A 71,865-nucleotide genomic window follows, 5' to 3' on the forward strand; every position below is an offset into this window, starting at 1 on the left:
TGTTGCCTCACTTTCTAAATGCTGTCCTCTCAGAGAAAATCACTTTCCTTTGAAAGTGCCTTAAGCTACTTACAAGCATTCAACAGAAACTCACATGCGTTTCTCTGAAAGAGAAGCAGTCTGTTCCAACACTTCAATTCACTGTGCGAAGTGAATGGAGTGTTGCTTCACTTTCTAAATGCTGTCCTTTCAGAGAAAATCACTTTCCTTTGAAAGTGCCTTAAGCTACTTACAAGCATTCAACAGAAACTCACATGCATTTCTCTGAAAGAGAAGCAGTCTGTTCCAACACTTCAATTCACTGTGCGAAGTGAATGGAGTGTTGCTTCACTTTCTAAATGCTGTCCTTTCAGAGAAAATCACTTTCCTTTGAAAGTGCCTTAAGCAACTTGCAAGCATTCACAAGAAACACTAATGTGTTTCTATGAAAGAGAAGCACTCTGTTCCAACACTTCAATTCACTGCACGAAGGGAATGGAGTGTTGCTTCACTTTCTAAATGCTGTCCTTTCAGAGAAAATCACTTTCCTTTGAAAGTGCCTTAAGCTACTTGCAAGCATTAGGAAGAAACTCACATGCGTTTCTCTGAAAGAGAAGCAGTCTGTTCCAACACTTCAATTCACTGTGCGAAGTGAATGGAGTGTTGCTTCACTTTCTAAATGCTGTCCTTTCTGAGAAAATCACTTTCCTTTGAAAGTGCCTTAAGCTACTTGCAAGCATTAGGAAGAAACTCACATGCGTTTCTCTGAAAGAGAAGCAGTCTGTTCCATCACTTCAATTCACTGTGTGAAGTGAATGGAGTGTTGCCTCACTTTCTAAATGCTGTCCTCTCACAGAAAATCACTTTCCTTTGAAAGTGCCTTAAGCCACTTACAAGCATTCAACAGAAACTCACATGCGTTCCTCTGAAAGTGAAGCAGTCTGTTTCAACACTTCAATTCACTGTGCGAAGTGAATGGAGTGTTGCTTCACTTTCTAAATGCTGTCCTCTCAGAGAAAATCACTTTCCTTTGAAAGTGCCTTAAGCTACTTACAAGCATTCAACAGAAACTCACATGCATTTCTCTGAAAGAGAAGCAGTCTGTTCCAACACTTCAATTCACTGTGCGAAGTGAATGGAGTGTTGCCTCACTTTCTAAATTATGTCCTTTCAGAGAAAATCACTTTCCTTTGAAAGTGCCTTAAGCAACTTGCAAGCATTCACAAGAAACACTAATGCGTTTCTATGAAAGAGAAGCACTCTGTTCCAACACTTCAATTCACTGCACGAAGTGAATGGAGTGTTGCTTCACTTTCTAAATGCTGTCCTTTCAGAGAAAATCACTTTCCTTTGAAAGTGCTTTAAGCTTCTTACAAGCATTCACCAGAAACTCACATGCGTTTCTCTGAAAGAGAAGCAGTCGGTTCCAACACTTCAATTCACTGTGCGAAGTGAATGGAGTGTTGCTTCACGTTCTAAATGCTGTCCTTTCAGAGAAAATCACTTTCCTTTGAAAGTGCCTTAAGCTACTTGCAAGCATTAGGAAGAAACTCACATGCGTTTCTCTGAAAGAGAAGCAGTCTGTTCCAACACTTCAATTCACTGGGCAAAGTGAATGGAGTGTTGCCTCACTTTCTAAATGCTGTCCTTTCAGAGAAAATCACTTTCCTTTGAAAGTGCCTTAAGCTACTTGCAAGCATTAGGAAGAAACTCACATGCGTTTCTCTGAAAGAGAAGCAGTCTGTTCCAACACTTCAATTCAATGTGCGAAGTGAATGGAGTGTTGCTTCAATTTCTAAATGCTGTCCTTTCAGAGAAAATCACTTTCTTTGAATGTGCCTTAAGCTACTTGCAAGCATTAGGAAGAAACTCACATGCGTTTCTCTGAAAGAGAAGCAGTCTGTTCCAACACTTCAATTCACTGTGCGAAGTGAATGGAGTGTTGCTTCACTTTCTAAATGCTGTCCTTTCAGAGAAAATCACTTTCCTTTGAAAGTGCCTTAAGCGACTTACAAGCATTCACCAGAAACTCACATGCGTTTCTCTGAAAGAGAAGCAGTCTGTTCCAACACTTCAATTCACTGTGTGAAGTGAATGGAGTGTTGCTTCACTTTGTAAATGCTGTCCTTTCAGAGAAAATCACTTTCCTTTGAAAGTGCCTTAAGCTACTTGCAAGCATTCAACAGAAACTCACATGCGTTTCTCTGAAAGAGAAGCTGTCTGTTCCAACACTTCAATTCACTGTACGAAGTGAATGGAGTGTTGCTTCACTTTCTAAATTATGTCCTTTCAGAGAAAATCACTTTCCTTTGAAAGTGCCTTAAGCTACTTGCAAGCATTCACAAGAAACACTAATGCGTTTCTATGAAAGAGAAGCACTCTGTTGCAACACTTCAATTCACTGCACGAAGGGAATGGAGTGTTGCTTCACTTTCTAAATGCTGTCCTTTCAGAGAAAATCACTTTCCTTTGAAAGTGCCTTAAGCTACTTACCAGCATTCACCAGAAACTCACATGTGTTTCTCTGAAAGAGAAGCAGTCGGTCCAACACTTCAATTCATTGTGCGAAGTGAATGGAGTGTTGCTTCACGTTCTAAATTCTGTCCTTTCAGACAAAAACACTTTCCTTTGAAAGTGCCTTAAGCTACTTGCAAGCATTAGGAAGAAACTCACATGCGTTTCTCTGAAAGAGAAGCAGTCTGTTCCAACACTTCAATTCACTGTGCGAAGTGAATGGAGTGTTGCCTCACTTTCTAAATGCTGTCCTTTCAGAGAAAATCACTTTCCTTTGAAAGTGCCTTAAGCTACTTGCAAGCATTAGGAAGAAACTCACATGCGTTTCTCTGAAAGAGAAGCAGTCTGTTCCAACACTTCAATTCACTGTGTGAAGTGAATGGAGTGCTGCCTCACTTTCTAAATGCTGTCCTTTCAGAGAAAATCACTTTCCTTTGAAAGTGCCTTAAGCTACTTACAAGCATTCACCAGAAACTCACATGCATATCTCTGAAATAGAAGCAGTCTGTTCCAACACTTCAATTCACTGTTCGAAGTGAATGGAGTGTTGCTTCACTTTCTAAATGCTGTCCTTTCAGAGAAAATCACTTTCCTTTGAAAGTGCCTTAAGCTACTTACAAGCATTCACCAGAAACTCACATGCGTTTCTCTGAAAGAGAAGCAGTCTGTTCCAACACTTCAATTCAATGTGCGAAGTGAACGGAGTGTTGCTTCACTTTGTAAATGCTGTCCTTTCAGAGAAAATCACTTTCCTTTGAAAGTGCCGTAAGCTACTTACAAGCATTCAACAGAAACTCACATGCGTTTCTCTGAAAGAGAAGCAGTCTGTTCCAACACTTCAATTCACTGTGCGAAGTGAATGGAGTGTTGCTTCACTTTCTAAATACTGTCCTTTCAGAGAAAATCACTTTCCTTTGAAAGTGCCTTAAGCTACTTGCAAGCATTAGGAAGAAACTCACATGCGTTTCTCTGAAAGAGAAGCAGTCTGTTCCAACACTTCAATTCACTGTGCGAAGTGAATGGAGTGTTGCTTCACTTTCTAAATGCTGTCCTTTCAGAGAAAATCACTTTCCTTTGAAAGTGCCTTAAGCTACTTGCAAGCATTAGGAAGAAACTCACATGCGTTTCTCTGAAAGAGAAGCAGTCTGTTCCAAACTTCAGTTCACTGTGTGAAGTGAATGGAGTGTTGCCTCACTTTCTAAATGCTGTCCTTTCAGAGAAAATCACTTTCCTTTGAAAGTGCCTTAAGCTACTTGCAAGCATTCAACAGAAACTCACATGCATTTCTCTGAAAGAGAAGCAGTCTGTTCCAACACTTCAATTCACTGCTCGAAGTGAAGGGAGTGTTGCTTCACTTTCTAAATGCTGTCCTTTCAGAGAAAATCACTTTCCTTTGAAAGTGCCTTAAGCTACTTACAAGCATTCACCAGAAACTCACATGCGTTTCTCTGAAAGAGAAGCAGTCTGTTCCAACACTTCAATTCACTGTGCGAAGTGAATGGAGTGTTGCTTCACTTTCTAAATGCTGTCCTTTCAGAGAAAATCACTTTCCTTTGAAAGTGCCTTAAGCTACTTGCAAGCATTAGGAAGAAACACACATGCGTTTCTCTGAAAGAGAAGCAGTCTGTTCCAACACTTCAATTCACTGTGCGAAGTGAATGGAGTGTTGCTTCACTTTCTAAATGCTGTCCTTTCTGAGAAAATCACTTTCCTTTGAAAGTGCCTTAAGCTAATTGCAAGCATTAGGAAGAAACTCACATGCGTTTCTCTGAAAGAGAAGCAGTCTGTTCCAACACTTCAATTCACTGTGTGAAGTGAATGTGGTGTTGCCTCACTTTCTAATTGCTGTCCTCTCAGAGAAAATCACTTTCCATTGAAAGTGCCTTTAGCTACTTACAAGCATTCAACAGAAACTCACATGCGTTTCTCTGAAAGTGAAGCAGTCTGTTCCAACACTTCAGTTCACTGTGCGAAGTGAATGGAGTGTTGCTTCACTTTCTAAATTCTGTCCTTTCAGAGAAAATCACTTTCCTTTGAAAGTGCCTTAAGCTACTTACAAGCATTCAACAGAAACTCACATGCATTTCTCTGAAAGAGAAGCAGTCTGTTCCAACACTTCAATTCACTGTGCGAAGTGAATGGAGTGTTGCTTCACTTTCTAAATTATGTCCTTTCAGAGAAAATCACTTTCCTTTGAAAGTGCCTTAAGCAACTTGCAAGCATTCACAAGAAACACTAATGCGTTTCTATGAAAGAGAAGCACTCTGTTCCAACACTTCAATTCACTGCACGAAGGGAATGGAGTGTTGCTTCTCTTTCTAAATGCTGTCCTTTCAGAGAAAATCACTTTCCTTTGAAAGTGCCTTAAGCAACTTGCAAGCATTAGGAAGAAACTCACATGCGTTTCTCTGAAAGAGAAGCAGTCTGTTCCAACACTTCAATTCACTGTGCGAAGTGAATGGAGGGTTGCCTCACTTTCTAAATGCTGTCCTTTCAGAGAAAATCACTTTCCTTTGAAAGTGCCTTAAGCTACTTGCAAGCATTAGGAAGAAACTCACATGCGTTTCTCTGAAAGAGAAGCAGTCTGTTCCAACATTTCAATTCACTGTGTGAAGTGAATGGAGTGCTGCCTCACTTTCTAAATGCTGTCCTTTCAGAGAAAATCACTTTCCTTTGAAAGTGCCTTAAGCTACTTACAAGCATTCACCAGAAACTCACATGCGTTTCTGTGAAAGAGAAGCAGTCTGTTCCAACACTTCAATTCACTGTGCGAAGTGAATGGAGTGTTGCTTCACTTTCTAAATGCTGTCCTTTCAGAGAAAATCACTTTCCTTTGAAAGTGCCTTAAGCAACTTGCAAGCATTCACAAGAAACACTAATGCGTTTCTATGAAAGAGAAGCACTCTGTTCCAACACTTCAATTCACTGCACGAAGTGAATGGAGTGTTGCTTCACTTTCTAAATGATGTCCTTTCAGAGAAAATCACTTTCCTTTGAAAGTGCCTTAAGCTTCTTACAAGCATTCACCAGAAACTCACATGCGTTTCTCTGAAAGAGAAGCAGTCGGTTCCAACACTTCAATTCACTGTGCAAAGTGAATGGAGTGTTGCTTCATTTTCTAAATGCTGTCCTTTCAGAGAAAATCACTTTCCTTTGAAAGTGCCTTAAGCTACTTGCAAGTATTAGGAAGAAACTCACATGCGTTTCTCTGAAAGAGAAGCAGTCTGTTCCAACACTTCAATTCACTGTGCGAAGTGAGTGGAGTGTTGCCTCACTTTCTAAATGCTGTCCTTTCAGAGAAAATCACTTTCCTTTGAAAGTGCCTTAAGCTACTTGCAAGCATTCACAAGAAACACTAATGCGTTTCTCTGAAAGAGAAGCAGTCTGTTCCAACACTTCAATTCATTGCGCGAAGGGAATGGAGTGTTGCTTTACTTTCTAAATGCTGTCCTTTCAGAGAAAATCACTTTCGTTTGAAAGTGCCTTAAGCTACTTACAAGCATTCAACAGAAACTCACATGCGTTTCTCTGAAAGAGAAGCAGTCTGTTCCAACACTTCAATTCATTGCGCGAAGGGAATGGAGTGTTGCTTTACTTTCTAAATGCTGTCCTTTCAGAGAAAATCACTTTCCTTTGAAAGTGCCTTAAGCTTCTTACAAGCATTCACCAGAAACTCACATGCGTTTCTCTGAAAGAGAAGCAGTCTGTTCCAACACTTCAATTTACTGTGCGAAGTGAATGGAGTGTTGCTTCACTTTCTTAATGCTGTCCATTCAGAGAAAATCACTTTCCTTTGAAAGTGCCTTAAGCTACTTGCAAGCATTAGGAAGAAACTCACATGCGTTTCTCTGAAAGAGAAGCAGTCTGTTCCAACACTTCAATTCACTGTGCGAAGTGAATGGAGTGTTGCTTCACTTTCTAAATGCTGTCCTTTCAGAGAAAATCACTTTCCTTTGAAAGTGCCTTAAGCTACTTGCAAGCATTAGGAAGAAACTCACATGCGTTTCTCTGAAAGAGAAGCAGTCTGTTCCAACACTTCAATTCACTGTGCGAAGTGAATGGAGTGTTGCCTCACTTTCTAAATGCTGTTATTTCAGAGAAAATCACTTTCCTTTGAAAGTGCCTTAAGCTACTTGCAAGCATTAGGAAGAAACTCACATGCGTTTCTCTGAAAGAGAAGCAGTCTGTTCCAACACTTCAATTCACTGTGTGAAGTGAATGGAGTGCTGCCTCACTTTCTAAATGGTGTCCTTTCAGAGAAAATCACTTTCCTTTGAAAGTGCCTTAAGCTACTTACAAGCATTCAACAGAAACTCACATGCGTTTCTCTGAAAGTGAAGCAGTCTGTTCCAACACTTCAATTCACTGTGCGAAGTGAATGGAGTGTTGCTTCACTTTCTAAATGCTGTCCTTTCAGAGAAAATCACTTTCCTTTGAAAGTGCCTTAAGCTACTTACAAGCATTCAACAGAAACTCACATTCATTTCTCTGAAAGAGAAGCAGTCTGTTCCAACACTTCAATTCACTGTGTGAAGTGAATGGAGTGTTGCTTCACTTTCTAAATTATGTCCTTTCAGAGGAAATCACTTTCCTTTGAAAGTGCCTTAAGCAACTTGCAAACATTCACAAGAAACACTAATGTGTTTCTATGAAAGAGAAGCACTCTGTTCCAACACTTCAATGCACTGCACGAAGTGAATGGAGTGTTGCTTCACTTTCTAAATGCTGTCCTTTCAGAGAAAATCACTTTCCTTTGAAAGTGCCTTAAGCTACTTGCAAGCATTAGGAAGAAACTCACATGCGTTTCTCTGAAAGAGAATCAGTCTGTTCCAACACTACAATTCACTGTGCGAAATGAATGGAGTGCTGCCTCACTTTCTAAATGCTGTCCTTTCAGAGAAAATCACTTTCCTTTGAAAGTGCCTTAAACTACTTTCAAGCATTCACAAAAAACTCACATGCGCTTCTCTGAAAGAGAAGCAGTCTGTTCCAACACTTCAATTCACTGTGTGAAGTGAATGGAGTGTAGCCTCACTTTCTAAATTCTGTCCTCTCAGAGAAAATCACTTTCCTTTGAAAGTGCCTTAAGCTACTTACAAGCATTCAACAGAAACTCACATGCGTTTCTCTGAAAGTGAAGCAGTGTGTTCCAACTCTTCAATTCACTGTGCGAAGTGAATGGAGTGTTGCTTCACTTTCTAAATGCTGTCCTTTCAGAGAAAATCACTTTCCTTTGAAAGAGCCTTAAGCTACTTGCAAGCATTAGGAAGAAACTCACATGCGTTTCTCTGAAAGAGAAGCAGTCTGTTCCAACACTTCAATTCACTGTGCGAAGTGAATGGAGTGTTGCTTCACTTTCTAAATGCTGTCCTTTCTGAGAAAATCCCTTTCCTTTGAAAGTGCCTTAAGCTACTTGCAAGCATTAGGAAGAAACTCACATGCGTTTCTCTGAAAGAGATGCAGTCTGTTCCAACACTTCAATTCACTGTGTGAAGTTAATGGAGTGGTGCCTCACTTTCTAAATGCTGTCCTCTCAGAGAAAATCACTTTCCTTTGAAAGTGCCTTAAGCTACTTACAAGCATTCAACAGAAACTCACATGCGTTTCTCTGAAAGTGAAGCAGTCTGTTCCAACATTTCAATTCACTGTGCGAAGTGAATGTAGTGTTGCTTCACTTTCTAAATGCTGTCCTTTCAGAGAAAATCACTTTCCTTTGAAAGTGCCTTAAGCTACTTACAAGCATTCAACAGAAACTCACATGCATTTCTCTGAAAGAGAAGCAGTGTGTTCCAACACTTCAATTCACTGTGCGAAGTGAATGGAGTGTTGCTTCACTTTCTAAATTATGTCCTTTCAGAGAAAATCACTTTCCTTTGAAAGTGCCTTAAGCAACTTGCAAGCATTCACAAGAAACACTAATGTGTTTCTATGAAAGATAAGCACTCTGTTCCAACACTTCAATTCACTGCACGAAGTGAATGGAGTGTTGCTTCACTTTCTAAATGCTGTCCTTTCAGAGAAAATCACTTTCCTTTGAAAGTGCCTTAAGCAACTTGCAAGCATTAGGAAGAAACTCACATGCGTTTCTCTGAAAGAGAAGCAGTCTGTTCCAACACTTCAATTCACTGTGCGAAGTGAATGGAGTGTTGCCTCACTTTCTAAATGCTGTCCTTTCAGAGAAAATCACTTTCCTTTGAAAGTGCCTTAAGCTACTTGCAAGCATTAGGAAGAAACTCACATGCGTTTCTCTGAAAGAGAAGCAGTCTGTTCCAACATTTCAATTCACTGTGTGAAGTGAATGGAGTGCTGCCTCACTTTCTAAATGCTGTCCTTTCAGAGAAAATCACTTTCCTTTGAAAGTGCCTTAAGCTACTTACAAGCATTCACCAGAAACTCACATGCGTTTCTGTGAAAGAGAAGCAGTCTGTTCCAACACTTCAACTCACTGTGCGAAGTGAATGGAGTGTTGCTTCACTTTCTAAATGCTGTCCTTTCAGAGAAAATCACTTTCCTTTGAAAGTGCCTTAAGCAACTTGCAAGCATTCACAAGAAACACTAATGCGTTTCTATGAAAGAGAAGCACTCTGTTCCAACACTTCAATTCACTGCACGAAGTGAATGGAGTGTTGCTTCACTTTCTAAATGATGTTCTTTCAAAGAAAATCACTTTCCTTTGAAAGTGCCTTAAGCAACTTGCAAGCATTAGGAAGAAACTCACATGCGTTTCTCTGAAAGAGAAGCAGTCTGTTCCAACACTTCAATTCACTGTGCGAAGTGAATGGAGTGTTGCTTCATTTTCTAAATGCTGTCCTTTCAGAGAAAATCACTTTCCTTTGAAAGTGCCTTAAGCTACTTGCAAGCATTAGGAAGAAACTCACATGCGTTTCTCTGAAAGAGAAGCAGTCTGTTCCAACACTTCAATTCACTGTGCGAAGTGAGTGGAGTGTTGCCTCACTTTCTAAATGCTGTCCTTTCAGAGAAAATCACTTTCCTTTGAAAGTGCCTTAAGCTACTTGCAAGCATTCACAAGAAACACTAATGCGTTTCTCTGAAAGAGAAGCAGTCTGTTCCAACACTTCAATTCATTGCGCGAAGGGAATGGAGTGTTGCTTTACTTTCTAAATGCTGTCCTTTCAGAGAAAATCACTTTCGTTTGAAAGTGCCTTAAGCTACTTACAAGCATTCAACAGAAACTCACATGCGTTTCTCTGAAAGAGAAGCAGTCTGTTCCAACACTTCAATTCATTGCGCGAAGGGAATGGAGTGTTGCTTTACTTTCTAAATGCTGTCCTTTCAGAGAAAATCACTTTCCTTTGAAAGTGCCTTAAGCTTCTTACAAGCATTCACCAGAAACTCACATGCGTTTCTCTGAAAGAGAAGCAGTCTGTTCCAACACTTCAATTTACTGTGCGAAGTGAATGGAGTGTTGCTTCACTTTCTAAATGCTGTCCTTTCAGAGAAAATCACTTTCCTTTGAAAGTGCCTTAAGCTACTTGCAAGCATTAGGAAGAAACTCACATGCGTTTCTCTGAAAGAGAAGCAGTCTGTTCCAACACTTCAATTCACTGTGCGAAGTGAATGGAGTGTTGCTTCACTTTCTAAATGCTGTCCTTTCAGAGAAAATCACTTTCCTTTGAAAGTGCCTTAAGCTACTTGCAAGCATTAGGAAGAAACTCACATGCGTTTCTCTGAAAGAGAAGCAGTCTGTTCCAACACTTCAATTCACTGTGCGAAGTGAATGGAGTGTTGCCTCACTTTCTAAATGCTGTCCTTTCAGAGAAAATCACTTTCCTTTGAAAGTGCCTTAAGCTACTTGCAAGCATTAGGAAGAAACTCACATGCGTTTCTCTGAAAGAGAAGCAGTCTGTTCCAACACTTCAATTCACTGTGTGAAGTGAATGGAGTGCTGCCTCACTTTCTAAATGCTGTCCTTTCAGAGAAAATCACTTTCCTTTGAAAGTGCCTTAAGCTACTTACAAGCATTCAACAGAAACTCACATGCGTTTCTCTGAAAGTGAAGCAGTCTGTTCCAACACTTCAATTCACTGTGCGAAGTGAATGGAGTGTTGCTTCACTTTCTAAATGCTGTCCTTTCAGAGAAAATCACTTTCCTTTGAAAGTGCCTTAAGCTACTTACAAGCATTCAACAGAAACTCACATTCATTTCTCTGAAAGAGAAGCAGTCTGTTCCAACACTTCAATTCACTGTGTGAAGTGAATGGAGTGTTGCTTCACTTTCTAAATTATGTCCTTTCAGAGGAAATCACTTTCCTTTGAAAGTGCCTTAAGCAACTTGCAAGCATTCACAAGAAACACTATTGTGTTTCTATGAAAGAGAAGCACTCTATTCCAACACTTCAATGCACTGCACGAAGTGAATGGAGTGTTGCTTCACTTTCTAAATGCTGTCCTTTCAGAGAAAATCACTTTCCTTTGAAAGTGCCTTAAGCTACTTGCAAGCATTAGGAAGAAACTCACATGCGTTTCTCTGAAAGAGAATCAGTCTGTTCCAACACTACAATTCACTGTGCGAAATGAATGGAGTGTTGCCTCACTTTCTAAATGCTGTCCTTTCAGAGAAAATCACTTTCCTTTGAAAGTGCCTTAAACTACTTTCAAGCATTCACAAAAAACTCACATGCGCTTCTCTGAAAGAGAAGCAGTCTGTTCCAACACTTCAATTCACTGTGTGAAGTGAATGGAGTGTAGCCTCACTTTCTAAATGCTGTCCTCTCAGAGAAAATCACTTTCCTTTGAAAGTGCCTTAAGCTACTTGCAAGCATTAGGAAGAAACTCACATGCGTTTCTCTGAAAGAGAAGCAGTCTGTTCCAACACTTCAATTCACTGTGTGAAGTGAATGGAGTGTTGCCTCACTTTCTAAATGCAGTCCTTTCAGAGAAAATCACTTTCCTTAGAAAGTGCCTTAAGCTACTTACAAGCATTCAACAGAAACTCACATGCGTTTCTCTGAAAGAGAAGCAGTCTGTTCCAACACTTCAATTCACTGTGCGAAGTGAATGGAGTGTTGCTTCACTTTCTAAATGCTGTCCTTTCAGAGAAAATCACTTTCCTTTGAAAGTGCCTTAAGCTGCTTACAAGCATTCACCAGAAACTCACATGTGTTTCTCTGAAAGAGAAGCAGTCTGTTCCAACACTTCAGTTCACTGTGCGAAGTGAATGGAGTGTTGCTTCACTTTCTAAATGCTGTCCTTTCAGAGAAAATCACTTTCCTTTCAAAGTGCCTTAAGCTACTTGCAAGCATTAGGAAGAAACTCACATGCGTTTCTCTGAAAGAGAAGCAGTCTGTTCCAACACTTCAATTCACTGTGCGAAGTGAATGGAGTGTTGCTTCACTTTCTAAATGCTGTCCTTTCTGAGAAAATCACTTTCCTTTGAAAGTGCCTTAAGCTACTTGCAAGCATTAGGAAGAAACTCACATGCGTTTCTCTGAAAGAGAAGCAGTCTGTTCCAACCCTTCAATTCACTGTGTGAAGTGAATGGAGTGTTGCCTCACTTTCTAAATGCTGTCCTCTCAGAGAAAATCACTTTCCTTTGAAAGTGCCTTAAGCTACTTACAAGCATTCAACAGAAACTCACATGCGTTTCTCTGAAAGTGAAGCAGTCTGTTCCAACACTTCAATTCACTGTGCGAAGTGAATGGAGTGTTTCTTCACTTTCTAAATGCTGTCCTTTCAGAGAAAATCACTTTCCTTTGAAAGTGCCTTAAGCTACTTACAAGCATTCAACAGAAACTCACATGCATTTCTCTGAAAGAGAAGCAGTCTGTTCCAACACTTCAATTCACTGTGCGAAGTGAATGGAGTGTTGCTTCACTTTCTAAATCATGTCCTTTCAGAGAAAATCACTTTCCTTTGAAAGTGCCTTAAGCAACATGCAAGCATTCACAAGAAACACTAATGCGTTTCTAGGAAAGAGAAGCACTCTGTTCCAACACTTCAATTCACTGCACGAAGTGAATGGAGTGTTGCTTCACTTTCTAAATGCTGTACTTTCAGAGAAAATCACTTTCCTTTGAAAGTGCCTTAAGCTTCTTACAAGCATTAGGAAGAAACTCACATGCGTTTCTCTGAAAGAGAAGCAGTCGGTTCCAACACTTCAATTCACTGTGCGAAGTGAATGGAGTGTTGCTTCACTTTCTAAATGCTGTCCTTTCAGAGAAAATCACTTTCCTTTGAAAGTGCCTTAAGCTACTTGCAAGCATTCACCAGAAACATGCGTTTCTCTGAAAGAGAAGCAGTCTGTTCCAACACTTCAATTCACTGTGCGAAGTGAATGGAGTGTTGCCTCACTTTCTAAATGCTGTCCTTTCAGAGAAAATCACTTTCCTTTGAAAGTGCCTTAAGCTACTTGCAAGCATTAGGAAGAAACTCACATGCGTTTCTCTGAAAGAGAAGCAGTCTGTTCCAACACTTCAATTCACTGTGTGAAGTGAATGGAGTGCTGCCTCACTTTCTAAATGCTGTCCTTTCAGAGAAAATCACTTTCCTTTGAAAGTGCCTTAAGCTACTTACAAGCATTCAACAGAAACTCACATGCATTTCTCTGAAAGAGAAGCAGTCTGTTCCAACACTTCAATTCACTGTTCGAAGTGAATGGAGTGTTGCTTCACTTTCTAAATGCTGTCCTTTCAGAGAAAATCACTTTCCTTTGAAAGTGCCTTAAGCTACTTACAAGCATTCACCAGAAACTCACATGCGTTTCTCTGAAAGAGAAGCAGTCTGTTCCAACACTTCAATTCACTGTGCGAATTGAATGGAGTGTTGCTTCACTTTCTAAATGCTGTCCTTTCAGAGAAAATCACTTTCCTTTGAAAGTGCCTTAAGCTACTTGCAAGCATTAGGAAGAAACTCACATGCGTTTCTATCAAAGAGAAGCAGTCTGTTCCAACACTTCAATTCACTGTGCGAAGTGAATGGAGTGTTGCTTCACTTTCTAAATGCTGTCCTTTCTGAGAAAATCACTTTCCTTTGAAAGTGCCTTAAACTATTTGCAAGCATTAGGAAGAAACTCACATGCGTTTCTCTGAAAGAGAGGCAGTCTGTTCCAACACTTCAATTCACTGTGTGAAGTGAATGGAGTGTTGCCTCACTTTCTAAATGCTGTCATCTCAGAGAAAATCACTTTCCTTTGAAAGTGCCTTAAGCTACTTACAAGCATTCAACAGAAACTCACATGCGTTTCTCTGAAAGTGAAGCAGTCTGTTCCAACACTTCAATTCACTGTGCGAAGTCAATGGAGTGTTGCTTCACTTTCTAAATGCTGTCCTTTCAGAGAAAATCACTTTCCTTTGAAAGTGCCTTAAGCTACTTACAAGCATTTAACAGAAACTCACATGCGTTTCTCTGAAAGAGAAGCAGTCTGTTCCAACACTTCAATTCACTGTGCGAAGTGAATGGAGTGTTGCTTCACTTTCTAAATGCTGTTCTTTCAGAGAAAATCACTTTCCTTTGAAAGTGCCTTAAGCTACTTGCAAGCATTAGGAAGAAACTTACATGCGTTTCTCTGAAAGAGAAGCAGTCCGTTCCAACACTTCAATTCACTGTGCGAAGTGAATGGAGTGTTGCTTCATTTTCTAAATGCTGTCCTTTCAGAGAAAATCACTTTCCTTTGAAAGTGCCTTAAGCTACTTGCAAGCATTATTAAGAAACTCACATGCGTTTCTCTGAAAGAGAAGCAGTCTGTTCCAACACTTCAATTCACTGTGCGAAGTGAATGGAGTGTTGCCTCACTTTCTAAATGCTGTCCTTTCAGAGAAAATCACTTTCCATTGAAAGTGCCTTAAGCTACTTGCAAGCATTAGGAAGAAACTCACATGCGTTTCTCTGAAAGAGAAGCAGTCTGTTCCAACACTTCAATTCACTGTGTGAAGAGAATGAAGTGTTGCCTCACTTTCTAAATGCTGTCCTCTCAGAGAAAATCACTTTCCTTTGAAAGTGCCTTAAACTACTTACAAGCATTCAACAGAAACTCAAATGCGTTTCTCTGAAAGTGAAGCAGTCTGTTCCAACACTTCAATTCACTGTGCGAAATGAATGGAGTGTTGCTTCACTTTCTAAATGCTGTCCTTTCAGAGAAAATCACTTTCCTTTGAAAGTGCCTTAAGCTACTTACAAGCATGCAACAGAAACTCACATGCATTTCTCTGAAAGAGAAGCAGTCTGTTCCAACACTTCAATTCAATGTGCGAAGTGAATGGAGTGTTGCTTCACTTTCTAAATTATGTCCTTTCAGAGAAAATCACTTTCCTTTGAAAGTGCCTTGAGCAACTTGCAAGCATTCACAAGAAACACTAATGCGTTTCTATGAAAGAGAAGCACTTTGTTCCAACACTTCAATTCACTGCACGAAGTGAATGGAGTGTTGCTTCACTTTCTAAATGCTGTCCTTTCAGAGAAAATCACTTTCCTTTGAAAGTGCCTTAAGCTTCTTACAAGCATTCACCAGAAACTCACATGCGTTTCTCTGAAAGAGAAGCAGTCGGTTCCAACACTTCAATTCACTGTGCGAAGTCAATGGAGTGTTGCTTCACTTTCTAAATGCTGTCCTTTCAGAGAAAATCACTTTCCTTTGAAAATGCCTTAAGCTACTTGCAAGCATTCACCAGAAACTCACATGCGTTTCTCTGAAAGAGAAGCAGTCTGTTCCAACACTTCAATTCACTGTGCGAAGTGAATGGAGTGTTGCCTCACTTTCTAAATGCTGTCCTTTCAGAGAAAATCACTTTCCTTTGAAAGTGCCTTAAGCTACTTGCAAGCATTAGGAAGAAACTCACATGCGTTTCTCTGAAAGAGAAGCAGTCTGTTCCAACACTTCAATTCACTGTGTGAAGTGAATGGAGTGCTGCCTCACTTTCTAAATGCTGTCCTTTCAGAGAAAATCACTTTCCTTTGAAAGTGCCTTAAGCTACTTACAAGCATTCACCAGAAACTCACATGAATTTCTCTGAAAGAGAAGCAGTCTGTTCCAACACTTCAATTCACTGTTCGAAGTGAATGGAGTGTTGCTTCACTTTCTCAATGCTGTCCTTTCAGAGAAAATCACTTTCCTTTGAAAGTGCCTTAAGCTACTTACAAGCATTCAACAGAAACTCACATGCGTTTCTCTGAAAGAGAAGCAGTCTGTTCCAATACTTCAATTCACTGTGCGAAGTGAATGGAGTGTTGCTTCACTTTCTAAATGCTGTCCTTTCAGAGAAAATCACTTTCCTTTGAAAGTGCCTTAAGCTACTTACAAGCATTCAACAGAAACTCACATGCATTTCTCTGAAAGAGAAGCAGTCTGTTCCAACACTTCAATTCACTGTGCGAAGTGAATGGAGTGTTGCTTCACTTTCTAAATTATGTCCTTTCAGAGAAAATCACTTTCCTTTGAAAGTGCCTTAAGCAATTTGCAAGCATTCACAAGAAACACTAATGCGTTTCTATGCAAGAGAAGCACTCTGTTCAAACACTTCAATTCACTGCGCGAAGTGAATGGAGTGTTGCTTCACTTTCTAAATTCTGTCCTTTCAGAGAAAATCACTTTCCTTTGAAAGTGCCTTAAGCTTCTTACAAGCATTCACCAGAAACTCACATGCGTTTCTCTGAAAGAGAAGCAGTCTGTTCCAACACTTCAATTCACTGTGCGAAGTGAATGGAGTGTTGACTCACTTTCTAAATGCTGTCCTTTCAGAGAAAATCACTTTCCTTTGAAAGTGCCTTAAGCTACTTGCAAGCATTAGGAAGAAACTCACATGCGTTTCTCTGAAAAGAAGCAGTCTGTTCCAACACTTCAATTCACTGTTTGAAGTGAATGGAGTGCTGCCTCACATTCTAAATGCTGTCCTTTCAGAGAAAATCACTTTACTTTGAAAGTGCCTTAAGCTACTTACAAGCATTCACCAGCAACTCACATGCATTTCTCTGAAAGTGAAGCAGTCTGTTCCAACACTTCAATTCACTGTGCGAAGTGAATGGAGTGTTGCTTCACTTTCTAAATGCTGTCCTTTCAGAGAAAATCACTTTCCTTTGTAAGTGCCTTAAGCTACTTACAAGCATTGAACAGAAACTCACATGCATTTCTCTGAAAGAGAAGCAGTCTGTTCCAACACTTCAATTCACTGTGCGAAGTGAATGGAGTGTTGCTTCACTTTCTAAATTATGTCCTTTCAGAGAAAATCACTTTCCTTTGAAAGTGCCTTAAGCAACTTGCAAGCATTCACAAGAAACACTAATGCGTTTCTATGAAAGAGAAGCACTCTGTTCCAACACTTCAATTCACTGCACGAAGTGAATGGAGTGTTGCTTCACTTTCTAAATGCTGTCCTTTCAGAGAAAATCACTTTCCTTTGAAAGTGCCTTAAGCTACTTGAAAGCATTAGGAAGAAACACACATGTGTTTCTCTGAAAGAGAAGCTGTCTGTTCCAACACTTCAATTCACGGTGCGAAGAGAATGAAGTGTTGCCTCACTTTCTAAATGCTGTCCTCTCAGAGAAAATCACTTTCCTTTGAAAGTGCCTTAAGCTACTTACAAGCATTCAACAGAAACTCACATGCGTTTCTCTGAAAGTGAAGCAGTCTGTTCCAACACTTCAATTCACTGTGCGAAGTGAATGGAGTGTTTCTTCACTTTCTAAATGCTGTCCTTTCAGAGAAAATCACTTTCCTTTGAAAGTGCCTTAAGCTACTTACAAGCATTCAACAGAAACTCACATGCGTTTCTCTGAAAGAGAAGCAGTCTGTTCCAACACTTCAATTCACTGTACGAAGTGAAGGGAGTGTTGCTTCACTTTCTAAATTATGTCCTTTCAGAGAAAATCACTTTCCTTTGATAGTGCCTTAAGCAACTTGCAAGCATTCACAAGAAACACTAATGCGTTTCTATGAAAGAGAAGCACTCTGTTCCAACACTTCAATTCACTGCACGAAGTGAATGGAGTGTTGCTTCACTTTCTAAATGCTGTCCTTTCAGAGAAAATCCCTTTCCTTTGAAAGTGCCTTAAGCTTCTTACAAGCATTCACCAGAAACTTACATGCGTTTCTCTGAAAGAGAAGCAGTCGGTTCCAACACTTCAATTCACTGTGCGAAGTGAATGGAGTGTTGCTTCACTTTCTAAATGCTGTCCTTTCAGAGAAAATCACTTTCCTTTGAAAGTGCCTTAAGCTACTTGCAAGCATTCACCAGAAACTCACATGCATTTCTCTGAAAGAGAAGCAGTCTGTTCCAACACTTCAATTCACTGAGCGAAGTGAATGGAGTGTTGCCTCACTTTCTAAATGCTGTCCTTTCAGAGAAAATCACTTTCCTTTGAAAGTGCCTTAAGCTACTTGCAAGCATTAGGAAGAAACTCACATGCGTTTCTCTGAAAGAGAAGCAGTCTGTTCCAACACTTCAATTCACTGTGTGAAGTGAATGGAGTGCTGCCTCACTTTCTAAATGCTGTCCTTTCAGAGAAAATCACTTTCCTTTGAAAGTGCCTTAAGCTACTTACAAGCATTCAACAGAAACTCACATGCGTTTCTCTGAAAGTGAAGCAGTCTGTTCCAACACTTCAATTCACTTTGCGAAGTCAATGGAGTGTTTCTTCACTTTCTAAATGCTGTCCTTTCAGAGAAAATCACTTTCCTTTGAAAGTGCCTTAAGCTACTTACAAGCATTTAACAGAAACTCACATGCGTTTCTCTGAAAGAGAAGCAGTCTGTTCCAACACTTCAATTCACTGTGCGAAGTGAATGGAGTGTTGCTTCACTTACTAAATGCTGTTCTTTCAGAGAAAATCACTTTCCTTTGAAAGTGCCTTAAGCTACTTGCAAGCATTAGGAAGAAACTTACATGCGTTTCTCTGAAAGAGAAGCAGTCCGTTCCAACACTTCAATTCACTGTGCGAAGTGAATGGAGTGTTGCTTCATTTTCTAAATGCTGTCCTTTCAGAGAAAATCACTTTCCTTTGAAAGTGCCTTAAGCTACTTGCAAGCATTATTAAGAAACTCACATGCGTTTCTCTGAAAGAGAAGCAGTCTGATTAAAACACTTCAATTCACTGTGCGAAGTGAATGGAGTGTTGCCTCACTTTCTAAATGCTGTCCTTTCAGAGAAAATCACTTTCCATTGAAAGTGCCTTAAGCTACTTGCAAGCATTAGGAAGAAACTCACATGCGTTTCTCTGAAAGAGAAGCTGTCTGTTCCAACACTTCAATTCACTGTGTGAAGAGAATGAAGTGTTGCCTCACTTTCTAAATGCTGTCCTCTCAGAGAAAATCACTTTCCTTTGAAAGTGCCTTAAGCTACTTACAAGCATTCAACAGAAACTCAAATGCGTTTCTCTGAAAGTGAAGCAGTCTGTTCCAACACTTCAATTCACTGTGCGAAGTGAATGGAGTGTTGCTTCACTTTCTAAATGCTGTCCTTTCAGAGAAAATCACTTTCCTTTGATAGTGCCTTAAGCTACTTGCAAGCATTCAACAGAAACTCACATGCATTACTCTGAAAGAGAAGCAGTCTGTTCCAACACTTCAATTCACTGTGCGAAGTGAATGGAGTGTTGCTTCACTTTCTAAATTATGTCCTGTCAGAGAAAATCACTTTCCTTTGAAAGTGCCTTAAGCAACTTGCAAGCATTCACAAGAAACACTAATGCGTTTCTATGAAACAGAAGCACTCTGTTCCAACACTTCAATTCACTGCAAGAAGTGAATGGAGTGTTGCTTCACTTTCTAAATGCTGTCCTTTCAGAGAAAATCACTTTCCTTTGAAAGTGCCTTAAGCTACTTGCAAGCATTAGGAAGAAACTCACATGCGTTTCTCTGAAAGAGAAGCAGTCTGTTCCAACACTTCAATTCACTGTGTGAAGTGAATGGAGTGCTGCCTCACTTTCTAAATGTTGTCCTTTCAGAGAAAATCACTTTCCTTTGAAAGATCCTTAAGCTACTTACAAGCATTTAAGAGAAACTCACATGGGTTTCTCTGAAAGTGAAGCAGTCTGTTCCAACACTTCAATTCACTGTGCGAAGTGAATGGAGTGTTGCTTCACTTTCTAAATGCTGTCCTTTCAGAGAAAATCACTTTCCTTTGAAAGAGCCTTTAGCTACTTACAAGCATTCAACAGAAACTCACATGCATTTCTCTGAAAGAGAAGCAGTCTGTTCCAACACTTCAATTCACTGTGCGAAGTGAATGGAGTGTTGCTTCACTTTCTAAATTATGTCCTTTCAGAGAAAATCACTTTCCTTTGAAAGTGCCTTAAGCAACTTGCAAGCATTCACAAGAAACACTAATGCGTTTCTATGAAAGAGAAGCACTCTGTTCCAACACTTCAATTCACTGCAAGAAGTGAATGGAGTGTTGCTTCACTTTCTAAATGCTGTCCTTTCAGAGAAAATCACTTTCCTTTGAAAGTGCCTTAAGCTACTTGCAAGCATTAGGAAGAAACTCACATGCGTTTCTCTGAAAGAGAAGCAGTCTGTTCCAACATTTCAATTCACTGTGTGAAGTGAATGGAGTGCTGCCTCACTTTCTAAATGTTGTCCTTTCAGAGAAAATCACTTTCCTTTGAAAGATCCTTAAGCTACTTACAAGCATTTAACAGAAACTCACATGAGATTCTCTGAAAGTGAAGCAGTCTGTTCCAACACTTCAATTCACTGTGCGAAGTGAATGGAGTGTTGCTTCACTTTCTAAATGCTGTCCTTTCAGAGAAAATCACTTTCCTTTGAAAGTGCCTTTAGCTACTTACAAGCATTCAACAGAAACTCACATGCATTTCTCTGAAAGAGAAGCAGTCTGTTCCAACACTTCAATTCACTGTGCGAAGTGAATGGAGTGTTGCTTCACTTTCTAAATTATGTCCTTTCAGAGAAAATCACTTTCCTTTGAAAGTGCCTTAAGCAACTTGCAAGCATTCACAAGAAACACTAATGCGTTTCTATGAAAGAGAAGCACTCTGTTCCAACACTTCAATTCACTGCACGAAGTGAATGGAGTGTTGCTTCACTTTCTAAATGCTGTCCTTTCAGAGAAAATCACTTTCCTTTGAAAGTGCCTTAAGCTTCTTACAAGCATTCACCAGAAACTCACATGCGTTTCTCTGAAAGAGAAGCAGTCTGTTCCAACACTTCAATTCACTGTGCGAAGTGAATGGAGTGTTGCCTCACTTTCTAAATGCTGTCCTTTCAGAGAAAATCACTTTCCTTTGAAAGTGCCTTAAGCTACTTGCAAGCATTAGGAAGAAACTCACATGCGTTTCTCTGAAAGAGAAGCAGTCTGTTCCAACACTTCAATTCACTGTGTGAAGTGAATGGAGTGCTGCCTCACTTTCTAAATGCTGTCCTTTCAGAGAAAATCACTTTACTTTGAAAGTGCCTTAAGCTACTTACAAGCATTCAACAGAAACTCACATGCATTTCTCTGAAAGTGAAGCTGTCTGTTCCAACACTTCAATTCATTGTGCGAAGTGAATGGAGTGTTGCTTCACTTTCTAAATGCTGTCCTTTCAGAGAAAATCACTTTCCTTTGAAAGTGCCTTAAGCTACTTACAAGCATTCAACAGAAACTCACATGCATTTCTCTGAAAGAGAAGCAGTCTGTTCCAACACTTCAATTCACTGTGCGAAGTGAATGGAGTGTTGCTTCACTTTCTAAATTATGTCCTTTCAGAGAAAATCACTTTCCTTTGAAAGTGCCTTAAGCAACTTGCAAGCATTCACAAGAAACACTAATGCGTTTCTATGAAAGAGAAGCACTCTGTTCCAACACTTCAATTCACTGCACGAAGTGAATGGAGTGTTGCTTCACTTTCTAAATGCTGTCCTTTCTGAGAAAATCACTTTCCTTTGAAAGTGCCTTAAGCTTCTTACAAGCATTCACCAGAAACTCACATGCGTTTCTCTGAAAGAGAAGCAGTCGGTTCCAACACTTCAATTCACTGTGCGAAGTGAATGGAGTGTTGCCTCACTTTCTCAATGCTGTCCTTTCAGAGAAAATCACTTTCCTTTGAAAGTGCCTTAAGCTACTTGCAAGCATTAGGAAGAAACTCACATGCATTTCTCTGAAAGAGAAGCAGTCTGTTCCAACACTTCAATTCACTGTGTGAAGTGAATGGAGTGCTGCCTCACTTTCTAAATGCTGTCCTTTCAGAGAAAATCACTTGATTTTGAAAGTGCCTTAAGCTACTTACAAGCATTCACCAGCAACTCACATGCATTTCTCTGAAAGAGAAGCAGTCTGTTCCAACACTTCAATTCACTGTGTGAAGTGAATGGAGTGTTGCCTCACTTTCTAAATGCTGTCCTTTCAGAGAAAATCACTTTCCTTTGAAAGTGCCTTAAGCTACTTACAAGCATTGAACAGAAACTCACATGCATTTCTCTGAAAGAGAACCAGTCTGTTCCAACACTTCAATTCACTGTTCGAAGTGACGGGAGTGTTGCTTCACTTTCTAAATGCTGTCCTTTCAGAGAAAATCACTTTCTTTTGAAAGTGCCTTAAGCAACTTGCAAGCATTCACAAGAAACACTAATGCGTTTCTATGAAAGAGAAGCACTCTGTTCCAACACTTCAATTCTCTGCACGAAGTGAATGGAGTGTTGCTTCACTTTCTGAATGCTGTCCTTTCAGAGAAAATCACTTTCCTTTGAAAGTGCCTTAAGCTTCTTACAAGCATTCACCAGAAACTCACATGCGTTTCTCTGAAAGAGATGCAGTCTGTTCCAACACTTCAATTCACTGTGCGAAGTGAATGGAGTGTTGCTTCACTTTCTAAATGCTGTCCTTTCAGAGAAAATCACTTTCCTTTGAAAGTGCCTTAAGCTACTTACAAGCATTATTAAGAAACTCACATGCGTTTCTCTGAAAGAGAAGCAGTCTGTTCCAACACTTCAATTCACTGTGCGAAGTGAATGGAGTGTTGCCTCACTTTCTAAATGCTGTCCTTTCAGAGAAAATCACTTTCCTTTGAAAGTGCATTAAGCTACTTGCAAGCATTAGGAAGAAACTCACATGCGTTTGTCTGAAAGAGAAGCAGTCTGTTCCAACACTTCAATTCACTGTACAAAGTGAATGGAGTGTTGCGTCACTTTCTAAATGCTGTCCTTTCAGAGAAAATCACTTTCCTTTGAAAGTGCCTTAAGCAACTTGCAAGCATTCACAAGAAACACTAATGCGTTTCTATGAAAGAGAAGCACTCTGTTCCAACACTTCAATTCACTGCACGAAGGGAATTGTGTGTTGCTTCACTTTCTAAATGCTGTCCTTTCAGAGAAAATCACTTTCCTTTGAAAGTGCCTTAAGCTACTTACAAGCATTCAACAGAAACTCACATGCATTTCTCTGAAAGAGAAGCAGTCTGTTCCAACACTTCAATTCACTGTGCGAAGTGAATGGAGTGTTGCTTCACTTTCTAAATGCTGTCCTTTCAGAGAAAATCACTTTCCTTTGAAAGTGCCTTAAGCTACTTACAAGCATTAGGAAGAAACTCACATGCGTTTCTCTGAAAGAGAAGCAGTCTGATTAAAACACTTCAATTCACTGTGCGAAGTGAATGGAGTGTTGCCTCACTTTCTAAATGCTGTCCTTTCAGAGAAAATCACTTTCCATTGAAAGTGCCTTAAGCTACTTGCAAGCATTAGGAAGAAACTCACATGCGTTTCTCTGAAAGAGAAGCTGTCTGTTCCAACACTTCAATTCACTGTGTGAAGAGAATGAAGTGTTGCCTCACTTTCTAAATGCTGTCCTCTCAGAGAAAATCACTTTCCTTTGAAAGTGCCTTAAGCTACTTACAAGCATTCAACAGAAACTCAAATGCGTTTCTCTGAAAGTGAAGCAGTCTGTTCCAACACTTCAATTCACTGTGCGAAGTGAATGGAGTGTTGCTTCACTTTCTAAATGCTGTCCTTTCAGAGAAAATCACTTTCCTTTGATAGTGCCTTAAGCTACTTGCAAGCATTCAACAGAAACTCACATGCATTACTCTGAAAGAGAAGCAGTCTGTTCCAACACTTCAATTCACTGTGCGAAGTGAATGGAGTGTTGCTTCACTTTCTAAATTATGTCCTTTCAGAGAAAATCACTTTCCTTTGAAAGTGCCTTAAGCAACTTGCAAGCATTCACAAGAAACACTAATGCGTTTCTATGAAAGAGAAGCACTCTGTTCCAACACTTCAATTCACTGCACGAAGTGAATGGAGTGTTGCTTCACTTTCTAAATGCTGTCCTTTCAGAGAAAATCACTTTCCTTTGAAAGTGCCTTAAGCTTCTTACAAGCATTCACCAGAAACTCACATGCGTTTCTCTGAAAGAGAAGCAGTCTGTTCCAACACTTCAATTCACTGTGCGAAGTGAATGGAGTGTTGCCTCACTTTCTAAATGCTGTCCTTTCAGAGAAAATCACTTTCCTTTGAAAGTGCCTTAAGCTACTTGCAAGCATTAGGAAGAAACTCACATGCGTTTCTCTGAAAGAGAAGCAGTCTGTTCCAACACTTCAATTCACTGTGTGAAGTGAATGGAGTGCTGCCTCACTTTCTAAATGCTGTCCTTTCAGAGAAAATCACTTTACTTTGAAAGTGCCTTAAGCTACTTACAAGCATTCAACAGAAACTCACATGCATTTCTCTGAAAGTGAAGCTGTCTGTTCCAACACTTCAATTCATTGTGCGAAGTGAATGGAGTGTTGCTTCACTTTCTAAATGCTGTCCTTTCAGAGAAAATCACTTTCCTTTGAAAGTGCCTTAAGCTACTTACAAGCATTCAACAGAAACTCACATGCATTTCTCTGAAAGAGAAGCAGTCTGTTCCAACACTTCAATTCACTGTGCGAAGTGAATGGAGTGTTGCTTTACTTTCTAAATTATGTCCTTTCAGAGAAAATCACTTTCCTTTGAAAGTGCCTTAAGCAACTTGCAAGCATTCAGAAGAAACACTAATGCGTTTCTATGAAAGAGAAGCACTCTGTTCCAACACTTCAATTCACTGCACGAAGTGAATGGAGTGTTGCTTCACTTTCTAAATGCTGTCCTTTCTGAGAAAATCACTTTCCTTTGAAAGTGCCTTAAGCTTCTTACAAGCATTCACCAGAAACACACATGCGTTTCTCTGAAAGAGAAGCAGTCGGTTCCAACACTTCAATTCACTGTGCGAAGTGAATGGAGTGTTGCCTCACTTTCTAAATGCTGTCCTTTCAGAGAAAATCACTTTCCTTTGAAAGTGCCTTAAGCTACTTGCAAGCATTAGGAAGAAACTCACATGCATTTCTCTGAAAGAGAAGCAGTCTGTTCCAACACTTCAATTCACTGTGTGAAGTGAATGGAGTGCTGCCTCACTTTCTAAATGCTGTCCTTTCAGAGAAAATCACTTGATTTTGAAAGTGCCTTAAGCTACTTACAAGCATTCACCAGCAACTCACATGCATTTCTCTGAAAGAGAAGCAGTCTGTTCCAACACTTCAATTCACTGTGTGAAGTGAATGGAGTGTTGCCTCACTTTCTAAATGCTGTCCTTTCAGAGAAAATCACTTTCCTTTGAAAGTGCCTTAAGCTACTTACAAGCATTGAACAGAAACTCACATGCATTTCTCTGAAAGAGAACCAGTCTGTTCCAACACTTCAATTCACTGTTCGAAGTGACGGGAGTGTTGCTTCACTTTCTAAATGCTGTCCTTTCAGAGAAAATCACTTTCTTTTGAAAGTGCCTTAAGCAACTTGCAAGCATTCACAAGAAACACTAATGCGTTTCTATGAAAGAGAAGCACTCTGTTCCAACACTTCAATTCTCTGCACGAAGTGAATGGAGTGTTGCTTCACTTTCTGAATGCTGTCCTTTCAGAGAAAATCACTTTCCTTTGAAAGTGCCTTAAGCTTCTTACAAGCATTCACCAGAAACTCACATGCGTTTCTCTGAAAGAGATGCAGTCTGTTCCAACACTTCAATTCACTGTGCGAAGTGAATGGAGTGTTGCTTCACTTTCTAAATGCTGTCCTTTCAGAGAAAATCACTTTCCTTTGAAAGTGCCTTAAGCTACTTACAAGCATTATTAAGAAACTCACATGCGTTTCTCTGAAAGAGAAGCAGTCTGTTCCAACACTTCAATTCACTGTGCGAAGTGAATGGAGTGTTGCCTCACTTTCTAAATGCTGTCCTTTCAGAGAAAATCACTTTCCTTTGAAAGTGCATTAAGCTACTTGCAAGCATTAGGAAGAAACTCACATGCGTTTCTCTGAAAGCGAAGCAGTCTGTTCCAACACTTCAATTCACTGTACAAAGTGAATGGAGTGTTGCGTCACTTTCTAAATGCTGTCCTTTCAGAGAAAATCACTTTCCTTTGAAAGTGCCTTAAGCAACTTGCAAGCATTCACAAGAAACACTAATGCGTTTCTATGAAAGAGAAGCACTCTGTTCCAACACTTCAATTCACTGCACGAAGGGAATTGTGTGTTGCTTCACTTTCTAAATGCTGTCCTTTCAGAGAAAATCACTTTCCTTTGAAAGTGCCTTAAGCTACTTACAAGCATTCAACAGAAACTCACATGCATTTCTCTGAAAGAGAAGCAGTCTGTTCCAACACTTCAATTCACTGTGCGAAGTGAATGGAGTGTTGCTTCACTTTCTAAATGCTGTCCTTTCAGAGAAAATCACTTTCCTTTGAAAGTGCCTTAAGCTACTTACAAGCATTAGGAAGAAACTCACATGCGTTTCTCTGAAAGAGAAGCAGTCTGATTAAAACACTTCAATTCACTGTGCGAAGTGAATGGAGTGTTGCCTCACTTTCTAAATGCTGTCCTTTCAGAGAAAATCACTTTCCATTGAAAGTGCCTTAAGCTACTTGCAAGCATTAGGAAGAAACTCACATGCGTTTCTCTGAAAGAGAAGCTGTCTGTTCCAACACTTCAATTCACTGTGTGAAGAGAATGAAGTGTTGCCTCACTTTCTAAATGCTGTCCTCTCAGAGAAAATCACTTTCCTTTGAAAGTGCCTTAAGCTACTTACAAGCATTCAACAGAAACTCAAATGCGTTTCTCTGAAAGTGAAGCAGTCTGTTCCAACACTTCAATTCACTGTGCGAAGTGAATGGAGTGTTGCTTCACTTTCTAAATGCTGTCCTTTCAGAGAAAATCACTTTCCTTTGATAGTGCCTTAAGCTACTTGCAAGCATTCAACAGAAACTCACATGCATTACTCTGAAAGAGAAGCAGTCTGTTCCAACACTTCAATTCACTGTGCGAAGTGAATGGAGTGTTGCTTCACTTTCTAAATTATGTCCTGTCAGAGAAAATCACTTTCCTTTGAAAGTGCCTTAAGCAACTTGCAAGCATTCACAAGAAACACTAATGCGTTTCTATGAAACAGAAGCACTCTGTTCCAACACTTCAATTCACTGCAAGAAGTGAATGGAGTGTTGCTTCACTTTCTAAATGCTGTCCTTTCAGAGAAAATCACTTTCCTTTGAAAGTGCCTTAAGCTACTTGCAAGCATTAGGAAGAAACTCACATGCGTTTCTCTGAAAGAGAAGCAGTCTGTTCCAACACTTCAATTCACTGTGTGAAGTGAATGGAGTGCTGCCTCACTTTCTAAATGTTGTCCTTTCAGAGAAAATCACTTTCCTTTGAAAGATCCTTAAGCTACTTACAAGCATTTAAGAGAAACTCACATGGGTTTCTCTGAAAGTGAAGCAGTCTGTTCCAACACTTCAATTCACTGTGCGAAGTGAATGGAGTGTTGCTTCACTTTCTAAATGCTGTCCTTTCAGAGAAAATCACTTTCCTTTGAAAGAGCCTTTAGCTACTTACAAGCATTCAACAGAAACTCACATGCATTTCTCTGAAAGAGAAGCAGTCTGTTCCAACACTTCAATTCACTGTGCGAAGTGAATGGAGTGTTGCTTCACTTTCTAAATTATGTCCTTTCAGAGAAAATCACTTTCCTTTGAAAGTGCCTTAAGCAACTTGCAAGCATTCACAAGAAACACTAATGCGTTTCTATGAAAGAGAAGCACTCTGTTCCAACACTTCAATTCACTGCAAGAAGTGAATGGAGTGTTGCTTCACTTTCTAAATGCTGTCCTTTCAGAGAAAATCACTTTCCTTTGAAAGTGCCTTAAGCTACTTGCAAGCATTAGGAAGAAACTCACATGCGTTTCTCTGAAAGAGAAGCAGTCTGTTCCAACATTTCAATTCACTGTGTGAAGTGAATGGAGTGCTGCCTCACTTTCTAAATGTTGTCCTTTCAGAGAAAATCACTTTCCTTTGAAAGATCCTTAAGCTACTTACAAGCATTTAACAGAAACTCACATGAGATTCTCTGAAAGTGAAGCAGTCTGTTCCAACACTTCAATTCACTGTGCGAAGTGAATGGAGTGTTGCTTCACTTTCTAAATGCTGTCCTTTCAGAGAAAATCACTTTCCTTTGAAAGTGCCTTTAGCTACTTACAAGCATTCAACAGAAACTCACATGCATTTCTCTGAAAGAGAAGCAGTCTGTTCCAACACTTCAATTCACTGTGCGAAGTGAATGGAGTGTTGCTTCACTTTCTAAATTATGTCCTTTCAGAGAAAATCACTTTCCTTTGAAAGTGCCTTAAGCAACTTGCAAGCATTCACAAGAAACACTAATGCGTTTCTATGAAAGAGAAGCACTCTGTTCCAACACTTCAATTCACTGCACGAAGTGAATGGAGTGTTGCTTCACTTTCTAAATGCTGTCCTTTCAGAGAAAATCACTTTCCTTTGAAAGTGCCTTAAGCTTCTTACAAGCATTCACCAGAAACTCACATGCGTTTCTCTGAAAGAGAAGCAGTCTGTTCCAACACTTCAATTCACTGTGCGAAGTGAATGGAGTGTTGCCTCACTTTCTAAATGCTGTCCTTTCAGAGAAAATCACTTTCCTTTGAAAGTGCCTTAAGCTACTTGCAAGCATTAGGAAGAAACTCACATGCGTTTCTCTGAAAGAGAAGCAGTCTGTTCCAACACTTCAATTCACTGTGTGAAGTGAATGGAGTGCTGCCTCACTTTCTAAATGCTGTCCTTTCAGAGAAAATCACTTTACTTTGAAAGTGCCTTAAGCTACTTACAAGCATTCAACAGAAACTCACATGCATTTCTCTGAAAGTGAAGCTGTCTGTTCCAACACTTCAATTCATTGTGCGAAGTGAATGGAGTGTTGCTTCACTTTCTAAATGCTGTCCTTTCAGAGAAAATCACTTTCCTTTGAAAGTGCCTTAAGCTACTTACAAGCATTCAACAGAAACTCACATGCATTTCTCTGAAAGAGAAGCAGTCTGTTCCAACACTTCAATTCACTGTGCGAAGTGAATGGAGTGTTGCTTCACTTTCTAAATTATGTCCTTTCAGAGAAAATCACTTTCCTTTGAAAGTGCCTTAAGCAACTTGCAAGCATTCACAAGAAACACTAATGCGTTTCTATGAAAGAGAAGCACTCTGTTCCAACACTTCAATTCACTGCACGAAGTGAATGGAGTGTTGCTTCACTTTCTAAATGCTGTCCTTTCTGAGAAAATCACTTTCCTTTGAAAGTGCCTTAAGCTTCTTACAAGCATTCACCAGAAACTCACATGCGTTTCTCTGAAAGAGAAGCAGTCGGTTCCAACACTTCAATTCACTGTGCGAAGTGAATGGAGTGTTGCCTCACTTTCTAAATGCTGTCCTTTCAGAGAAAATCACTTTCCTTTGAAAGTGCCTTAAGCTACTTGCAAGCATTAGGAAGAAACTCACATGCATTTCTCTGAAAGAGAAGCAGTCTGTTCCAACACTTCAATTCACTGTGTGAAGTGAATGGAGTGCTGCCTCACTTTCTAAATGCTGTCCTTTCAGAGAAAATCACTTGATTTTGAAAGTGCCTTAAGCTACTTACAAGCATTCACCAGCAACTCACATGCATTTCTCTGAAAGAGAAGCAGTCTGTTCCAACACTTCAATTCACTGTGTGAAGTGAATGGAGTGTTGCCTCACTTTCTAAATGCTGTCCTTTCAGAGAAAATCACTTTCCTTTGAAAGTGCCTTAAGCTACTTACAAGCATTGAACAGAAACTCACATGCATTTCTCTGAAAGAGAACCAGTCTGTTCCAACACTTCAATTCACTGTTCGAAGTGACGGGAGTGTTGCTTCACTTTCTAAATGCTGTCCTTTCAGAGAAAATCACTTTCTTTTGAAAGTGCCTTAAGCAACTTGCAAGCATTCACAAGAAACACTAATGCGTTTCTATGAAAGAGAAGCACTCTGTTCCAACACTTCAATTCTCTGCACGAAGTGAATGGAGTGTTGCTTCACTTTCTGAATGCTGTCCTTTCAGAGAAAATCACTTTCCTTTGAAAGTGCCTTAAGCTTCTTACAAGCATTCACCAGAAACTCACATGCGTTTCTCTGAAAGAGATGCAGTCTGTTCCAACACTTCAATTCACTGTGCGAAGTGAATGGAGTGTTGCTTCACTTTCTAAATGCTGTCCTTTCAGAGAAAATCACTTTCCTTTGAAAGTGCCTTAAGCTACTTACAAGCATTATTAAGAAACTCACATGCGTTTCTCTGAAAGAGAAGCAGTCTGTTCCAACACTTCAATTCACTGTGCGAAGTGAATGGAGTGTTGCCTCACTTTCTAAATGCTGTCCTTTCAGAGAAAATCACTTTCCTTTGAAAGTGCATTAAGCTACTTGCAAGCATTAGGAAGAAACTCACATGCGTTTCTCTGAAAGAGAAGCAGTCTGTTCCAACACTTCAATTCACTGTACAAAGTGAATGGAGTGTTGCGTCACTTTCTAAATGCTGTCCTTTCAGAGAAAATCACTTTCCTTTGAAAGTGCCTTAAGCAACTTGCAAGCATTCACAAGAAACACTAATGCGTTTCTATGAAAGAGAAGCACTCTGTTCCAACACTTCAATTCACTGCACGAAGGGAATTGTGTGTTGCTTCACTTTCTAAATGCTGTCCTTTCAGAGAAAATCACTTTCCTTTGAAAGTGCCTTAAGCTACTTACAAGCATTCAACAGAAACTCACATGCATTTCTCTGAAAGAGAAGCAGTCTGTTCCAACACTTCAATTCACTGTGCGAAGTGAATGGAGTGTTGCTTCACTTTCTAAATGCTGTCCTTTCAGAGAAAATCACTTTCCTTTGAAAGTGCCTTAAGCTACTTACAAGCATTCACCAGAAACTCACATGCGTTTCTCTGAAAGGGAAGCAGTCTGTTCCAACACTTCAATTCACTGTGCGAAGTGAATGGAGTGTTGCTTCACTTTGTAAATGCTGTCCTTTCAGAGAAAATCACTTTCCTTTGAAAGTGCCTTAAGCTACTTGCAAGCATTAGGAAGAAACACACATGTGTTTCTCTGAAAGAGAAGCAGTCTGTTCCAACACTTCAATTCACGGTGCGAAGAGAATGAAGTGTTGCCTCACTTTCTAAATGCTGTCCTCTCAGAGAAAATCACTTTCCTTTGAAAGTGCCTTAAGCTACTTACAAGCATTCAACAGAAACTCACATGCATTTCTCTGAAAGAGAAGCAGTCTGTTCCAACACTTCAATTCACTGTGCGAAGTGAATGGAGTGTTGCTTCACTTTCTAAATGCTGTCCTTTCAGAGAAAATCACTTTCCTTTGAAAGTGCCTTAAGCTACTTACAAGCATTCACCAGAAACTCACATGCGTTTCTCTGAAAGGGAAGCAGTCTGTTCCAACACTTCAATTCACTGTGCGAAGTGAATGGAGTGTTGCTTCACTTTGTAAATGCTGTCCTTTCAGAGAAAATCACTTTCCTTTGAAAGTGCCTTAAGCTACTTGCAAGCATTAGGAAGAAACACACATGTGTTTCTCTGAAAGAGAAGCAGTCTGTTCCAACACTTCAATTCACGGTGCGAAGAGAATGAAGTGTTGCCTCACTTTCTAAATGCTGTCCTCTCAGAGAAAATCACTTTCCTTTGAAAGTGCCTTAAGCTACTTACAAGCATTCAACAGAAACTCACATGCATTTCTCTGAAAGAGAAGCAGTCTGTTCCAACACTTCAATTCACTGTGCGAAGTGAATGGAGTGTTGCTTCACTTTCTAAATTATGTCCTTTCAGAGAAAATCACTTTCCTTTGAAAGTGCCTTAAGCAACTTGCAAGCATTCACAAGAAACACTAATGCGTTTCTATGAAAGAGAAGCACTCTGTTCCAACACTTCAATTCACTGCACGAAGTGAATGGAGTGTTGCTTCACTTTCTAAATGCTGTCCTTTCAGAGAAAATCACTTTCCTTTGAAAGTGCCTTAAGCTTCTTACAAGCATTCACCAGAAACTCACATGCGTTTCTCTGAAAGAGAAGCAGTCGGTTCCAACACTTCAATTCACTGTGCGAAGACAATGGAGTGTTGCTTCACTTTCTAAATGCTGTCCTTTCAGAGAAAATCACTTTCCTTTGAAAGTGCCTTAAGCTACATGCAAGCATTCACCAGAAACTCACATGCGTTTCTCTGAAAGAGAAGCAGTCTGTTCCAACACTTCAATTCACTGTGCGAAGTGAATGGAGTGTTGCCTCACTTTCTAAATGCTGTCCTTTCAGAGGAAATCACTTTCCTTTGAAAGTGCCTTAAGCTACTTGCAAGCATTAGGAAGAAACTCACATGCGTTTCTCTGAAAGAGAAGCAGTCTGTTCCAACACTTCAATTCACTGTGTGAAGTGAATGGAGTGCTGCCTCACTTTCTAAATGCTGTCCTTTCAGAGAAAATCACTTTCCTTTGATAGTGCCTTAAGCCACTTACAAGCATTCACCAGAAACTCACATGCATTTCTCTGAAAGAGAAGCAGTCTGTTCCAACACTTCAATTCACTGTTCGAAGTGAATGGAGTGTTGCTTCACATTCTAAATGCTGTCCTTTCAGAGAAAATCACTTTCCTTTGAAAGTGCCTTAAGCTACTTACAAGCATTCACCAGAAACTCACATGCGTTTCTCTGAAAGAGAAGCAGTCTGTTCCAACACTTCAATTCACTGTGCGAAGTGAAGGGAGTGTTCCTTCACTTTGTAAATGCTGTCCTTTCAGAGAAAATCACTTTCCTTTGAAAGTGCCTTAAGCTACTTGCAAGCATTAGGAAGAAACTCACATGCGTTTCTCTGAAAGAGAAGCAGTCTGTTCCAACACTTCAATTCACTGTGTGAAGTGAATGGAGTGTTGCCTCACATTCTAAATGCTGTCCTCTCAGAGAAAATCACTTTCCTTTGAAAGTGCCTTAAGCTACTTACAAGCATTAAACAGAAACTCACATGGGTTTCTCTGAAAGTGAAGCAGTCTGTTCCAACACTTCAATTCACTGTGCGAAGTGAATGGAGTGTTGCTTCACTTTCTAAATGCTGTCCTTTCAGAGAAAATCACTTTCCTTTGAAAGTGCCTTAAGCTACTTACAAGCATTCAACAGAAACTCACATGCATTTCTCTGAAAGAGAAGCAGTCTGTTCCAACACTTCAATTCACTGTGCGAAGTGAATGGAGTGTTGCTTCACTTTCTAAATGCTGTCCTTTCAGAGAAAATCACTTTCCTTTGAAAGTGCCTTAAGCAACTTGCAAGCATTCACAAGAAACACTAATGCGTTTCTATGAAAGAGAAGCACTCTGTTCCAACACTTCAATTCACTGCACGAAGTGAATGGAGTGTTGCTTCACTTTCTAAATGCTGTCCTTTCAGAGAAAATCACTTTCCTTTGAAAGTGCCTTAAGCTTCTTACAAGCATTCACCAGAAACTCACATGCGTTTCTCTGAAAGAGAAGCAGTCGGTTCCAACACTTCAATTCACTGTGCGAAGTCAATGGAGTGTTGCTTCACTTTCTAAATGCTGTCCTTTCAGAGAAAATCACTTTCCTTTGAAAGTGCCTTAAGCTACATGCAAGCATTTACCAGAAACTCACATGCGTTTCTCTGAAAGAGAAGCAGTCTGTTCCAACACTTCAATTCACTGTGCGAAGTGAATGGAGTGTTGCCTCACTTTCTGAATGCTGTCCTTTCAGAGAAAATCACTTTCCTTTGAAAGTGCCTTAAGCTACTTGCAAGCATTAGGAAGAAACTCACATGCGTTTCTCTGAAAGAGAAGCAGTCTGTTCCAACACTTCAATTCACTGTGTGAAGTGAATGGAGTGCTGCCTCACTTTCTAAATGCTGTCCTTTCAGAGAAAATCACTTTCCTTTGAAAGTGCCTTAAGCCACTTACAAGCATTCACCAGAAACTCACATGCATTTCTCTGAAAGAGAAGCAGTCTGTTCCAACACTTCAATTCACTGTGCGAAGTGAATGGAGTGTTGCTTCACTTTCTAAATTATGTCCTTTCAGAGAAAATCACTTTCCTTTGAAAGTGCCTTAAGCAACTTGCAAGCATTCACAAGAAACACTAATGCGTTTCTATGAAAGAGAAGCACTCTGTTCCAACACTTCAATTCACTGCACGAAGTGAATGGAGTGTTGCTTCACTTTCTAAATGCTGTCCTTTCAGAGAAAATCACTTTCCTTTGAAAGTGCCTTAAGCTTCTTACAAGCATTCACCAGGAACTCACATGCGTTTCTCTGAAAGAGAAGCAGTCGGTTCCAACACTTCAATTCACTGTGCGAAGTGAATGGAGTGTTGCTTCACTTTCTAAATGCTGTCCTTTCAGAGAAAATCACTTTCCTTTGAAAGTGCCTTAAGCTACTTGCAAGCATTCACCAGAAACTCACATGCATTTCTCTGAAAGAGAAGCAGTCTGTTCCAACACTTCAATTCACTGTGCGAAGTGAATGGAGTGTTGCCTCACTTTCTAAATGCTGTCCTTTCAGAGAAAATCACTTTCCTTTGAAAGTGCCTTAAGCTACTTGCAAGCATTAGGAAGAAACTCACATGCGTTTCTCTGAAAGAGAAGCAGTCTGTTCCAACACTTCAATTCACTGTGTGAAGTGAATGGAGTGCTGCCTCACTTTCTAAATGCTGTCCTTTCAGAGAAAATCACTTTCCTTTGAAAGTGCCTTAAGCTACTTACAAGCATTCAACAGAAACTCACATGCGTTTCTCTGAAAGTGAAGCAGTCTGTTCCAACACTTCAATTCACTTTGCGAAGTCAATGGAGTGTTTCTTCACTTTCTAAATGCTGTCCTTTCAGAGAAAATCACTTTCCTTTGAAAGTGCCTTAAGCTACTTACAAGCATTTAACAGAAACTCACATGCGTTTCTCTGAAAGAGAAGCAGTCTGTTCCAACACTTCAATTCACTGTGCGAAGTGAATGGAGTGTTGCTTCACTTACTAAATGCTGTTCTTTCAGAGAAAATCACTTTCCTTTGAAAGTGCCTTAAGCTACTTGCAAGCATTAGGAAGAAACTTACATGCGTTTCTCTGAAAGAGAAGCAGTCCGTTCCAACACTTCAATTCACTGTGCGAAGTGAATGGAGTGTTGCTTCATTTTCTAAATGCTGTCCTTTCAGAGAAAATCACTTTCCTTTGAAAGTGCCTTAAGCTACTTGCAAGCATTATTAAGAAACTCACATGCGTTTCTCTGAAAGAGAAGCAGTCTGATTAAAACACTTCAATTCACTGTGCGAAGTGAATGGAGTGTTGCCTCACTTTCTAAATGCTGTCCTTTCAGAGAAAATCACTTTCCATTGAAAGTGCCTTAAGCTACTTGCAAGCATTAGGAAGAAACTCACATGCGTTTCTCTGAAAGAGAAGCTGTCTGTTCCAACACTTCAATTCACTGTGTGAAGAGAATGAAGTGTTGCCTCACTTTCTAAATGCTGTCCTCTCAGAGAAAATCACTTTCCTTTGAAAGTGCCTTAAGCTACTTACAAGCATTCAACAGAAACTCAAATGCGTTTCTCTGAAAGTGAAGCAGTCTGTTCCAACACTTCAATTCACTGTGCGAAGTGAATGGAGTGTTGCTTCACTTTCTAAATGCTGTCCTTTCAGAGAAAATCACTTTCCTTTGATAGTGCCTTAAGCTACTTGCAAGCATTCAACAGAAACTCACATGCATTTCTCTGAAAGAGAAGCAGTCTGTTCCAACACTTCAATTCACTGTGCGAAGTGAATGGAGTGTTGCTTCACTTTCTAAATTATGTCCTGTCAGAGAAAATCACTTTCCTTTGAAAGTGCCTTAAGCAACTTGCAAGCATTCACAAGAAACACTAATGCGTTTCTATGAAACAGAAGCACTCTGTTCCAACACTTCAATTCACTGCAAGAAGTGAATGGAGTGTTGCTTCACTTTCTAAATGCTGTCCTTTCAGAGAAAATCACTTTCCTTTGAAAGTGCCTTAAGCTACTTGCAAGCATTAGGAAGAAACTCACATGCGTTTCTCTGAAAGAGAAGCAGTCTGTTCCAACACTTCAATTCACTGTGTGAAGTGAATGGAGTGCTGCCTCACTTTCTAAATGTTGTCCTTTCAGAGAAAATCACTTTCCTTTGAAAGATCCTTAAGCTACTTACAAGCATTTAAGAGAAACTCACATGGGTTTCTCTGAAAGTGAAGCAGTCTGTTCCAACACTTCAATTCACTGTGCGAAGTGAATGGAGTGTTGCTTCACTTTCTAAATGCTGTCCTTTCAGAGAAAATCACTTTCCTTTGAAAGAGCCTTTAGCTACTTACAAGCATTCAACAGAAACTCACATGCATTTCTCTGAAAGAGAAGCAGTCTGTTCCAACACTTCAATTCACTGTGCGAAGTGAATGGAGTGTTGCTTCACTTTCTAAATTATGTCCTTTCAGAGAAAATCACTTTCCTTTGAAAGTGCCTTAAGCAACTTGCAAGCATTCACAAGAAACACTAATGCGTTTCTATGAAAGAGAAGCACTCTGTTCCAACACTTCAATTCACTGCAAGAAGTGAATGGAGTGTTGCTTCACTTTCTAAATGCTGTCCTTTCAGAGAAAATCACTTTCCTTTGAAAGTGCCTTAAGCTACTTGCAAGCATTAGGAAGAAACTCACATGCGTTTCTCTGAAAGAGAAGCAGTCTGTTCCAACATTTCAATTCACTGTGTGAAGTGAATGGAGTGCTGCCTCACTTTCTAAATGTTGTCCTTTCAGAGAAAATCACTTTCCTTTGAAAGATCCTTAAGCTACTTACAAGCATTTAACAGAAACTCACATGAGTTTCTCTGAAAGTGAAGCAGTCTGTTCCAACACTTCAATTCACTGTGCGAAGTGAATGGAGTGTTGCTTCACTTTCTAAATGCTGTCCTTTCAGAGAAAATCACTTTCCTTTGAAAGTGCCTTTAGCTACTTACAAGCATTCAACAGAAACTCACATGCATTTCTCTGAAAGAGAAGCAGTCTGTTCCAACACTTCAATTCACTGTGCGAAGTGAATGGAGTGTTGCTTCACTTTCTAAATTATGTCCTTTCAGAGAAAATCACTTTCCTTTGAAAGTGCCTTAAGCAACTTGCAAGCATTCACAAGAAACACTAATGCGTTTCTATGAAAGAGAAGCACTCTGTTCCAACACTTCAATTCACTGCACGAAGTGAATGGAGTGTTGCTTCACTTTCTAAATGCTGTCCTTTCAGAGAAAATCACTTTCCTTTGAAAGTGCCTTAAGCTTCTTACAAGCATTCACCAGAAACTCACATGCGTTTCTCTGAAAGAGAAGCAGTCTGTTCCAACACTTCAATTCACTGTGCGAAGTGAATGGAGTGTTGCCTCACTTTCTAAATGCTGTCCTTTCAGAGAAAATCACTTTCCTTTGAAAGTGCCTTAAGCTACTTGCAAGCATTAGGAAGAAACTCACATGCGTTTCTCTGAAAGAGAAGCAGTCTGTTCCAACACTTCAATTCACTGTGTGAAGTGAATGGAGTGCTGCCTCACTTTCTAAATGCTGTCCTTTCAGAGAAAATCACTTTACTTTGAAAGTGCCTTAAGCTACTTACAAGCATTCAACAGAAACTCACATGCATTTCTCTGAAAGTGAAGCTGTCTGTTCCAACACTTCAATTCATTGTGCGAAGTGAATGGAGTGTTGCTTCACTTTCTAAATGCTGTCCTTTCAGAGAAAATCACTTTCCTTTGAAAGTGCCTTAAGCTACTTACAAGCATTCAACAGAAACTCACATGCATTTCTCTGAAAGAGAAGCAGTCTGTTCCAACACTTCAATTCACTGTGCGAAGTGAATGGAGTGTTGCTTCACTTTCTAAATTATGTCCTTTCAGAGAAAATCACTTTCCTTTGAAAGTGCCTTAAGCAACTTGCAAGCATTCACAAGAAACACTAATGCGTTTCTATGAAAGAGAAGCACTCTGTTCCAACACTTCAATTCACTGCACGAAGTGAATGGAGTGTTGCTTCACTTTCTAAATGCTGTCCTTTCTGAGAAAATCACTTTCCTTTGAAAGTGCCTTAAGCTTCTTACAAGCATTCACCAGAAACTCACATGCGTTTCTCTGAAAGAGAAGCAGTCGGTTCCAACACTTCAATTCACTGTGCGAAGTGAATGGAGTGTTGCCTCACTTTCTAAATGCTGTCCTTTCAGAGAAAATCACTTTCCTTTGAAAGTGCCTTAAGCTACTTGCAAGCATTAGGAAGAAACTCACATGCATTTCTCTGAAAGAGAAGCAGTCTGTTCCAACACTTCAATTCACTGTGTGAAGTGAATGGAGTGCTGCCTCACTTTCTAAATGCTGTCCTTTCAGAGAAAATCACTTGATTTTGAAAGTGCCTTAAGCTACTTACAAGCATTCACCAGCAACTCACATGCATTTCTCTGAAAGAGAAGCAGTCTGTTCCAACACTTCAATTCACTGTGTGAAGTGAATGGAGTGTTGCCTCACTTTCTAAATGCTGTCCTTTCAGAGAAAATCACTTTCCTTTGAAAGTGCCTTAAGCTACTTACAAGCATTGAACAGAAACTCACATGCATTTCTCTGAAAGAGAACCAGTCTGTTCCAACACTTCAATTCACTGTTCGAAGTGACGGGAGTGTTGCTTCACTTTCTAAATGCTGTCCTTTCAGAGAAAATCACTTTCTTTTGAAAGTGCCTTAAGCAACTTGCAAGCATTCACAAGAAACACTAATGCGTTTCTATGAAAGAGAAGCACTCTGTTCCAACACTTCAATTCTCTGCACGAAGTGAATGGAGTGTTGCTTCACTTTCTGAATGCTGTCCTTTCAGAGAAAATCACTTTCCTTTGAAAGTGCCTTAAGCTTCTTACAAGCATTCACCAGAAACTCACATGCGTTTCTCTGAAAGAGATGCAGTCTGTTCCAACACTTCAATTCACTGTGCGAAGTGAATGGAGTGTTGCTTCACTTTCTAAATGCTGTCCTTTCAGAGAAAATCACTTTCCTTTGAAAGTGCCTTAAGCTACTTACAAGCATTATTAAGAAACTCACATGCGTTTCTCTGAAAGAGAAGCAGTCTGTTCCAACACTTCAATTCACTGTGCGAAGTGAATGGAGTGTTGCCTCACTTTCTAAATGCTGTCCTTTCAGAGAAAATCACTTTCCTTTGAAAGTGCATTAAGCTACTTGCAAGCATTAGGAAGAAACTCACATGCGTTTCTCTGAAAGAGAAGCAGTCTGTTCCAACACTTCAATTCACTGTACAAAGTGAATGGAGTGTTGCGTCACTTTCTAAATGCTGTCCTTTCAGAGAAAATCACTTTCCTTTGAAAGTGCCTTAAGCAACTTGCAAGCATTCACAAGAAACACTAATGCGTTTCTATGAAAGAGAAGCACTCTGTTCCAACACTTCAATTCACTGCACGAAGGGAATTGTGTGTTGCTTCACTTTCTAAATGCTGTCCTTTCAGAGAAAATCACTTTCCTTTGAAAGTGCCTTAAGCTACTTACAAGCATTCAACAGAAACTCACATGCATTTCTCTGAAAGAGAAGCAGTCTGTTCCAACACTTCAATTCACTGTGCGAAGTGAATGGAGTGTTGCTTCACTTTCTAAATGCTGTCCTTTCAGAGAAAATCACTTTCCTTTGAAAGTGCCTTAAGCTACTTACAAGCATTCACCAGAAACTCACATGCGTTTCTCTGAAAGGGAAGCAGTCTGTTCCAACACTTCAATTCACTGTGCGAAGTGAATGGAGTGTTGCTTCACTTTCTAAATGCTGTCCTTTCAGAGAAAATCACTTTCCTTTGAAAGTGCCTTAAGCTACTTGCAAGCATTAGGAAGAAACACACATGTGTTTCTCTGAAAGAGAAGCAGTCTGTTCCAACACTTCAATTCACGGTGCGAAGAGAATGAAGTGTTGCCTCACTTTCTAAATGCTGTCCTCTCAGAGAAAATCACTTTCCTTTGAAAGTGCCTTAAGCTACTTACAAGCATTCAACAGAAACTCACATGCATTTCTCTGAAAGAGAAGCAGTCTGTTCCAACACTTCAATTCACTGTGCGAAGTGAATGGAGTGTTGCTTCACTTTCTAAATGCTGTCCTTTCAGAGAAAATCACTTTCCTTTGAAAGTGCCTTAAGCTACTTACAAGCATTCACCAGAAACTCACATGCGTTTCTCTGAAAGGGAAGCAGTCTGTTCCAACACTTCAATTCACTGTGCGAAGTGAATGGAGTGTTGCTTCACTTTGTAAATGCTGTCCTTTCAGAGAAAATCACTTTCCTTTGAAAGTGCCTTAAGCTACTTGCAAGCATTAGGAAGAAACACACATGTGTTTCTCTGAAAGAGAAGCAGTCTGTTCCAACACTTCAATTCACGGTGCGAAGAGAATGAAGTGTTGCCTCACTTTCTAAATGCTGTCCTCTCAGAGAAAATCACTTTCCTTTGAAAGTGCCTTAAGCTACTTACAAGCATTCAACAGAAACTCACATGCATTTCTCTGAAAGAGAAGCAGTCTGTTCCAACACTTCAATTCACTGTGCGAAGTGAATGGAGTGTTGCTTCACTTTCTAAATTATGTCCTTTCAGAGAAAATCACTTTCCTTTGAAAGTGCCTTAAGCAACTTGCAAGCATTCACAAGAAACACTAATGCGTTTCTATGAAAGAGAAGCACTCTGTTCCAACACTTCAATTCACTGCACGAAGTGAATGGAGTGTTGCTTCACTTTCTAAATGCTGTCCTTTCAGAGAAAATCACTTTCCTTTGAAAGTGCCTTAAGCTTCTTACAAGCATTCACCAGAAACTCACATGCGTTTCTCTGAAAGAGAAGCAGTCGGTTCCAACACTTCAATTCACTGTGCGAAGTGAATGGAGTGTTGCCTCACTTTCTAAATGCTGTCCTTTCAGAGGAAATCACTTTCCTTTGAAAGTGCCTTAAGCTACTTGCAAGCATTAGGAAGAAACTCACATGCGTTTCTCTGAAAGAGAAGCAGTCTGTTCCAACACTTCACTTCACTGTGTGAAGTGAATGGAGTGCTGCCTCACTTTCTAAATGCTGTCCTTTCAGAGAAAATCACTTTCCTTTGATAGTGCCTTAAGCCACTTACAAGCATTCACCAGAAACTCACATGCATTTCTCTGAAAGAGAAGCAGTCTGTTCCAACACTTCAATTCACTGTTCGAAGTGAATGGAGTGTTGCTTCACATTCTAAATGCTGTCCTTTCAGAGAAAATCACTTTCCTTTGAAAGTGCCTTAAGCTACTTACAAGCATTCACCAGAAACTCACATGCGTTTCTCTGAAAGAGAAGCAGTCTGTTCCAACACTTCAATTCACTGTGCGAAGTGAATGGAGTGTTGCTTCACTTTGTAAATGCTGTCCTTTCAGAGAAAATCACTTTCCTTTGAAAGTGCCTTAAGCTACTTGCAAGCATTAGGAAGAAACTCACATGCGTTTCTCTGAAAGAGAAGCAGTCTGTTCCAACACTTCAATTCACTGTGTGAAGTGAATGGAGTGTTGCCTCACATTCTAAATGCTGTCCTCTCAGAGAAAATCACTTTCCTTTGAAAGTGCCTTAAGCTACTTACAAGCATTAAACAGAAACTCACATGGGTTTCTCTGAAAGTGAAGCAGTCTGTTCCAACACTTCAATTCACTGTGCGAAGTGAATGGAGTGTTGCTTCACTTTCTAAATGCTGTCCTTTCAGAGAAAATCACTTTCCTTTGAAAGTGCCTTAAGCTACTTACAAGCATTCAACAGAAACTCACATGCATTTCTCTGAAAGAGAAGCAGTCTGTTCCAACACTTCAATTCACTGTGCGAAGTGAATGGAGTGTTGCTTCACTTTCTAAATGCTGTCCTTTCAGAGAAAATCACTTTCCTTTGAAAGTGCCTTAAGCAACTTGCAAGCATTCACAAGAAACACTAATGCGTTTCTATGAAAGAGAAGCACTCTGTTCCAACACTTCAATTCACTGCACGAAGTGAATGGAGTGTTGCTTCACTTTCTAAATGCTGTCCTTTCAGAGAAAATCACTTTCCTTTGAAAGTGCCTTAAGCTTCTTACAAGCATTCACCAGAAACTCACATGCGTTTCTCTGAAAGAGAAGCAGTCGGTTCCAACACTTCAATTCACTGTGCGAAGTCAATGGAGTGTTGCTTCACTTTCTAAATGCTGTCCTTTCAGAGAAAATCACTTTCCTTTGAAAGTGCCTTAAGCTACATGCAAGCATTTACCAGAAACTCACATGCGTTTCTCTGAAAGAGAAGCAGTCTGTTCCAACACTTCAATTCAGTGTGCGAAGTGAATGGAGTGTTGCTTCACTTTCTAAATGCTGTCCTTTCAGAGAAAATCACTTTCCTTTGAAAGTGCCTTAAGCTACTTGCAAGCATTAGGAAGAAACTCACATGCGTTTCTCTGAAAGAGAAGCAGTCTGTTCCAACACTTCAATTCACTGTGTGAAGTGAATGGAGTGCTGCCTCACTTTCTAAATGCTGTCCTTTCAGAGAAAATCACTTTCCTTTGAAAGTGCCTTAAGCCACTTACAAGCATTCACCAGAAACTCACATGCATTTCTCTGAAAGAGAAGCAGTCTGTTCCAACACTTCAATTCACTGTGCGAAGTGAATGGAGTGTTGCTTCACTTTCTAAATGCTGTCCTTTCAGAGAAAATCACTTTCCTTTGAAAGTGCCTTAAGCTACTTACAAGCATTCAACAGAAACTCACATGCATTTCTCTGAAAGAGAAGCAGTCTGTTCCAACACTTCAATTCATTGTGCGAAGTGAATGGAGTGTTGCTTCACTTTCTAAATTATGTCCTTTCAGAGAAAATCACTTTCCTTTGAAAGTGCCTTAAGCAACTTGCAAGCATTCACAAGAAACACTAATGCGTTTCTATGAAAGAGAAGCACTCTGTTCCAACACTTCAATTCACTGCACGAAGTGAATGGAGTGTTGCTTCACTTTCTAAATGCTGTCCTTTCAGAGAAAATCACTTTCCTTTGAAAGTGCCTTAAGCTTCTTACAAGCATTCACCAGGAACTCACATGCGTTTCTCTGAAAGAGAAGCAGTCGGTTCCAACACTTCAATTCACTGTGCGAAGTGAATGGAGTGTTGCTTCACTTTCTCAATGCTGTCCTTTCAGAGAAAATCACTTTCCTTTGAAAGTGCCTTAAGCTACTTGCAAGCATTAGGAAGAAACTCACATGCGTTTCTCTGAAAGAGAAGCAGTCTGTTCCAACACTTCAATTCACTGTGTGAAGTGAATGGAGTGCTGCCTCACTTTCTAAATGCTGTCTTTTCAGAGAAAATCACTTTCCTTTGAAAGTGCCTTAAGCTACTTACAAGCATTCAACAGAAACTCACATGCATTTCTCTGAAAGAGAAGCAGTCTGTTCCAACACTTCAATTCATTGTGCGAAGTGAATGGAGTGTTGCTTCACTTTCTAAATTATGTCCTTTCAGAGAAAATCACTTTCCTTTGAAAGTGCCTTAAGCAACTTGCAAGCATTCACCAGCAACTCACATGCATTTCTCTGAAAGAGAAACAGTCTGTTCCAACACTTCAATTCACTGTGTGAAGTGAATGGAGTTTTGCCTCACTTTCTAAATGCTGTCCTTTCAGAGAAAATCACTTTCCTTTGAAAGTGCCTTAAACTACTTACAAGCATTCAACAGAAACTCACATGTGCTTCTCTGAAAGAGAACCAGTCTGTTCCAACACTTCAATTCACTGTTCGAAGTGACGGGAGTGTTGCTTCACTTTCTAAATGCTGTCCTTTCAGAGAAAATCACTTTCTTTTGAAAGTGCCTTAAGCAACTTGCAAGCATTCACAAGAAACACTAATGCGTTTCTATGAAAGAGAAGCACTCTGTTCCAACACTTCAATTCTCTGCACGAAGTGAATGGAGTGTTGCTTCACTTTCTAAATGCTGTCCTTTCAGAGAAAATCACTTTCCTTTGAAAGTGCCTTAAGCTTCTTACAAGCATTCACCAGAAACTCACATGCGTTTCTCTGAAAGAGATGCAGTCGGTTCCAACACTTCAATTCACTGTGCGAAGTGAATGGAGTGTTGCTTCACTTTCTAAATGCTGTCCTTTCAGAGAAAATCACTTTCCTTTGAAAGTGCCTTAAGCTACTTGCAAGTATTAGGAAGAAACTCACATGCGTTTCTCTGAAAGAGAAGCAGTCTGTTTCAACACTTCAATTCACTGTGCGAAGTGAATGGAGTGTTGCCTCACTTTCTAAATGCTGTCCTTTCAGAGAAAATCACTTTCCTTTGAAAGTGCATTAAGCTACTTGCAAGCATTAGGAAGAAACTCACATGCGTTTCTCTGAAAGAGAAGCAGTCTGTTCCAACACTTCAATTCACTGTACAAAGTGAATGGATTGTTGCTTCACTTTCTAAATGCTGTCCTTTCAGAGAAAATCAGTTTCCTTTGAAAGTGCCTTAAGCAACTTGCAAGCATTCACAAGAAACACTAATGCGTTTCTATGAAAGAGAAGCACTCTGTTCCAACACTTCAATTCACTGCACGAAGGGAATTGAGTGTTGCTTCACTTTCTATATGCTGTCCTTTCAGAGAAAATCACTTTCCTTTGAAAGTGCCTTAAGCTACTTACAAGCTTTCACCAGAAACTCACATGCATTTCTCTGAAAGAGAAGCAGTCTGTTCCAACACTTCAATTCACTGTGCGAAGTGAATGGAGTGTTGCTTCACTTTCTAAATGCTGTCCAATCAGAGAAAATCACTTTCCTTTGAAAGTGCCTTAAGCTACTTGCAAGCATTAGGAAGAAACTAACATACGTTTCTCTGAAAGAGAAGCAGTCTGTTCCAACAATTCAATTCACTGTGCGAAGTGAATGGAGTGTTGCTTCACTTTCTAAATTCTGTCCTTTCAGAGAAAATCACTTTCCTTTGAAAGTGCCTTAAACTACTTTTAAGCATTCACAAAAAACTCACATGCATTTCTGTGAAAGAGAAGCAGTCTGTTCCAACACTTCAATTCACTGTGCGAAGTAAATGGAGTGTTGCTTCAGTTTCTAAATGCTGTCCTTTCAGAGAAAATCACTTTCCTTTGAAAGTGCCTTAAGCAACTTGCAAGAATTCACAAGAAACTCACATGCGTTTCTCTGAAAGAGAAGCAGTCTGTTCCAACACTTCAATTCACTGTGCGAAGTGAATGGAGTGTTGCTTCACTTTCTAAATTCTGTCCTTTCAGAGAAAATCACTTTCCTTTGAAAGTGCCTTAAGCTACTTGCAAGCATTCACAAGAAACACTAATGCGTTTCTACGAAAGAGAAGCAGTCTGTTCCAACACTTCAATTCATTGCACGAAGGGAATGGAGTGTCGCTTTACTTTCTAAATGCTGTCCTTTCAGAGAAAATCACTTTCCTTTGAAAGAGCCTTAAGCTACTTACAAGCATTAGGAAGAAACTCACATGCGTTTCTCTGAAAGAGAAGCAGTCTGTTCCAACACTTCAATTCACTGTACAAAGTGAATGGAGTGTTGCTTCACTTTCTAAATTCTGTCCTTTCAGAGAAAATCACTTTCCTTTGAAAGTGCCTTAAGCTACTTACAAGCATTCAACAGAAACTCACATGCATTTCTCTGAAAGAGAAGCAGTCTGTTCCAACACTTCAATTCACTGTGCGAAGTGAATGGAGTGTTGCTTCACTTTCTAAATGCTGTCCTTTCAGAGAAAATCACTTTCCTTTGAAAGTGCCTTAAGCTACTTACAAGCATTCAACAGAAACTCACATGCGTTTCTCTGAAAGGGAAGCAGTCTGTTCCAACACTTCAATTCACTGTGCGAAGTGAATGGAGTGTTGCTTCACTTTGTAAATGCTGTCCTTTCAGAGAAAATCACTTTCTTTTGAAAGTGCCTTAAGCAACTTGCAAGCATTCTCAAGAAACACTAATGCGTTTCTATGAAAGAGAAGCACTCTGTTCCAACACTTAAATTCTCTGCACGAAGTGAATGGAGTGTTGCTTCACTTTCTAAATGCTGTCCTTTCAGAGAAAATCACTTTCCTTTGAAAGTGCCTTAAGCTTCTTACAAGCATTCACCAGAAACTCACATGCGTTTCTCTGAAAGAGATGCAGTCGGTTCCAACACTTCAATTCACTGTGCGAAGTGAATGGAGTGTTGCTTCACTTTCTAAATGCTGTCCTTTCAGAGAAAATCACTTTCCTTTGAAAGTGCCTTAAGCTACTTGCAAGTATTAGGAAGAAACTCACATGCGTTTCTCTGAAAGAGAAGCAGTCTGTTTCAACACTTCAATTCACTGTGCGAAGTGAATGGAGTGTTGCCTCACTTTCTAAATGCTGTCCTTTCAGAGAAAATCACTTTCCTTTGAAAGTGCATTAAGCTACTTGCAAGCATTAGGAAGAAACTCACATGCGTTTCTCTGAAAGAGAAGCAGTCTGTTCCAACACTTCAATTCACTGTACAAAGTGAATGGAGTGTTGCTTCACTTTCTAAATGCTGTCCTTTCAGAGAAAATCAGTTTCCTTTGAAAGTGCCTTAAGCAACTTGCAAGCATTCACAAGAAACACTAATGCGTTTCTATGAAAGAGAAGCACTCTGTTCCAACACTTCAATTCACTGCACGAAGGGAATTGAGTGTTGCTTCACTTTCTATATGCTGTCCTTTCAGAGAAAATCACTTTCCTTTGAAAGTGCCTTAAGCTACTTACAAGCTTTCACCAGAAACTCACATGCATTTCTCTGAAAGAGAAGCAGTCTGTTCCAACACTTCAATTCACTGTGCGAAGTGAATGGAGTGTTGCTTCACTTTCTAAATTATGTCCTTTCAGAGAAAATCACTTTCCTTTGAAAGTGCCTTAAGCAACTTGCAAGCATTCACAAGAAACGCTAATGCGTTTCTATGAAAGAGAAGCACTCTGTTCCAACACTTCGATTCACTGCACGAAGGGAATGGAGTGTTGCTTCACTTTCTAAATGCTGTCCTTTCAGAGAAAATCACTTTCCTTTGAAAGTGCATTAAGGTACTTACAAGCACTCACCAGAAACTCACATGCGTTTCTCTGAAAGAGAAGCAGTCTGTTCCAACACTTCAATTCACTGTGCGAAGTGAATGGAGTGTTGCTTCACTTTCTAAATACTGTCCAATCAGAGAAAATCACTTTCCTTTGAAAGTGCCTTAAGCTACATGCAAGCATTAGGAAGAAACTCACATGCGTTTCTCTGAAAGAGAAGCAGTCTGTTCCAACACTTCAATTCACTGTGTGAAGTGAATGGAGTGTTGCCTCACTTTCTAAATGCTGTCCTTTCAGAGAAAATCACTTTCCTTTGAAAGTGCCTTAAGCTAATTACAAACATTCACCAGAAACTCACATGCGTTTCTCTGAAAGAGAAGCAGTCTGTTCCAATACTTCAATTCACTCTGCGAAGTGAATGGAGTTTTGCTTCACTTTCTAAATGCTGTCCTTTCAGAGAAAATCACTTTCCTTTGAAAGTGCCTTAAGCTTCTTGCAAGCATTAGGAAGAAACTCACATGCGTTTCTCTGAAAGAGAAGCAGTCTGTTCCAACACTTCAATTCACTGTGTGAAGTGAATGGAGTGTTGCCTCACTTTCTAAATGCTGTCCTTTCAGAGAAAATCACTTTCCTTTGAAAGTGCCTTAAGCTACTTACAAGCATTCACCAGAAACTCACATGCGTTTCTCTGAAAGAGAAGCAGTCTGTTCCAACACTTCAATTCAATGTGCAAAGTGAATGGAGTGTTGCTTCACTTTCTAAATTATGTCCTTTCACAGAAAATCACTTTCCTTTGAAAGTGCCTTAAGCAACTTGCAAGCATTCACAAGAAACACTAATGCGTTTATATGAAGGAGAAGTACTCTGTTCCAACACTTCAATTCACTGCACGAAGGGAATGGAGTGTTGCTTCACTTTCTAAATGCTGTCCTTTCAGAGAAAATCACTTTCCTTTGAAAGTGCCTTAAGCTACTTACAAGCATTCAACAGAAACTCACATGCGTTTCTCTGAAAGAGAAGCAGTCGGTTCCAACACTTCAATTCACTGTGCAAAGTGAATGGAGTGTTGCTTCATTTTCTAAATGCTGTCCTTTTAGAGAAAATCACTTTCCTTTGAAAGTGCCTTAAGCTACTTGCAAGCATTAGGAAGAAACTCACATGCGTTTCTCTGAAAGAGAAGCAGTCTGTTCCAACACTTCAATTCACTGTGCGAAGTGAATGGAGTGTTGCCTCACTTTCTAAATGCTGTCCTTTCAGAGAAAATCACTTTCCTTTGAAAGTGCCTTAAACTACTTTCAAGCATTCACAAAAAACTCACATGCGCTTCTCTGAAAGAGAAGCAGTCTGTTCCAACACTTCAATTCACTGCACGAAGGGAATGGAGTGTTGCTTCACTTTCTAAATGCTGTCCTTTCAGAGAAAATCACTTTCCTTTGAAAGTGCCTTCAGCTACTTACAAGCATTCACCAGAAACTCACATGCGTTTCTCTGAAAGAGAAGCAGTCTGTTCCAACACTTCAATTCATTGTGCGAAGTGAATGGAGTGTTGCTTCACTTTCTAAATACTGTCCAATCAGAGAAAATCACTTTCCTTTGAAAGTGCCTTAAGCTACTTGCAAGCATTAGGAAGAAACTCACATGCGTTTCTCTGAAAGAGAAGCAGTCTGTTCCAACACTTCAATTCACTGTGCGAAGTGAATGGAGTGTTGCTTCACTTTCTAAATTCTGTCCTTTCAGAGAATATCACTTTCCTTTGAAAGTGCCTTAAACTACTTTCAAGCATTCACAAAAAACTCACATGCATTTCTGTGAAAGAGAAGCAGTCTGTTCCAACACTTCAATTCACTGTCTGAAGTAAATGGAGTGTTGCTTCAGTTTCTAAATGCTGTCCTTTCAGAGAAAATCACTTTCCTTTGAAAGTGCCTTAAGCAACTTGCAAGAATTCACAAGAAACTCACATGCGTTTCTCTGAAAGAGAAGCAGTCTGTTCCAACCCTTCAATTCACTGTGCGAAGTGAATGGAGTGTTGCTTCACTTTCTAAATGCTGTCCTTTCAGAGAAAATCACTTTCCTTTGAAAGTGCCTTAAGCTACTTACACGCATTCACCAGAAACTCACATGCGTTTCTCTGAAAGAGAAGCAGTCTGTTCCAATACTTCAATTCACTCTGCGAAGTGAATGGAGTGTTGCTTCACTTTCTAAATGCTGTCCTTTCAGAGAAAATCACATTCCTTTGAAAGTGCCTTAAGCTACTTACAAGCATTTAACAGAAACTCACATGCATTTCTCTGAAAGAGAAGCAGTCTGTTCCAACACTTCAATTCACTGTGTGAAGTGAATGGAGTGTTGCCTCACTTTCTAAATGCTGTCCTTTCAGAGAAAATCACTTTCCTTTGAAAGTGCCTTAAGCTAATTACAAACATTTACCAGAAACTCACATGCGTTTCTCTGAAAGAGAAGCAGTCTGTTCCAATACTTCAATTCACTCTGCGAAGTGAATGGAGTGTTGCTTCACTTTCTAAATGCTGTCCTTTCAGAGAAAATCACTTTCCTTTGAAAGTGCCTTAAGCTACTTGCAAGCATTAGGAAGAAACTCACATGCGTTTCTCTGAAAGAGAAGCAGTCTGTTCCAACACTTCAATTCACTGTGTGAAGTGAATGGAGTGTTGCCTCACTTTCTAAATGCTGTCCTTTCAGAGAAAATCACTTTCCTTTGAAAGTGCCTTAAGCTACTTACAAGCATTCACCAGAAACTCACATGCGTTTCTCTGAAAGAGAAGCAGTCTGTTCCAACACTTCAATTCAATGTGCAAAGTGAATGGAGTGTTGCTTCACTTTCTAAATTATGTCCTTTCAGAGAAAATCACTTTCCTTTGAAAGTGCCTTAAGCAACTTGCAAGCATTCACAAGAAACACTAATGTGTTTATATGAAGGAGAAGTACTCTGCTCCAACACTTCAATTCACTGCACGAAGGGAATGGAGTGTTGCTTCACTTTCTAAATGCTGTCCTTTCAGAGAAAATCACTTTCCTTTGAAAGTGCCTTAAGCTACTTACAAGCATTCAACAGAAACTCACATGCATTTCTCTGAAAGAGAAGCAGTCTGTTCCAACACTTCAATTCACTGTGCGAAGTGAATGGAGTGTTGCTTCACTTTCTAAATTATGTCCTTTCAGAGAAAATCACTTTCCTTTGAAAGTGCCTTAAGCAACTTGCAAGCATTCACAAGAAACACTAATGCGTTTCTATGAAAGAGAAGTACTCTGTTCCAACACTTCAATTCACTGCACGAAGTGAATGGAGTGTTGCTTCACTTTCTAAATGCTGTCCTTTCAGAGAAAATCACTTTCATTTGAAAGTGGCTTAAGCTTCTTACAAGCATTCACCAGAAACTCACATGCGTTTCTCTGAAAGGGAAGCAGTCGGTTCCAACACTTCAATTCACTGTGCGAAGTGAATGGAGTGTTGCTTCATTTTCTAAATGCTGTCCTTTTAGAGAAAATCACTTTCCTTTGAAAGTGCCTTAAGCTACTTGCAAGCATTTAACAGAAACTCACATGCATTTCTCTGAAAGAGAAGCAGTCTGTTCCAACACTTCAATTCACTGTGTGAAGTGAATGTAGTGTTGCCTCACTTTCTAAATGCTGTCCTTTCAGAGAAAATCACTTTCCTTTGAAAGTGCCTTAAGCTAATTACAAACATTTACCAGAAACTCACATGCGTTTCTCTGAAAGAGAAGCAGTCTGTTCCAATACTTCAATTCACTCTGCGAAGTGAATGGAGTGTTGCTTCACTTTCTAAATGCTGTCCTTTCAGAGAAAATCACTTTCCTTTCAAAGTGCCTTAAGCTACTTGCAAGCATTAGGAAGAAACTCACATGCGTTTCTCTGAAAGAGAAGCAGTCTGTTCCAACACTTCAATTCACTGTGTGAAGTGAATGGAGTGTTGCCTCACTTTCTAAATGCTGTCCTTTCAGAGAAAATCACTTTCCTTTGAAAGTGCCTTAAGCTACTTACAAGTATTCACCAGAAACTCACATGCGTTTCTCTGAAAGAGAAGCAGTCTGTTCCAACACTTCAATTCAATGTGCAAAGTGAATGGAGTGTTGCTTCACTTTCTAAATTATGTCCTTTCAGAGAAAATCACTTTCCTTTGAAAGTGCCTTAAGCAACTTGCAAGCATTCACAAGAAACACTAATGTGTTTATATGAAGGAGAAGTACTCTGTTCCAACACTTCAATTCACTGCACGAAGGGAATGGAGTGTTGCTTCACTTTCTAAATGCTGTCCTTTCAGAGAAAATCACTTTCCTTTGAAAGTGCCTTAAGCTACTTACAAGCATTCAACAGAAACTCACATGCATTTCTCTGAAAGAGAAGCAGTCTGTTCCAACACTTCAATTCACTGTGCGAAGTGAATGGAGTGTTGCTTCACTTTCTAAATTATGTCCTTTCAGAGAAAATCACTTTCCTTTGAAAGTGCCTTAAGCAACTTGCAAGCATTCACAAGAAACACTAATGCGTTTCTATGAAAGAGAAGTACTCTGTTCCAACACTTCAATTCACTGCACGAAGTGAATGGAGTGTTGCTTCACTTTCTAAATGCTGTCCTTTCAGAGAAAATCACTTTCATTTGAAAGTGCCTTAAGCTTCTTACAAGCATTCACCAGAAACTCACATGCGTTTCTCTGAAAGAGAAGCAGTCGGTTCCAACACTTCAATTCACTGTGCGAAGTGAATGGAGTGTTGCTTCATTTTCTAAATGCTGTCCTTTTAGAGAAAATCACTTTCCTTTGAAAGTGCCTTAAGCTACTTGCAAGCATTAGGAAGAAACTCACATGCGTTTCTCTGAAAGAGAAGCAGTCTGTTCCAACACTTCAATTCACTGTGCGAAGTGAATGGAGTGTTGCCTCACTTTCTAAATGCTGTCCTTTCAGAGAAAATCACTTTCCTTTGAAAGTGCCTTAAACTACTTTCAAGCATTCACAAAAAACTCACATGCGCTTCTCTGAAAGAGAAGCAGTCTGTTCCAACACTTCAATTCACTGTGCGAAGTGAATGGAGTGTTGCTTCACTTTCTAAATGCTGTTCTTTCAGAGAAAATCACTTTCCTTTGAAAGTGCCTTAAGCTACTTGCAAGCATTAGGAAGAAACTTACTTGCGTTTCTCTGAAAGAGAAGCAGTCCGTTCCAACACTTCAATTCACTGTGCGAAGTGAATGGAGTGTTGCTTCATTTTCTAAATGCTGTCCTTTCAGAGAAAATCACTTTCCTTTGAAAGTGCCTTAAGCTACTTGCAAGCATTATTAAGAAACTCACATGCGTTTCTCTGAAAGAGAAGCAGTCTGTTCTAACACTTCAATTCACTGTGCGAAGTGAATGGAGTGTTGCCTCACTTTCTAAATGCTGTCCTTTCAGAGAAAATCACTTTCCATTGAAAGTGCCTTAAACTACTTTCAAGCATTCACAAAAAACTCACATGCATTTCTCTGAAAGAGAAGCAGTCTGTTCCAACACTTCAATTCACTGTGCGAAGTGAATGGAGTGTTGCTTCACTTTCTAAATGCTGTCCTTTCAGAGAAAATCACTTTCCTTTGAAAGCGCCTTAAGCTACTTGCAAGCTTTAGGAAGAAACTCACATGCGTTTCTCTGAAAGAGAAGCAGTCTGTTCCAACACTTCAATTCACTGTGCGAAGTGAATGGAGTGTTGCCTCACTTTCTAAATGCTGTCCTTTCAGAGAAAATCACTTTCCTTTGAAAGTGCCTTAAGCAACTTGCAAGCATTCACAAGAAACACTAATGCGTTTCTATGAAAGAGAGGCAGTCTGTTCCAACACTTCAATTCACTGCACGAAGGGAATTGAGTGTTGCTTCACTTTCTAAATGCTGTCCTTTCAGAGAAAATCACTTTCCTTTGAAAGTGCCTTAAGCTACTTACAAGCATTCACCAGAAACTCACATGCGTTTCTCTAAAAGAGAAGCAGTCTGTTCCAACACTTCAATTCACTGTGCGAAGTGAATGGAGTGTTGCTTCACGTTCTAAATGCTGTCCAATCAGAGAAAATCACTTTACTTTGAAAGTGCCTTAAGCTACTTGCAAGCATTAGGAAGAAACTAACATGCGTTTCTCTGAAAGAGAAGCAGTCTGTTCCAACACTTCAATTCACTGTGCGAAGTGAATGGAGTGTTGCTTCACTTTCTAAATTCTGTCCTTTCAGTGAAAATCACTTTCCTTTGAATGTGCCTTAAACTACTTTCAAGCATTCACAAAAAACTCACATGCGTTTTTGTGAAAGAGAAGCAGTCTGTTCCAACACTTCAATTCACTGTGCGAAGTAAATGGAGTGTTGCTTCAGTTTCTAAATGCTGTCCTTTCAGAGAAAATCACTTTCCTTTGAAAGTGCCTTAAGCAACTTGCAAGAATTCACAAGAAACTCACATGCGTTTCTCTGAAAGAGAAGCAGTCTGTTCCAACACTTCAATTCACTGTGCGAAGTGAATGGAGTGTTGCTTCACTTTCTAAATTCTGTCCTTTCAGAGAAAATCACTTTCCTTTGAAAGTGCCTTAAGCTACTTGCAAGCATTCACAAGAAACACTAATGCGTTTCTCTGAAAGAGAAGCACTCTGTTCCAACACTTCAATTCACTGCACGAAGGGAATGGAGTGTTGCTTCACTTTCTAAGTGCTGTTCTTTCAGAGAAAATCACTTTCCTTTGAAAGTGCCTTAAGCTACTTACAAGCATTAGGAAGAAACTCACATGCGTTTCTCTGAAAGAGAAGCAGTCTGTTCCAACACTTCAATTCACTGTGCGAAGTGAATGGAGTGTTGCATCACTTTCTAAATTCTGTCCTTTCAGAGAAAATTACTTTCCTTTGAAAGTGCCTTAAGCTACTTACAAGCATTCAACAGAAACTCACATGCATTTCTCTGAAAGAGAAGCAGTCTGTTCCAACACTTCAATTCACTGTGCGAAGTGAATGGAGTGTTGCTTCCATTTGTAAATGCTGTCCTTTCAGAGAAAATCACTTTCCTTTGAAAGTGCCTTAAGCTACTTGCAAGCATTAGGAAGAAACTCACATGCGTTTCTCTGAAAGAGAAGCAGTCTGTTCCAACACTTCAATTCACGGTGCGAAGTGAATGGAGTGTTGCTTCACTTTCTAAATGCTGTCCTTTCTGAGAAAATCACTTTCCTTTGAAAGTGCCTTAAGCTACTTGCAAGCATTAGGAAGAAACTCACATGCGTTTCTCTGAAAGAGAAGCAGTCTGTTCCAACACTTCAATTCACTGTGTGAAGTGAATGGAGTGTTGCCTCACTTTCTAAATGCTGTCCTCTCAGAGAAAATCACTTTCCTTTGAAAGTGCCTTAAGCTACTTACAAGCATTCAACAGAAACTCACATGCGTTTCTCTGAAAGTGAAGCAGTCTGTTCCAACACTTCAATTCACTGTGCGAATTGAATGGAGTGTTGCTTCACTTTCTAAATGCTGTCCTTTCAGAGAAAATCACTTTCCTTTGAAAGTGCCTTAAGCTACATACAAGCATTCAACAGAAACTCACATGCATTTCTCTGAAAGAGAAGCAGTCTTTTCCAACACTTCAATTCACTGTGTGAAGTGAAGGGAGTGTTGCTTCACTTTCTAAATTATGTCCTTTCAGAGAAAATCACTTTCCTTTGAAAGTGCCTTAAGCAACTTGCAAGCATTCACAAGAAACACTAATGCGTTTCTATGAAAGAGAATCACTCTGTTCCAACACTTCAATTCACTGCACGAAGGGAATGGAGTGTTGCTTCACTTTCTAAATGCTGTCCTTTCAGAGAAAATCACTTTCCTTTGAAAGTGCCTTAAGCTACTTGCAAGCATTCACCAGAAACTCACATGCGTTTCGCTGAAAGAGAAGCAGTCTGTTCCAACACTTCAATTCACTGTGCGAAATGAATGGAGTGTTGCTTCACTTTCTAAATGCTGTCCTTTCAGAGAAAATCATTTTCCTTTGAAAGTGCCTTAAACTACTTTCAAGAATTCACAAAAAACTCACATGCGCTTCTCTGAAAGAGAAGCAGTCTGTTCCAACACTTCAATTCACTGTGCGAAGTGAATGGAGTGTTGCTTCACTTTCTAAATGCTGTAGTTTCAGAGAAAATCACTTTCCTTTGAAAGTGCCTTAAGCTACTTCAAGCATTAGGAAGAAACTCACATGCGTTTCTCTGAAAGAGAAGCAGTCCGTTCCAACACTTCAATTCACTGTGCGAAGTGAATGGAGTGTTGCTTCACTTTCTAAATGCTGTCCTTTCAGAGAAAATCACTTTCCTTTGAAAGTGCCTTAAGCTACTTTCAAGCATTAGGAAGAAACTCACATGCGTTTCTCTGAAAGAGAAGCAATCTGTTCCAACACTTCAATTCTCTGTGCGAAGTGAATGGAGTGTTGCTTCACTTTCTAAATGCTGTCCTTTCAGAGAAAATCACTTTTCTTTGAAAGTGCCTTAAGCTACTTGCAAGCATTCACAAGAAACACTAATGCGTTTCTATGAAAGAGAAGCAGTCTGTTCCAACACTTCAATTCATTGCGCGAAGGGAATGGAGTGTTGCTTTACTTTCTAAATGCTGTCCTTTCAGAGAAAATCACTTTCCTTTGAAAGAGCCTTAAGCTACTTACAAGCATTCAACAGAAACTCACATGCATTTCTCTGAAAGAGAAGCAGTCTGTTCCAACACTTCAATTCACTGTGCGAAGTGAATGGAGTGTTGCTTCACTTTCTAAATGCTGTCCTTTCAGAGAAAATCACTTTCCTTTGAAAGTGCCTTAAGCAACTTACAAGCATTCACAAGAAACACTAATGCGTTTCTATGAAAGAGAAGCAGTCTGTTCCAACACTTCAATTCACTGCACGAAGGGAATGGAGTGTTGCTTCACTTTCTAAATGCTGTCCTTTCAGAGAAAATCACTTTCCTTTGAAAGTGCCCTTAGCTACTTACAAGCATTCACCAGAAACTCACATGCGTTTCTCTGAAAGAGAAGCAGTCTGTTCCAACACTTCAATTCACTGTGCGAAGTGAATGGAGTGTTGCTTCACTTTCTAAATACTGTCCAATCAGAGAAAATCACTTTCCTTTGAAAGTGCCTTAAGCTACTTGCAAGCATTAGGAAGAAACTCACATGCGTTTCTCTGAAGGAGAAGCAGTCTTTTCCAACACTTCAATTCACTGTGCGAAGTGAATGGAGTGTTGCTTCACTTTCTAAATTCTGTCCTTTCAGAGAATATCACTTTCCTTTGAAAGTGACTTAAACTACTTTCAAGCATTCACAAAAAACTCACATGCGTTTCTGTGAAAGAGATGCAGTCTGTTCCAACACTTCAATTCACTGTCCGAAGTAAATGGAGTGTTGCTTCAGTTTCCAAATGCTGTCCTTTCAGAGAAAATCACTTTCCTTTGAAAGTGCCTTAAGCAACTTGCAAGAATTCACAAGAAACTCACATGCGTTTCTCTGAAAGAGAAGCAGTCTATTCCTACACTTCAATTCACTGTGCGAAGTGAATGGAGTGTTGCTTCACTTTCTAAATGCTGTCCTTTCAGAGAAAATCACTTTCCTTTGAAAGTGCCTTAAGCTACTTGCAAGCATTTACAAGAAACACTAATGCGTTTCTATGAAAGAGAAGCAGTCTGTTCTAACACCTCAATTCACTGTGCGAAGTGAATGGAGTGTTGCTTCACTTTCTAAATGCTGTCCTTTCAGAGAAAATCCCTTTCCTTTGAATGTGCCTTAAGCTACTTACAAGCATTCAACAGAAACTCACATGCATTTCTCTGAAAGAGAAGCAGTCTGTTCCAACACTTCAATTCACTGTGCGAAGTGAATGGAGTGTTGCTTCACTTTCTAAATACTGTCCAATCAGAGAAAATCACTTTCCTTTGAAAGTGCCTTAAGCTACTTGCAAGCATTAGGAAGAAACTCACATGCGTTTCTCTGAAAGAGAAGCAGTCTGTTCCAACACTTCAATTCACTGTGCGAAGTGAATGGAGTGTTGCTTCACTTTCTAAATGCTGTCCTTTCAGAGAAAATCACTTTCCTTTGAAAGTGCCTTAAGCTACTTGCAAGCATTCACCAGAAACACTAATGCGTTTCTCTGAAAGAGAAGCAGTCTGTTCCAACACTTCAATTCATTGCGCTAAGGGAATGGAGTGTTGCTTTACTTTCTAAATGCTGTCCTTTCAGAGAAAATCACTTTCCTTTGAAAGAGCCTTAAGCTACTTACAAGCATTCAACGGAAACTCACATGCATTTCTCTGAAAGAGAAGCAGTCTCTTCCAACACTTCAGTTCACTGTACAAAGTGAATGGAGGATTGCTTCAGTTTCTAAATGCTGTCCTTTCAGAGAAAATCACTTTCCTTTGAAAGTGCCTTAAGCAACTTGCAAGCATTCACAAGAAACACTAATGCGTTTCTATGAAAGAGAAGCACTCTGTTCCAACACTTCAATTCAATGCACGAGGGGAATGGAGTGTTGCTTCACTTTCTAAATGCTGTCCTTTCAGAGAAAATCACTTTCCTTTGAAAGTGCCTTAAGCTACTTTCAAGCATTAGGAAGAAACTCACATGCGTTTCTCTGAAAGAGAAGCAGTCTGTTCCAATACTTCAATTCACTCTGCGAAGTGAATGGAGTGTTGCTTCACTTTCTAAATGCTGTCGTTTCAGAGAAAATCACTTTCCTTTGAAAGTGCCTTAAGCTACTTACAAGCATTCAACAGAAACTCACATGCATTTCTCTGAAAGAGAAGCAGTCTGTTCCAACACTTCAATTCACTGTGTGAAGTGAATGGAGTGTTGCCTCACTTTCTAAATGCTGTCCTTTCAGAGAAAATCACTTTCCTTTGAAAGTGCCTTAAGCTACTTACAAACATTCACCAGAAACTCACATGCGTTTCTCTGAAAGAGAAGCAGTCTGTTCCAATACTTCAATTCACTCTGCGAAGTGAATGGAGTGTTGCTTCACTTTCTAAATGCTGTCCTTTTAGAGAAAATCACTTTCCTTTGAAAGTGCTTTAAGCTACTTGCAAGCATTAGGAAGAAACGCACATGCGTATCTCTGAAAGAGAAGCAGTCTGTTCCAACACTTCAATTCACTGTGTGAAGTGAATGGAGTGTTGCCTCACTTTCTAAATGCTGTCCTTTCAGAGAAAATCACTTTCCCTTGAAAGTGCCTTAAGCTACTTACAAGCATTCACCAGAAACTCACATGCGTTTCTCTGAAAGAGAAGCAGTCTGTTCCAACACTTCAATTCAATGTGCGAAGTGAATGGAGTGTTGCTTCACTTTCTAAATTATGTCCTTTCAGAGAAAATCACTTTCCTTTGAAAGTGCCTTAAGCAACTTGCAAGCATTCACAAGAAACACTAATGCGTTTTTATGAAAGAGAAGTACTCTGTTCCAACACTTCAATTCACTGCACGAAGGGAATGGAGTGTTGCTTCACTTTCTAAATGCTGTCCTTTCAGAGAAAATCACTTTCCTTTGAAAGTGCCTTAAGTTACTTACAAGCATTCAACAGAAACTCACATGCATTTCTCTGAAAGAGAAGCAGTCTGTTCCAACACTTCAATTCACTGTGCTAAGTGAATGGAGTGTTGCTTCACTTTCTAAATTATGTCCTTTCAGAGAAAATCACTTTCCTTTGAAAGTGCATTAAGTAACTTGCAAGCATTCACAAGAAACACTAATGCGTTTCTATGAAAGAGAAGCACTCTGTTCCAACACTTCAATTCACTGCACGAAGTGAATGGAGTGTTGCTTCACTTTCTAAATGCTGTCCTTTCAGAGAAAATCACTTTCATTTGAAAGTGCCTTAAGCTTCTTACAAGCATTCACCAGAAACTCACATGCGTTTCTCTGAAAGAGAAGCAGTCGGTTCCAACAATTCAATTCACTGTGCGAAGTGAATGGAGTGTTGCTTCATTTTCTAAATGCTGTCCTTTCAGAGAAAATCACTTTCCTTTGAAATTGCCTTAAGCTACTTGCAAGCATTAGGAAGAAACTCACATGCGTTTCTCTGAAAGAGAAGCAGTCTGTTCCAACACTTCAATTCACTGTGCGAAGTGAATGGAGTGTTGCCTCACTTTCTAAATGCTGTCCTTTCAGAGAAAATCACTTTCCTTTGAAAGTGCCTTAAACTACTTTAAAGCATTCACAAAAAACTCACATGCGCTTCTCTGAAAGAGAAGCAGTCTGTTCCAACACTTCAATTCACTGTGCGAAGTGAATGGAGTGTTGCTTCACTTTCTAAATGCTGTCCTTTCAGAGAAAATCACTTTCCTTTGAATGTGCCTTAAGCTACTTGCAAGCATTAGGAAGAAACTCACATGCGTTTCTCTGAAAGAGAAGCAGTCGGTTCCAACACTTCAATTCACTGTGTGAAGTGAATAGAGTGTTGCCTCACTTTCTAAATGCTTGCTTTCAGAGAGAATCACTTTCCTTTGAGAGTGCCTTAAGCTACTTACAAGCATTTAACAGAAACTCACATGCGTTTCTCTGAAAGAGAAGCAGTCTGTTCCAACACTTCAATTCACTGTGCGAAGTGAATGGAGTGTTGCTTCACTTTCTAAATGCTGTTCTTTCAGAGAAAATCACTTTCCTTTGAAAGTGCCTTAAGCTACTTGCAAGCATTAGGAAGAAACTCACATGCGTTTCTCTGAAAGAGAAGCAGTCCGTTCCAACACTTCAATTCACTGTGCGAAGTGAATGGAGTGTTGCTTCATTTTCTAAATGCTGTCCTTTCAGAGAAAATCACTTTCCTTTGAAAGTGCCTTAAGCTACTTGCAAGCATTATTAAGAAACTCACATGTGTTTCTCTGAAAGAGAAGCAGTCTGTTCTAACACTTCAATTCACTGTGCGAAGTGAATGGAGTGTTGCCTCACTTTCTAAATGCTGTCCTTTCAGAGAAAATCACTTTCCTTTGAAAGTGCCTTAAGCAACTTGCAAGCATTCACAAGAAACACTAATGCGTTTCTATGAAAGAGAAGCACTCTGTTCCAACACTTCAATTCAGTGCACGAAGGGAATTGAGTGTTGCTTCACTTTCTAAATGCTGTCCTTTCAGAGAAAATCACTTTCCTTTGAAAGTGCCTTAAGCTACTTACAAGCATTCACCAGAAACTCACATGCGTTTCTCTGAAAGAGAAGCAGTCTGTTCCAACACTTCAATTCACTGTGCGAAGTGAATGGAGTGTTGCTTCCCTTTCTAAATGCTGTCCAATCAGAGAAAATCACTTTCCTTTGAAATTGCCTTAAGCTACTTGCAAGCATTAGGAAGAAACTCACATGCGTTTCTCTGAAAGAGAAGCAGTCGGTTCCAACACTTCAATTCACTGTGTGAAGTGAATAGAGTGTTGCCTCACTTTCTAAATGCTTGCTTTCAGAGAGAATCACTTTCCTTTGAGAGTGCCTTAAGCTACTTACAAGCATTTAACAGAAACTCACATGCGTTTCTCTGAAAGAGAAGCAGTCTGTTCCAACACTTCAATTCACTGTGCGAAGTGAATGGAGTGTTGCTTCACTTTCTAAATGCTGTTCTTTCAGAGAAAATCACTTTCCTTTGAAAGTGCCTTAAGCTACTTGCAAGCATTAGGAAGAAACTCACATGCGTTTCTCTGAAAGAGAAGCAGTCCGTTCCAACACTTCAATTCACTGTGCGAAGTGAATGGAGTGTTGCTTCATTTTCTAAATGCTGTCCTTTCAGAGAAAATCACTTTCCTTTGAAAGTGCCTTAAGCTACTTGCAAGCATTATTAAGAAACTCACATGTGTTTCTCTGAAAGAGAAGCAGTCTGTTCTAACACTTCAATTCACTGTGCGAAGTGAATGGAGTGTTGCCTCACTTTCTAAATGCTGTCCTTTCAGAGAAAATCACTTTCCTTTGAAAGTGCCTTAAGCAACTTGCAAGCATTCACAAGAAACACTAATGCGTTTCTATGAAAGAGAAGCACTCTGTTCCAACACTTCAATTCAGTGCACGAAGGGAATTGAGTGTTGCTTCACTTTCTAAATGCTGTCCTTTCAGAGAAAATCACTTTCCTTTGAAAGTGCCTTAAGCTACTTACAAGCATTCACCAGAAACTCACATGCGTTTCTCTGAAAGAGAAGCAGTCTGTTCCAACACTTCAATTCACTGTGCGAAGTGAATGGAGTGTTGCTTCCCTTTCTAAATGCTGTCCAATCAGAGAAAATCACTTTCCTTTGAAATTGCCTTAAGCTACTTGCAAGCATTAGGAAGAAACTCACATGCGTTTCTCTGAAAGAGAAGCAGTCGGTTCCAGCACTTCAATTCACTGTGTGAAGTGAATGGAGTGTTGCCTCACTTTCTAAATGCTGTCCTTTCATAGAAAACACTTTCCTTTGAAAGTGCCTTAAGCTACTTACAAGCATTCAACAGAAACTCACATGCATTTCTCTGAAAGAGAAGCAGTCTGTTCCAACACTTCAATTCACTGTGTGAAGTGAATGGAGTGTTGCCTCACTTTCTAAATGCTGTCCTCTCAGAGAAAATCACATTCCTTTGAAAGTGCCTTAAGCTACTTACAAGCATTCAACAGAAACTCACATGCATTTCTCTGAAAGTGAAGCAGTCTGTTCCAACACTTCAATTCACTGTGCGAAGTGAATGGAGTGTTGCTTCACTTTCTAAATGCTGTCCTTTCAGAGAAAATCACTTTCCTTTGAAAGTGCCTTAAGCTACTTACAAGCATTCAACAGAAACTCACATGCATTTCTCTGAAATAGAAGCTGTCTGTTCCAACACTTCAATTCACTGTGCGAAGTGAATGGAGTGTTGCTTCACTTTCTAAATTATGTCCTTTCAGAGAAAATCACTTTCCTTTGAAAGTGCCTTAAGCAACTTGCAAGCATTCACAAGAAACACTAATGCGTTTCTATGAAAGAGAATCACTCTGTTCCAACACTTCAATTCACTGCACGAAGTGAATGGAGTGTTGCTTCACTTTCTAAATGCTGTCCTTTCAGAGAAAATCACTTTCCTTTGAAAGTGCCTTAAGCTACTTGCAAGCATTAGGGAGAAACTCACATGCGTTTCTCTGAAAGAGAAGCAGTCCGTTCCAACACTTCAATTCACTGTGCGAAGTGAATGAAGTGTTGCTTCATTTTCTAAATGCTGTCCTTTCAGAGAAAATCACTTTCCTTTGAAAGTGCCTTAAACTACTTTCAAGCATTCACAAAAAACTCACATGCGTTTCTCTGAAAGAGAAGCAGTCTGTTCCAACACTTCAATTCACTGTGCGAAGTGAATGGAGTGTTGCTTCACTTTCTAAATGCTGTCCTTTCAGAGAAAATCACTTTCCTTTGAATGTGCCTTAAGCTACTTACAAGCATTCAACAGAAACTCACATGCATTTTTCTGAAAGAGAAGCAATCTGTTCCAACACTTCAATTCTCTGTGCGAAGTGAATGGAGTGTTGCTTCACTTTCTAAATGCTGTCCTTTCAGAGAAAATCACTTTCCTTTGAATGTGCCTTAAGCTACTTACAAGCATTCAACAGAAACTCACATGCATTTTTCTGAAAGAGAAGCAATCTGTTCCAACACTTCAATTCTCTGTGCGAAGTGAATGGAGTGTTGCTTCACTTTCTAAATGCTGTCCTTTCAGAGAAAATCACTTTCCTTTGAAAGTGCCTTAAGCTACTTACAAGCATTCAACAGAAACTCACATGCAATTCTCTGAAAGAGAAGCAGTCTGTTCTAACACTTCAATTCACTGTGCGAAGTGAATGGAGTGTTGCTTCACTTTCTAAATGCTGTCCTTTCAGAGAAAATCACTTTCCTTTGAAACTGCCTTAAGCAACTTACAAGCATTCACAAGAAACACTAATGCGTTTCTATGAAAGAGAAGCAGTCTGTTCCAACACTTCAATTCACTGCACGAAGGGAATGGAGTGTTGCTTCACTTTCTAAATGCTGTCCTTTCAGAGAAAATCACTTTCCTTTGAAAGTGCCTTAAGCTAATTACAAGCATTCACCAGAAACTCACATGCGTTTCTCTGAAAGAGAAGCAGTCTGTTCCAACACTTCAATTCACTGTGCGAAGTGAATGGAGTGTTGCTTCACTTTCTAAATACTGTCCAATCAGAGAAAATCACTTTCCTTTGAAAGTGCCTTAAGCTACCTGCAAGCATTAGGAAGAAACTCACATGCGTTTCTCTGAAAGAGAAGCAATCTGTTCCAACACTTCAATTCACTGTGCGAAGTGAATGGAGTGTTGCTTCACTTTCAAAATGCTGTCCAATCAGAGAAAATCACTTTCCTTTGAAAGTGCCTTAAGCTACTTGCAAGCATTCAACAGAAACTCACATGCATTTCTCTGAAAGAGAAGCTGTCTGTTCCAACACTTCAATTCACTGTGCGAAGTGAATGGAGTGTTGCTTCACTTTCTAAATTATGTCCTTTCAGAGAAAATCACTTTCCTTTGAAAGTGCCTTAAGCAACTTGCAAGCATTCACAAGAAACACTAATGCGTTTCTATGAAAGAGAATCACTCTGTTCCAACACTTCAATTCACTGCACGAAGTGAATGGAGTGTTGCTTCACTTTCTAAATGCTGTCCTTTCAGAGAAAATCACTTTCCTTTGAAAGTGCCTTAAGCTACTTGCAAGCATTCACCAGAAACTCACATGCGTTTCTCTGAAAGAGAAGCAGTCCGTTCCAACACTTCAATTCACTGTGCGAAGTGAATGAAGTGTTGCTTCATTTTCTAAATGCTGTCCTTTCAGAGAAAATCACTTTCCTTTGAAAGTGCCTTAAGCTACTTTCAAGCATTAGGAAGAAACTCACATGCGTTTCTCTGAAAGAGAAGCAGTCTGTTCCAACACTTCAATTCACTGTGCGAAGTGAATGGAGTGTTGCCTCACTTTCTAAATGCTGTCCTTTCAGAGAAAATCACTTTCCATTGAAAGTGCCTTAAACTACTTTCAAGCATTCACAAAAAACTCACATGCGTTTCTCTGAAAGAGAAGCAGTCTGTTCCAACACTTCAATTCACTGTGCGAAGTGAATGGAGTGTTGCTTCACTTTCTAAATGCTGTCCTTTCAGAGAAAATCCCTTTCCTTTGAATGTGCCTTAAGCTACTTACAAGCATTCAACAGAAACTCACATGCATTTCTCTGAAAGAGAAGCAATCTGTTCCAACACTTCAATTCTCTGTGCGAAGTGAATGGAGTGTTGCTTCACTTTCTAAATGCTGTCCTTTCAGAGAAAATCACTTTCCTTTGAAAGTGCCTTAAGCTACTTGCAAGCATTCACAAGAAACACTAATGCGTTTCTATGAAAGAGAAGCAGTCTGTTCCAACATTCAATTCATTGCGCGAAGGGAATGGAGTGTTGCTTTACTTTCTAAATGCTGTCCTTTCAGAGAAAATCACTTTCCTTTGAAAGAGCCTTAAGCTACTTACAAGCATTCAACAGAAACTCACATGCATTTCTCTGAAAGAGAAGCAGTCTGTTCCAACACTTCAATTCACTGTGCGAAGTGAATGGAGTGTTGCTTCACTTTCTAAATGCTGTCCAATCAGAGAAAATCACTTTCCTTTGAAAGTGCCTTAAGCTACTTGCAAGCATTCAACAGAAACTCACATGCATTTCTCTGAAAGAGAAGCTGTCTGTTCCAACACTTCAATTCACTGTGCGAAGTGAATGGAGTGATGCTTCACTTTCTAAATTATGTCCTTTCAGAGAAAATCACTTTCCTTTGAAAGTGCCTTAAGCAACTTGCAAGCATTCACAAGAAACACTAGTGCGTTTCTATGAAAGAGAATCACTCTGTTCCAACACTTCAATTCACTGCACGAAGTGAATGGAGTGTTGCTTCACTTTCTAAATGCTGTCCTTTCAGAGAAAATCACTTTCCTTTGAAAGTGCCTTAAGCTACTTGCAAGCATTCACCAGAAACTCACATGCGTTTCTCTGAAAGAGAAGCAGTCCGTTCCAACACTTCAATTCACTGTGCGAAGTGAATGAAGTGTTGCTTCATTTTCTAAATGCTGTCCTTTCAGAGAAAATCACTTTCCTTTGAAAGTGCCTTAAGCTACTTTCAAGCATTAGGAAGAAACTCACATGCGTTTCTCTGAAAGAGAAGCAGTCTGTTCCAACACTTCAATTCACTGTGCGAAGTGAATGGAGTGTTGCCTCACTTTCTAAATGCTGTCCTTTCAGAGAAAATCACTTTCCATTGAAAGTGCCTTAAACTACTTTCAAGCATTCACAAAAAACTCACATGCGTTTCTCTGAAAGAGAAGCAGTCTGTTCCAACACTTCAATTCACTGTGCGAAGTGAATGGAGTGTTGCTTCACTTTCTAAATGCTGTCCTTTCAGAGAAAATCCCTTTCCTTTGAATGTGCCTTAAGCTACTTACAAGCATTCAACAGAAACTCACATGCATTTCTCTGAAAGAGAAGCAATCTGTTCCAACACTTCAATTCTCTGTGCGAAGTGAATGGAGTGTTGCTTCACTTTCTAAATGCTGTCCTTTCAGAGAAAATCACTTTCCTTTGAAAGTGCCTTAAGCTACTTGCAAGCATTCACAAGAAACACTAATGCGTTTCTATGAAAGAGAAGCAGTCTGTTCCAACATTCAATTCATTGCGCGAAGGGAATGGAGTGTTGCTTTACTTTCTAAATGCTGTCCTTTCAGAGAAAATCACTTTCCTTTGAAAGAGCCTTAAGCTACTTACAAGCATTCAACAGAAACTCACATGCATTTCTCTGAAAGAGAAGCAGTCTGTTCTAACACTTCAATTCACTCTGCGAAGTGAATGGAGTGTTGCTTCACTTTCTAAAAGCTGTCCTTTCAGAGAAAATCACTTTCCTTTGAAAGTGCCTTAAGCAACTTACAAGCATTCACAAGAAACACTAATGCGTTTCTATGAAAGAGAAGCAGTCTGTTCCAACACTTCAATTCACTGTGCGAAGTGAATGGAGTGTTGCTTCACTTTCTAAATACTGTCCAATCAGAGAAAATCACTTTCCTTTGAAAGTGCCTTAAGCTACTTGCAAGCATTAGGAAGAAACTCACATGCGTTTCTCTGAAAGAGAAGCAGTCTGTTCCAACACTTCAATTCACTGTGCGAAGTGAATGGAGTGTTGCTTCACTTTCTAAATGCTGTCCAATCAGAGAAAATCACTTTCCTTTGAAAGTGCCTTAAGCTACTTGCAAGCATTCAACAGAAACTCACATGCATTTCTCTGAAAGAGAAGCTGTCTGTTCCAACACTTCAATTCACTGTGCGAAGTGAATGGAGTGATGCTTCACTTTCTAAATTATGTCCTTTCAGAGAAAATCACTTTCCTTTGAAAGTGCCTTAAGCAACTTGCAAGCATTCACAAGAAACACTAGTGCGTTTCTATGAAAGAGAATCACTCTGTTCCAACACTTCAATTCACTGCACGAAGTGAATGGAGTGTTGCTTCACTTTCTAAATGCTGTCCTTTCAGAGAAAATCACTTTCCTTTGAAAGTGCCTTAAGCTACTTGCAAGCATTCACCAGAAACTCACATGCGTTTCTCTGAAAGAGAAGCAGTCCGTTCCAACACTTCAATTCACTGTGCGAAGTGAATGAAGTGTTGCTTCATTTTCTAAATGCTGTCCTTTCAGAGAAAATCACTTTCCTTTGAAAGTGCCTTAAGCTACTTGCAAGCATTAGGAAGAAACTCACATGCGTTTCTCTGAAAGAGAAGCAGTCTGTTCCAACACTTCAATTCACTGTGCGAAGTGAATGGAGTGTTGCCTCACTTTCTAAATGCTGTCCTTTCAGAGAAAATCACTTTCCATTGAAAGTGCCTTAAACTACTTTCAAGCATTCACAAAAAACTCACATGCGTTTCTCTGAAAGAGAAGCAGTCTGTTCCAACACTTCAATTCACTGTGCGAAGTGAATGGAGTGTTGCTTCACTTTCTAAATGCTGTCCTTTCAGAGAAAATCCCTTTCCTTTGAATGTGCCTTAAGCTACTTACAAGCATTCAACAGAAACTCACATGCATTTCTCTGAAAGAGAAGCAATCTGTTCCAACACTTCAATTCTCTGTGCGAAGTGAATGGAGTGTTGCTTCACTTTCTAAATGCTGTCCTTTCAGAGAAAATCACTTTCCTTTGAAAGTGCCTTAAGCTTCTTGCAAGCATTCACAAGAAACACTAATGCGTTTCTCTGAAAGAGAAGCAGTCTGTTCCAACATTCAATTCATTGCGCGAAGGGAATGGAGTGTTGCTTTACTTTCTAAATGCTGTCCTTTCAGAGAAAATCACTTTCCTTTGAAAGAGCCTTAAGCTACTTACAAGCATTCAACAGAAACTCACATGCATTTCTCTGAAAGAGAAGCAGTCTGTTCTAACACTTCAATTCACTGTGCGAAGTGAATGGAGTGTTGCTTCACTTTCTAAAAGCTGTCCTTTCAGAGAAAATCACTTTCCTTTGAAAGTGCCTTAAGCAACTTACAAGCATTCACAAGAAACACTAATGCGTTTCTATGAAAGAGAAGCAGTCTGTTCCAACACTTCAATTCACTGCACGAAGGGAATGGAGTGTTGCTTCACTTTCTAAATGCTGTCCTTTCAGAGAAAATCACTTTCCTTTGAAAGTGCCTTAAGCTACTTACAAGCATTCACCAGAAACTCACATGCGTTTCTCTGAAAGAGAAGCAGTCTGTTCCAACACTTTAATTCACTGTGCGAAGTGAATGGAGTGTTGCTTCACTTTCTAAATACTGTCCAATCAGAGAAAATCACTTTCCTTTGAAAGTGCCTTAAGCTACTTGCAAGCATTAGGAAGAAACTCACATGCGTTTCTCTGAAAGAGAAGCAGTCTGTTCCAACACTTCAATTCACTGTGCGAAGTGAATGGAGTGTTGCTTCACTTTCTAAATGCTGTCCAATCAGAGAAAATCACTTTCCTTTGAAAGTGCCTTAAGCTACTTGCAAGCATTCAACAGAAACTCACATGCATTACTCTGAAAGAGAAGCTGTCTGTTCCAACACTTCAATTCACTGTGCGAAGTGAATGGAGTGTTGCTTCACTTTCTAAATTATGTCCTTTCAGAGAAAATCACTTTCCTTTGAAAGTGCCTTAAGCAACTTGCAAGCATTCACAAGAAACACTAGTGCTTTTCTATGAAAGAGAATCACTCTGTTCCAACACTTCAATTCACTGCACGAAGTAATGGAGTGTTGCTTCACTTTCTAAATGCTGTCCTTTCAGAGAAAATCACTTTCCTTTGAAAGTGCCTTAAGCTACTTGCAAGCATTAGGGAGAAACTCACATGCGTTTCTCTGAAAGAGAAGCAGTCCGTTCCAACACTTCAATTCACTGTGCGAAGTGAATGGAGTGTTGCTTCACTTTCTAAATGCTGTCCTTTCAGAGAAAATCACTTTCCTTTGAAAGTGCCTTAAGCTATTTTCAAGCATTAGGAAGAAACTCACATGCGTTTCTCTGAAAGAGAAGCAGTCTGTTCCAACACTTCAATTCACTGTGCGAAGTGAATGGAGTGTTGCCTCACTTTCTAAATGCTGTCCTTTCAGAGAAAATCACTTTCCATTGAAAGTGCCTTAAACTACTTTCAAGCATTCAAAAAAAACTCACATGCGTTTCTCTGAAAGAGAAGCAGTCTGTTCCAACATTTCAATTCACTGTGCGAAGTGAATGGAGTGTTGCTTCACTTTCTAAATGCTGTCCTTTCAGAGAAAATCCCTTTCCTTTGAATGTGCCTTAAGCTACTTACAAGCATTCAACAGAAACTCACATGCATTTCTCTGAAAGAGAAGCAATCTGTTCCAACACTTCAATTCTCTGTGCGAAGTGAATGGAGTGTTGCTTCACTTTCTAAATGCTGTCCTTTCAGAGAAAATCACTTTCCTTTGAAAGTGCCTTAAGCTACTTGCAAGCATTCACAAGAAACACTAATGCGTTTCTATGAAAGAGAAGCAGTCTGTTCCAACATTCAATTCATTGCGCGAAGGGAATGGAGTGTTGCTTTACTTTCTAAATGCTGTCCTTTCAGAGAAAATCACTTTCCTTTGAAAGAGCCTTAAGCTACTTACAAGCATTCAACAGAAACTCACATGCATTTCTCTGAAAGAGAAGCAGTCTGTTCTAACACTTCAGTTCACTGTGCGAAGTGAATGGAGTGTTGCTTCACTTTCTAAATGCTGTCCTTTCAGAGAAAATCACTTTCCTTTGAAACTGCCTTAAGCAACTTACAAGCATTCACAAGAAACACTAATGCGTTTCTATGAAAGAGAAGCAGTCTGTTCCAACACTTCAATTCACTGCACGAAGGGAATGGAGTGTTGCTTCACTTTCTAAATGCTGTCCTTTCAGAGAAAATCACTTTCCTTTGAAAGTGCCTTAAGCTACTTACAAGCATTCACCAGAAACTCACATGCGTTTCTCTGAAAGAGAAGCAGTCTGTTCCAACACTTCAGTTCACTGTGCGAAGTGAATGGAGTGTTGCTTCACTTTCTAAATACTGTCCAATCAGAGAAAATCACTTTCCTTTGAAAGTGCCTTAAGCTACTTGCAAGCATTAGGAAGAAACTCACATGCGTTTCTCTGAAATAGAAGCAGTCTGTTCCAACACTTCAATTCACTGTGCGAAGTGAATGGAGTGTTGCTTCACTTTCTAAATTCTGTTCTTTCAGAGAATATCACTTTCCTTTGAAAGTGCCTTAAACTACTTTCAAGCATTCACAAAAAACTCACATGCGTTTCTTTGAAAGAGAAGCAGTGTGTTCCAACACTTCAATTCACTGTGCGAAGTGAATGGAGTGTTGCTTCACTTTCTAAATGCTGTCCTTTCAGAGAAAATCACTTTCCTTTGAAAGTGCCTTAAGCTACTTGCAAGCATTCACAAGAAACACTAATGTGTTTCAATGAAAGAGAAGCAGTCTGTTCCAACACTTCAATTCACTGCGCGAAGGGAATGGAGTGTTGCTTTACTTTCTAAATGCTGTCCTTTCAGAGAAAATCACTTTCCTTTGAAAGAGCCTTAAGCTACTTACAAGCATTCAACAGAAACTCACATGCATTTCTCTGAAAGAGAAGCAGTCTGTTCCAACACTTCAATTCACTGTACAAAGTGAATGGAGTGTTGCTTCACTTTCTAAATGCTGTCCTTTCAGAGAAAATCACTTTCCTTTGAAAGTGCCTTAAGCAACTTGCAAGCATTCACAAGAAACACTAATGCGTTTCTATGAAAGAGAAGCACTCTGTTCCAACACTTCAATTCAATGCACGAGGGGAATGGAGTGTTGCCTCACTTTCTAAATGCTGTCCTTTCAGAGAAAATCACTTTCCTTTGAAAGTGCCTTAAGCTACTTACAAGCATTAAAAGAAACTCACATGCGTTTCTCTGAAAGAGAAGCAGTTTGTTCCAACACTTCAATTCACTGTGTGAAGTGAATAGAGTGTTGCCTCACTTTCTAAATGCTGTCCTTTCAGCGAAAATCACTTTCCTTTGAAAGTTCCTTAAGCTACTTACAAGCATTCAACAGAAACTCACATGCATTTCCTTTCAGAGAAAATCACTTTCCTTTGAAAGAGCCTTAAGCTACTTACAAGCATTCAACAGAAACTCACATGCATTTCTCTGAAAGAGAAGCAGTCTGTTCCAACACTTCAATTCACTATACAAAGTGAATGGAGTGTTGCTTCAATTTCTAAATGCTGTCCTTTTAGAGAAAATCACTTTCCTTTGAAAGTGCCTTAAGCAACTTACAAGCATTCACAAGAAACACTAATGCGTTTCTATGAAAGAGAAGCAGTCTGTTCCAACACTTCAATTCACTGCACGAAGGGAATGGAGTGTTGCTTCACTTTCTAAATGCTGTCCTTTCAGAGAAAATCACTTTCCTTTGAAAGTGCCTTAAGCTACTTACAAGCATTCACCAGAAACTCACATGCGTTTCTCTGAAAGAGAAGCAGTCTGTTCCAACACTTCAATTCACTGTGCGAAGTGAATGGAGTGTTGCTTCACTTTCTAAATACTGCCCAATCAGAGAAAATCACTTTCCTTTGAAAGTGCCTTAAGCTACTTGCAAGCATTAGGAAGAAACTCACATGCGTTTCTCTGAAAGAGAAGCAGTCTGTTCCAACACTTCAATTCACTGTGCGAAGTGAATGGAGTGTTGCTTCACTTTCTAAATTCTGTCCTTTCAGAGAATATCACTTTCTTTTGAAAGTGCCTTAAACTACTTTCAAGCATTCACAAAAAACTCACATGCGTTTCTGTGAAAGAGAAGCAGTCTGTTCCAACACTTCAATTCACTGTCCGAAGTAAATGGAGTGTTGCTTCAATTTCTAAATGCTGTCCTTTCAGAGAAAATCACTTTCCTTTGAAAGTGCCTTAAGCAACTTTCAAGAATTCACAAGAAACTCACATGCGCTTCTCTGAAAGAGAAGCAGTCTGTTCCAACACTTCAATTCACTGTGCGAAGTGAATGGAGTGTTGCTTCTCTTTCTAAATGCTGTCCTTTCAGAGAAAATCACTTTCCTTTGAAAGTGACTTACGCTACTTGCAAGCATTCACAAGAAACACTAATGCGTTTCTATGAAAGAGAAGCAGTCTGTTCCAACACTTCAATTCATTGCGCGAAGGGAATGGAGTGTTGCTTTACTTTCTAAATGCTGTCCTTTCAGAGAAAATCACTTTCCTTTGAAAGAGCCTTAAGCTACTTACAAGCATTCAACAGAAACTCACATGCATTTCTCTGAAAGAGAAGAGGTCTGTTCCAACACTTCAATTCACTGTACAAAGTGAATGGAGTGTTGCTTCACTTTCTAAATGCTGTCCTTTCAGAGAAAATCACTTTCCTTTGAAAGTGCCTTAAGCAACTTGCAAGCATTCACAAGAAACACTAATGCGTTTCTATGAAAGAGAAGCACTCTGTTCCAACACTTCAATTCAATGCTTGAGGGGAATGGAGTGTTGCTTCACTTTCTAAATGCTGTCCTTTCAGAGAAAATCACTTTCCTTTGAAAGTGCCTTAAGCTACTTACAAGCATTAGGAAGAAACTCACATGCGTTTCTCTGAAAGAGAAGCAGTCT

This window comes from Myodes glareolus, chromosome 7, assembly GCF_982192425.1.
Source record: "Myodes glareolus chromosome 7, mMyoGla1.1, whole genome shotgun sequence".
Lineage (NCBI taxonomy): Eukaryota > Metazoa > Chordata > Mammalia > Rodentia > Cricetidae > Myodes > Myodes glareolus.